The 54,664-nt window shown below is 50.2% G+C and overlaps 2 protein-coding genes and 1 pseudogene across 3 annotated transcripts; 2 read left to right on the forward strand and 1 right to left on the reverse strand.

Moving 5' to 3' along the window:
- Positions 1-6,218: 6,218 nt before the first annotated feature.
- Positions 6,219-6,696, reverse strand: LOC307100794 (V-type proton ATPase 16 kDa proteolipid subunit c-like; annotated as a pseudogene). The gene has a single exon. The product of its transcript is annotated as a V-type proton ATPase 16 kDa proteolipid subunit c-like (transcript).
- A 5,485-nt stretch (positions 6,697-12,181) lies between these two features.
- IL3 (interleukin 3) lies at positions 12,182-13,872 on the forward strand (the record flags this gene model as incomplete). The annotated part of the gene is made up of 4 exons (XM_079770267.1): positions 12,182-12,325; positions 12,420-12,455; positions 13,623-13,658; positions 13,777-13,872. 4 exons carry the CDS (start codon positions 12,182-12,184, stop codon positions 13,870-13,872), a joined length of 312 nt encoding a protein of 103 aa, XP_079626393.1.
- A 10,365-nt stretch (positions 13,873-24,237) lies between these two features.
- On the forward strand, positions 24,238-26,105 carry CSF2 (colony stimulating factor 2; the record flags this gene model as incomplete). Its single annotated transcript, XM_079770268.1, has 4 exons — positions 24,238-24,396; positions 24,505-24,546; positions 25,173-25,298; positions 25,998-26,105. The coding sequence occupies 4 exons, from the start codon at positions 24,238-24,240 to the stop codon at positions 26,103-26,105; spliced, it is 435 nt and encodes a 144-aa protein (XP_079626394.1).
- Positions 26,106-54,664: the final 28,559 nt, after the last annotated feature.

Raw genomic sequence — 54,664 nt, forward strand, 5'->3', positions numbered from 1 at the left:
TTTGTCAACTACTCCAAGAGCAGAGTCACTATTAAGCATAGTACTAAGTTCAATCCATACAAATGATACATTAAAATTTTTAAAATGATGAAAAGGATAAAATAAAAACAGGCAAAGCTAAATTATATTGTTTAGGAATGCCTATGTTGGTGATATTGCTAAAAGAAAACAAAAAATAATCATCATTAAAAAAAACCAACAGGCCGAAACCTGTTTGGCTCAGTGGATAGAGCGTCGGCCTGCGGACTCAAGGGTCCCAGGTTCGATTCCAGTCAAGGGCATGTACCTTGGTTGCGGGCACATCCCCAGTAAGGGGTGTGCAAGAGGCAGCTGATCGATGTTTCTCTCTCATCGATGTTTCTAACTCTCTATCCCTCTCTCTTCCTCTCTGTAAAAAATCAATAAAATATATTTAAAAAAAACAAAAAACCAACAGGCTAATAGGTTACCTCCAAGAGGGCGGAGGTCATGATCAGAAGGCAAATGTGAATTCTGGAGGTTTGGCAATGTCCTATATTTTTATGAGTTCTGGTTACATGGGTGATTGCTTTATAATTATTCGTTAGACTATGCACATGTTTTATACCTTTTTCTGTATGTGTGCTCTATTTTCCATTTTAAATGCAAAAAATTAATAAATAAAATGTCTTTCACTTCAAATACTGGAAAACCAAAGAGAATTAGAAAAACTTTTAGAATGAAGAGGGTTTGGCAAGATGGTAGAACCACTGCCTTTTCCGCCAGCCTCTCTTCCTCCCACCCTAAGAATGCTCCATGGGAGATCTAAATCTACATAGCTGACGTCCCCAAATATCAAATGTAAAGAGAAAAATACGCAAGGAGAGCCTGGGGCTGGCTGTGCCAATTCCTGCTATGAGCAATAGGTCTATATCCACTAGAGCTATCTTCACATGATGCTTCCTCCTACTTGCTACCTTATTGCCTGGTGTCTGAGCCCAGAATGTTTATTCTCCAAGACTCCCAGACCAGTCAGTCCCCTATCACCCCCCTGGGACTCCTAGGGCACAGGGAGGAAGCTGTCATGGTCTCACCATGGAAACTTCTGGGTCTGGTACACATGGTCTCATAAACAGAGATAACAGACATAGCAGGGACATTCAGGGGGGCAGGCACTGATCTGGGTAATTGAGGAGGCTGGGATGGCCACACAGAAGAGTGACCATGAAATGACTCTCAAGATGAAGAGAAATTCACTAGGTCAGTAAGGAGCTAAGGTTCCCCAGGCTGGAGAAGGATGAGGGATCAGGGTAGAGAGAACCCTTGCATTGGTGCTCTGAGGACCCTGTGGCCACACTGAGAGATCCAGACGATGGGAAACGTCAGAAGAGTCTCAGGCTCTACTGAGAAAACATGCAGGCCAGATTTTTTTGTTTACTGTTTATTATGTATATACTGGTGATCTTTCCGTTTTTGTTTCGGATACCAAAAATTGATATAATCAAATTTACCATTTTAACCTCTTTTTTCGTATTTAAAAATTTTTTTAACTTTTTATTTTTCCTAATTAGTTTACATTCAATATTATTTGTATTAGTTTCAGGTGTACCACATAGTAGTTACATAATCATATACTTTACAAAGTGTTTCCGTGGTATTTCCCAGTACCTACCTAGCATCATACATAATTATTACAAATTTTTTTCACACTATTATTTTTAATATATTTTTATGTTTAGCCCTAGCTGGTTTGGCCACTGGATAGAGCATTGGACTGAAGGTCCTGGGTTCAATTCTAATCAAGGGCATGTACTTCATTTACAGGCTTGATCCCTGGCCCCATGTGCAGGAGGCAACCAATCGATGTGATGTGTCTCTCTCAGGTTGATGTTTCTCTTTGTCTCTCCCCCTCCCTTCCACTGTCTTTAAAAATCAATGGAAAAATATCCTTGGGTGAGAATTAACAACAACAACAACAAAAGATATTTTGATTTTTAAAGAGGGAGAAAAAGAAATATGAGAGAGAAACATCGATTTGCTGCCTCCTCCACGGCCCCAGAGAATCAAGCCTGCTAACAATATACACATCCTTTTCTCCACATCCTCACCAACACTTGTTTTTGTTTGTTTGTTTGTTTGTTTGTTTTTTAATAATTTATGGATGATGGCCATTCTGACAGGTGATATCTTGTGGTTTTAATTTGCTTTTCTTTGATGATTAGTGATGTTGAACATCTTTTCATATGTCTACTAGCTATCTGTATGCCCTCTTTGAGGAAATATTTATTCAGGTCCTTTGTCCATTATGAATATGTTCTCCCATTCAGTGTGTTGTCTTTCATTTTGTTAATGGTGTTCTTTACTGTGCAAAATGTTTTGAGTTTGACATAATCCCATTATTTTATTTTATTTTATTTTATTTTTTTGTTTCCCTGCCCAAGCAGATATATCAGAAAATATTACTGAGAGAAATGTCGGAGCTTTGACTGCCTATATTTTCTTCTACGAGTTTTATGGTCTCTAATCTTACATTTAAGTCTTTAACCCACATTGAATTTATTCTTGCATATGGTATTAGAAGGTGGTTCAGTTTCATTTTTCGCATGTATCTGTCCAATTTTCCCAATACCATTTATTAAATAGACTATCTTTACCCCATTATATATTCTTGCCTTCTTTGTCAAATATAAATTGAGCATATAGGTGTGGGTTTATTTTGGGACTCCATATTCTGTTCAATAGATCTATATGCCTGTCCTTGTGCCAATACCAGATTATTTTTTTAAAATATGTTTTTATGATTTTAGAGAGAGAGGAAGGTAGAGGAATAGAGAAATAGAAACATCAATGAGAGAGAGACCAATCGGCTGTCTCCTCCATGCACCCTAATGGGGATAGAGCCCACAACCTGGGCATGTTCCCTGACTGGGAATTGAACTGGGGATCTCTTGGTTCATGGGTTGATGCTCAACCACTGAGCCACACCAGCCAGGCAGAACCAAGCTATTGTGATTATAGCGGATTTGTAATATCGTTTGATATTGGGTACTGTGACCCTTCCAAATTTGTTCTTCTTTCTCAACATTGCTGAAGCTACTCAGGGTCTTTTTCAATTCCATATAAATTGTTGAAATGTGCCATTAGTATTTTAATAGAAAGTGAATTGAATCTATAGATTGCTTTGGATAGTATGGACAATTTAATTATGTTAATTCTTCCAACCTGGTATATACTTCCACCCGTTTGCAGCTTCCTCTATTTCTTTTTTCAATGTCCTTTAGTTTTTTTGTTTTTTGTTTTTTTTTAAATATATTTTTATTGATTTCAGAGAGTAAGGGAGAGGGAGAAATAGAAACATCAATGATGAGAGAGAATCATTGATTGGCTGCCTCGTGCACACCCTCTACTGGGAATCGAGCCTACAACCCAGCCATATGCCCCAACCGGAAATCAAACCCGTGACCTCTTGGTTCCTGGGTCAATGCTCAACCACTGAGCCACACTGGCTAAACTGTCCTATTGTTTTTTTTCAAGTACAGGTCTTTTACCTCCTTGGTTAAGTTTATTCCTAGATACCTTATTTATTTATTTATTACTTATTTTTGCAATACTAAATGGATTGTTTTCTTTGTTGCTGTTTCTGAGAGTTTATTATTGGTGTATAAAAATGCCACTGATTTCTGGATATTAATTTTGCATTCTGCTACTTTGTCAAATTCATTTATTAAATCTAGTATTTTGGGGTTGAGTCTTTAGGGTTTTCTATGTACAATATCATGTCATCTGTGAATTATGATAGTTTTACTTCCTCCTCTCCAATTTGGATGCCTTTTATTTCTTCTTCTTGTCTGATCATTGTGGCTATGCTGAATAAGAGTGGTGAAAGCTGACATCCCTGTGTTGTTCCTGATCTTAAGGGAAACATTTTTAGTTTTTCACCCATTGAGTATATTAGCTGTAGGTTTTTCATATATGGCCCTTGTTATGTTGAAGTATGATCCCTCTGTTCTCACTCTCCTGAGAGTTATCATAAATGGGTGCTAGATTTCATCAAATGCTTTTTATGCAACTATTGATATGATCTTTCTGGCCACTACCCTTTCCTCTCTGATTCGTCAGTTTTTCCATGTTTCCATGCCTCTGGTTCTATTTTATTCATCAGCTAATTTTTTTCATTAGATTCCTTGTTCATTTATTTTGATTTTTAGATTCAATTGTTGATAGATATGCCATTATTGCCATTTTATTGTTCACATTTTTTAATTTTCTATTTCTTCTTCTTGTTGTTGTTCTTCTTCTGCTGCTTCTCCTTCTTCCTCAAGAAGACCCTTCAACATTTCATGTAATACTGGTTTGGTGGTGGTGAACTCCTTTAGCTTTTCCTTGTCTGGGAAGTTCTTTATCTGACCTTCAATTCTAAATGATAGCTTTGCTCGATAGAGTAATCTTGGTTGTAGGTCCTTGCTTTTCGTTACTTTGAATATTTCTTGCCATTACCTCTGGCCTGTGAAGTTTTTGTTGAGAAATCAACTGACAGTCTATGGGAGCTCCCTTGTAGGTAATTAACTGCTTTTCTCTTGCTGCTTTTAAGATTATATCTTTGTCTTTAACCTTTGGCATTTTAATTATGATGTGTTTTGGTGTAGGCCTCTTTAGGTTCATCTTGTTTAGGACTCTGTGCTTACCGGACTTGAATGTCTATTTCTTTCACCAGGTAAGGGGAGGCCTTCACAATGCCCTCTACCAGCTCCCCCAGCCTTTGGCTTCATCACTTCTGTTCTGCACCAGACCTCAGGAAGAACTGAGCTACCCCAAGGGTGCACCTTAAGTGGTCATAGATCATTCTGGCAAAGCCCAGTCAAGGGAGGGCCCATCCCAGCTTCTGGCTCTAGGTGGGCTGGGGAAGAAGCCTGGGTGAATGGGGAACTTCTTAAAACAGAGAAGAACCCAAAGGGAAGGAGGCCAGCTTTGCCAACATACAATTTTAGAACTCCCAAACTCGGGAAAAGCATTTATCACACAACCCCCACAGGAGGCAAAAAATAAAATAAAAAATACCAAACCGACAGGAAGCATTTGCAGTTAAGATGCCAGATAAAGGGTTAAGTCTGGGGTGTGGCCTTCCAGGTATGCCTGAGCCCTGACCTGAATGAACTAAAACCCAGAGCAGGGAGGCAGTGGACCCTCAGGGCTGAGCTCTCACTTTCAGCAGGTGCTGCAGGGGGAGAGAAACCCACTAGTGCTGCTGACCCCAGCATGGCTTCAAGTACTCACAGGGGTGATGGTAAGATTATTCTGAACAATAGAGATGATATACCAGCAGCAGTATGCCTGAGGTGGGTTCCAGGGGACCCTAGGTGCTGGGTGTTTGGGAAACTGAGAGGAATGAAGATGAGCGTGGGGATGGGGGCGGGGGAGGGGAGCAGAGGATCTCTACATCTCTGACCTGCTGAGAGCCATGGTGGTCCTCCCTGACCCTATTAAATCTGAAGTGGCCTGGCCTGCACCCTTTCTTTTAGGCCAGTGTCAGGGCAGGGTGGGATATGGGGTGATGGTAAGGAGAACTTTTATGAGTTTATTTGAGTCAAAACTGACTATAATTGCAAGATCTCAAATGCTTCAGAGAAGGACGGTTTGCAGTTTCTATCTATCTATCTATCTATCTATCTATCTATCTATCTATCTATCTAATATATATATATATATATATATATATATATATATATATATATTTTTTTTTTTTTTTCACATCCAAGAATTTTATTGGCTATGGCTCTGGGCCTTGCAGGCCCAGCTCATAGCCCTACAGCTAGGGCTGGAGGACAGTGGTTCCATACAAAAAAATCTCAGGGCACACAGTACCCCCACAAAGCAACACTCTAAAGATTATTATAGTTGGGAGATGGGAGGGCTGAGAATAGGCCAAATCTTTATAAATAAACATCCAGTGAAAATGACAACTGGAATTCATCCCTATACACAGAGCACTCTAGGTCAGGTAAATGGGTGGGGTTGGCCAGAAGCTACCATCCTCACTGGTTGGGGGACCTGGATGGGTGATGATGAGTGGGCCCAGATGTCCACAGCACAGGGAGTGTGGGGTAACAGATGATGGGCACTAGGACACTGAGCCCATTTACAAGACCAACTACTTGCTGGGAGAGGGGGGCAGCTGCCCGGTGCATGTGTGTCAGGCTGTTCATTCTGGAATGAAGAGAGGGTGGTTTTTACAGCATAGTCTGTGGCTGGTTAGAGAGCGGCTACTTTGTGGAGAGGATGAGGGCGACGATGAGACCATAGAGACTGTAGAGACTCAGCACCTCAGCAAAAATGAGGATCAAGATCATGCCCACGAATAGTAGGGGCTGCTGGGCAGTGCCCTGCATGCCAGTGTCCCCCACAATGCCAATCACAAAGCCAGCTGCCAACCCACTGAGACCCACACTCAGGCCAGCGCACAGTTGGAGGAAACTCCCGTAGACTGATGCCTTCATTCAGGGAGTTGGCGATAAGGACTGCCACCACCAGGCCACAGATGGCAATGAAGCCAGCCATGACCCCTGGGATGATGGACTTCATGATCAGCTCTGGTCACAGGATGGACATGGCCACGATGCTGGTGTCACTCTTGGCGGTACCATAGGCAACACCCAAGGAGCTGAAGACCTTGGCAGCCGAGGCACCCATGATCACGAAAAAGGAGGCATACTCGGGGCTAATGCTCTTGACCTCGGACATGTCTGTGGGTAGGGAGGGGGCGAGCTCAGCAGGCTGAGGTGGGGGTGAGAACAAGCTGGGTGAGGTGGGCAAGCAGCGGGCAGAGAGTGTGAGGCCAGCGATCAGACAGTGGCGAAGGCTATCCTGCGTGTGTGTGTGTGTGTGTGTGTGTGTGTGTGTTGATTGATTTCAGAGAGCAAGGGAGAGGGAGCGAGCGATAGACACATCAATGAGGAGAATCATTGATTGGCTGCCTCCTGCATACCGCCCCCCCCGCCCACCCCCCGCCCACTGGGGATTAAGCCTATAACCCAGGCATATGTCCTAAGAATTGAACCGTGACCTCCTGATTCAGGGGTTGATGCTCAACTACTGAGCCACACTGGCCAAACTGCAATTTCTTTTATTCACTTGAAGTTAAGGAGGGACCATAAGGAAGGTTACATGGAGGTGGGAGAAAGCCAGATGGGGATTGGATTACAGGATAGCTAACAAGATTATGTGCTCTCTTGAGGGTGGTTACACTAATTTCAAAAGTGTGTTAACCTAAATGCACAAGATCAAGGAACAGGGCTGCTTATGGCAAAGATCAATCTTTCACTAGAAAAGTTATATGACTGGGGCGTGACTATCTACATGATCTGCCCAGATAGGGATTTACAATCAGATCCCCCTGTGACTACTTTCTGTAGAGTCCCTTTTTCATTTACCCAACCTGCATAACAAACACATAATGTATTCATCACTGTCCGGAACTCAAGATAGCTAAAACTAGCCCTGCGTGTGTGGGCTTGATTCCAAGCAGGGGGCATGCAGGAGGCAGCCAATCAATATTAATGTTTCTCTCTCATCAATGTTTCTATCTCTCTCTCACTCTCCCTTCCTCTTTCTCTAAAATCAACAACAAAAAAATATTTTTAAAAAAATCAGTAAGACTTAAAGAACATTCTCAAATGGTCTTACCTCACTTACCAAGGGAGATAAGAGCCTCTGCTCACCAGACAGAGTGGGCTTGGGGAGAGGACAGCCTGACCCAGCTCAGCAGGACCTGCCTGTGCCTCTGCCCCACCAGGAACTGTTCCTGTCGTCCCCTGCACAGCTCTGACCCCCTGCCGCCCACCCGTGGTGGTCTTCCCCTCCCTGCCTGCGAAGCAGACAAGATTTTACCGGGCAATGTCATCTACATGGCTGCTAGTAATAACCTGTGTGAAGTCTCAACCACTTAGAAGAGTATTCCTTAAGTCCAAAGATTGTCACCTCAGTTTTCAGGCAGCTTCTTTGCCTGTCCCTCCCCTGGCTCTTGGTTTTGTCTGAGATAAATACAATGAACACAATAGGAATGTATGTCCCAAATCTTTGTGTTCCAAGTAGGCATCAGGAGGGTGACGGGCACCATATGCCCACACATTTATTAATAACAATAAGAGTAACATGGCTGTCCCCAGTTACCCCAGTATCAGAGCTGTGACCAGTAGGCTGGAGATCAATAGACAGATGATTTGTATGATTTGCCCCAAACCTAACTCTGCTTGGGAGCACTTCCTCTGTGACATTCCTGGCTCCAGACCATCCTCCAGGTCTGAGCTGCCCTTTCTTCCAGTCTTTCCCGATAGTCCGGGCTGACAATTGATTTCATTTCTGGGCACCCCTCTCCCCCAGGTTTATCGTTCTATCCCGTGACTCTCCATCTGTCTTCTCTATTAGACTGGACTTAGGGAGGAGCTCCACTCGCACAGATGGGCCCCAAGGAGGCCACGTCCCTGCAGCATGGGATGGAAAGCTGAGAGTGCACAGGCCGAGGCTGTACATGCCCTAGGAAGGAGGACAGAGCTGATGGAACAGGAAGCCAGGCCTCTTCATCTGGGCCCACCAACGTGGCTTTTTCCTGAGCTCTCTGCCTAGGTGCACATGTGACACCTAATGGCACTGATTGGCTGGCTAGGAGCCCTGATTTGCCTTCTGCACTGACAAAACCAGGCAGTGTGGTCAGGGCCACCAGCGGAAGCGTGACAGATCATGGGGAGACTAAGTCTGACACATGATGCCATGGAGAGGGTAGCAGGGGAGCTCGTCATGGTGACTGAGGTCTGGGTTCCTGCTGGTAGTAGGCACCCCAGCAAACTCTTCCAGGCCTGAGGGAGAGAGCCAGCATGGACCTACGACTGGAAGGGGCCCCAAGGGCCAGGACCTTGGATATTGTGTCCCACTCTGAGTGAATCCAGGCCACAGGTGGGACAGAGCCAAGCCTACAGAGATCCATCGGACGGGGTCCAGAGACTCACCCTGGGACCCACAGGGTCTCTTTCCTACAGACCCAGGCAGCAGTCCTGGGTGGGCTTTCCTGACCCAGCCCAGCAGGGCCTCTCTCGTGCCTGCCCAGGGCTGGGCACCCTAAGCTCATTTTCCTTCTTCATTGCAATCAGCCCAGCCTGCACGGATGTTCTCTCTGGGCCGGGCTGACACAACTGCTGTTGCTGCTGCTGCCGCCCGTGCCACCCGCTGTGGCTGAGAGGTTAAAGCACTTTCATGCAGAAGGGTTGGGCAAGTCTGTGACCTGTGGGGGAGGCCTCCCTGAACCTCAGTTTTCTCATATGTAAAATGGGGATAATAATAGTACCTGCCTCATAGGCTCATTATGAGGATTAAATGAGTTAACCCATGAAAAGAGCTGAGTGCCTGACATTTACTAAGTGCCACTCTAGCTACTAGAGTCTTCACCTTCATCTAGCTCTCCATCCCCACCAGGATCAACCCAGTTCAGCCTTCTTACCATCTATGGCCCAGAGAACTCTCCCGTCCTTCACTGGCCACCCTCCTGTCCTGCCTCTTCCCGGCCTTCCTCCCCACAGTAGTGAGACTGGGCTTCCTGGACCCAAACCTTTCAAGGGACTACACTCCTCCCTGGCGGACAACCCCAGTGTTTCCAGTGCTCCTAGCCCGAAGCCTAAACTTCCTTCTCTTACAAACATCAAGATCTACAGTAGCACTAGGCAGGACTTCTCTCTGCTACAGTTCAGCACCAGGTCAGGACTTCTAGAGAAATATTTGCAGGCACATTCAGCCTTCATCACTTCAAAACTCACTGGGCTTTAAAATACCCTCAAAAAGCCTATTTACAAACAAACAAACAAACAAAAATAGAGGTATTTTTTTCTATAAGAAGTCACTTTTGCCGAAACCGGTTTGGCTCAGTGGATAGAGCGTCGGCCTGCGGACCCAAGGGTCCCAGGTTTGATTCCGGTCAAGGGCATGTACCTTGGTTGCGGGCACATCCCCAGTAGGGGGTGTGCAAGAGGCAGCTGATCGATGTTTCTAACTCTCTATCCCTCTCTCTTCCTCTCTGTAAAAAATCAATAAAATATATTAAAAAAAAAAATCACTTTTTTTTCTTTTGGTGCACAGATCCCCGAAACTTTAAATATAGAAGGTAACATTGAAACACAGTTGAGTAGTCAACAAGCCCTGTGTCTCTGGGGCCCAGACCCCCAACTGCCCAAGCTGAGTTTTTCAATCAGAATGTCTTAAATGTCATGTGATCACCTTGTCAAAATGCAATTTTTCATCAGAAAACCTGGGCTAAGACCTCAGGTCTGAGATCCCAGCTGGGAGTAGCAGGCTTTTGGTCTCTTTCCCCACAAGACTATGTTTCCTAAGCGAAGGGGCGTATCTGTTTTACTCAAGGTGCCTACACACAGCAAGTGCTTTTAAAGGTTTGTTGAGCCTGGCCGGGCCAGCATGGCTCAGTGCTTGAGCGTCGACCCATGAACCAGGAGGTCACAGTTGGGTTTCCAGTCAGGGCACATGCCTGGGTCGTGGGCTCGATCCCCAGTGGGGGACGTGCAGGAGGCAGCTGATCAACAATTCTCATCATTGATGTTTCTCTCTCTCTCTCCCTTCCTCTCTGAAATCAATAAAAACATCTTTTAAAAACATTTTGTTGAATGAATTGTGCCTTCAAGGGTACCTAGACCTAAGGCTCCCCACGTGTGACCTCATTTCACGCATGCCTTTGAGACACTCCACTTGCTTTCGAGGATGCTCTGGGTCCAGATCTTGGAGCCCAGGGCCTGGTCTATGCTGAGCTAATAGCTGTGTATTCGGCTAGAGGCATTGTTCTCACAGCACTGCTCTGTGTCCCAGCCTCTTCACTTGCCTCTCTGCAGCCACATCCTGATCCTTGTCTTAACAGATGAGATCCTGCTCAGAAGCCCGGAACACCCAAATTCCCCTTCCTCAGCATAACCTGCCCTCATGTCCCCACGCTGATTGCGTCACAACCTCTCCTGACCCCTGACTTTTCCATCCTTTCTCTCTTCTTACCCTCACCTAGGCCTAGTCATCTCACACAACTCTTCCCCACACCCCTGTCACCCGCACCCCTTCACCACCCCCCTGCCCTGAATCTTTGTCAGGGCCTGACAGCCCCAAAGGGCAGGGGCCCCCACCCACCTGGTTTTCCTATTTCCTGTCTGGCTGCTGTTTCTTTGGTCCTTTGTAGCCTCCCCCAGGGTCAGTCCCTGCCCTCTTCCCTGCTCTGCAAACCCTTCCCATTGGGCTTGCATCTGCCAAACCCAGGCTCCAGCACAGACTGGGGACCCAGACCCCCAACACCACTCTCTACTGTGGTCACTGCTCCCAACACCAGCCTGAAACCAGGGAGTTGCCCTCCTCTCTTCCCTCCCCTCACCCCTCAGATCTTACCAATTCCACCATCTAAACCTCCCCAGACCAGCCCTCTCCCCTGTGACAGTTTCTTCAAGAATCTCTACCCTTAGGCCCCTGAGCCAAGCTCCTCCGAGCTCTCAGGAGGAATGCCCGGCACCTGCAGCCAGCCCTCCAGGAGGGGCTGAGGTCCCACAGCACAGGGCAGAGTTGGGCTGTGCTGTTATCGAACCAATAAAAGAATGGGTGTCTGGGGCCTGAGTTCCACCTGCCACCCAGAAAGTGTCAAAGAGAAGCTGCCCAAGGCCCATGAGGCAAACCACTGAGGGCTTTAACCCCAGGAACTCAGTGCTGGGAGGGGTGTCAAGAGGTGTGATTCTCAGGGGACCAGCTCACAGATGGATGGTTAGCTGTGTGACAGGTTGCTGGACAGATCATCATGCAGGACCAGGCCATCATGCCATGGAGATGGGCAGCAGAGAGTCAGGGCTGTCCAGGGGATAGCTGTGTCGGGAGCTCAGAGTCAGATGTCCCTGACCTGTCAGAGAGGTCCATCACCTGCCCCCAATCAGCCAATCCCTTCGTCTCCTTGACAAGATGAGGAGATACTCTTCCTGTACATTTTTTCCAAGTTTCACTGATCTCAAGTACTAGAAAGTGATGAATAAGTCTGTGGTTTGGCGATGGAGGTTCCATGTAAGATAAAAGATTCTTCCGAATGCCGCCCCTTCACCACCGGGGTTGGCACGTTGCTGCTGCTAATAAAAGGCAGGAGGCTGCCTCGAGCACTTCAGAACAGCACGAAGGACCAGGACAAGACAGAATGCGGCCTGCCAGCCCAAAGATGAGCAGCCTCCCCGTCCTGCCCTTTTTCCTGCTCCTGCTCGCACTCCACGCCCCTCGGGCACAGGGGCAGCCCTTAAGGACTTATTCCAGCAGGATCAATGAAATCGAGGCCATCCTCAACGAGCCGCCGGTGCCTTCACAAGTGAGTAGCCGGGATAAGGTTGGCATGGGCAGGGAAGGGCTGGCAGTGCTCAGGCCAACGGGACTCATGGGCTCGCTTTCTCTCTCCCCCACAGGACCCCTTGGGCTCCAATGAGAAATTCATCCTGAGGGTAAGAGCTCAGCCCCACACTTGGGTGCACTCCTGCCTGGGTGACCTTAGACCTGTCACACCACTTTGCCAAATCTCAGTTTTTCATCTGTAAATAGGGTTAGCAGCACCTAGCTCGGTGGGGTGTTTGTGAGTTAAATGGCCCACTGTGCATAAAGTGCCCAGATCAGGGGTCCAGGACATTTCCCCAGTCATGGCTGTAATACACACATGTTTCTGTTTTCATGACAAAACGAAAAGGCAGCTGTAGGTGAGTAATACCAGAGGCCGTAAGCTCAGCTTTCAGGGGCAGCCTCTGGACTGGCAGACTGAAATCCCCACCCCACCTCCCGAACATGCCTGCTCCTTTCCTTTCCCTTAAAAAACCGAGTTCTGCTTTCCACACTGACCAGCTGTGGGTATTATCATTCAGTTACTTCTCCTAAAGGGGAACTATGTCATCTTGAGTGCACGGGGGCGGGGGGGGGGGGGGGAGGGGGGCGGTCAAACCTCTGCTGAGTTTATTGGCTGCCTGCAGTTCCCCTCTAGGCACTCACAGTTCGCATGCTGCGCCCATTTCCATGGGGGGGGGGGGGGGGGCGTGTTAGATTTTCTTCCTGATTCCTCGGAGCCCTTGATGCAGTCGGAGCATTTACCCTGTTAGCTGCAAGAATGTCCCTTGGCCAGCGCTTTCTCCCCAAGTGCAGAAGGGGTCCACTGGGGCCCTCTATGCAGCCTGCATGGAGACAGGGGCTCTGGTGGGAGGCGAGTGGGCCTTGCCTGGGCCGTGCTCACACATCTAGGCCTGTGTCCTTTGGGGCATAACCTGGGTGAGAAGGGAATGAGGAGGGCATTGTCCAAGGGTGTCCCTGAAGAAGTCTTGGAAAACTGGAGAGGACTTCAGCCTGGTCATGGGAAGGACACCTCTCCAAGGTCCCCCTCTTACATGTATTCTTTGTCCCCTTAGAATCAAAACTTTCTGAAGATAAATCTGGATACATTCCTGAATGCTGCCAATCATTTTACAGATAGGGGAGACGAAATCAGGACAATTCTTGAGGTATGTGAAGCTGTCGAGCGAGGGCTTAGGGCTCCCCGCTTGGCCCGGTCTTTCCTCTGGGGAACCTCTTCAGGGCCTGCTCCTTTCTCAGGAGAGGCTCTGACGGTCTGCTTTGGTCTCTTCCCACAGAAATTCAAGACAGTCCTGCCCACCCCCACGTCCACGGTAAGCTGCCCCCTATGACGCCCCTGCAAGTGGTGCCATCAGCCACGACCAGACCCTCAGCCTGCATCTGCCTTGCCACCCAGCCTCATCTAATACCACCTTTCCGTTCTCTTCACAGGAAGACCCGATCAGTATCAAGATGGGGAACTGGGGAGATTTCAGGAGGAAACTGAAAGAATATCTGTATGCCCTTAAGAAGTGGATCGGTTACTAGAATGTTCAGTCCGACATCCAGATCCCTCTGGGACTTCTCACTATAGGAACCTGGGACGTCGAGCAGCAAAACCTCTGAAGACTCTGAGACGTCTCTCACACAGTGCAGGACCAGAGGGTTTTATTTTCTCCAGCAAAGTCAGATGAATTGTTATTTATTTAATTTCTGTTGCAATTATGTTCTCATTTTTATCCTATTGAGACTATTTATGTATGCATTTATTTATTACTGTGCAATGTGAATTGTATTTATTTTATCAGAGGAGCCATGCCCTGCTCCTTCTGAACAAGATCAGGAGGGGACTTGGGGACATGATCATTTGTACCTTGGGTTTTGAACCAGTTTCTATACATCTGTGAAAATAAACCACACTGTGAACAACTGCTTTGTTGCCCGTGTCTCAGTTTGACTCAGGTCTTAGGTGCTCTCTTGCCTGATAATTTAGCCACCTTCCTCACCCTCCCCCTGCCCCGCCCTGCCCCTCAGGCCTCACTGCCACCAGATGGGGCCCAGAACTCACACCCTGGCAATCTGTGTTTTCTTGGGGAACCAGTTTTAGAAAATGCAAATCTAACCAGGTTGGCTTCATTCTTAATTTTCCAGTCCTCCGGGTCTGGACCTTGTCCTTCTCCTTAGGAAAGCATCGAAGGCCTGCGTCCACGTGTGCTGCTCCTTCCTTACTCCCACAGCTACCGATCCCCTCCAGGCTCCAGCCAACAGGCACGCCGTGGCTTCCTAAACGAACCACACACCAGCTTCCTACCTCTAACCCTTCCCCCACACTGTCACCTCCGCCTCGCATGCCCTCCATCCTGACTCGAATGGTGAAGTTCCTACTTCAGAGACCAACTCAAACACTGCCTACCTCTGGGTTGTCCACTACCCAGGCTGGACGACACTGCATTTCTTTCCTGACGTGCAGTTCATACATTCAGCAAACACTGGCTGAGCGCCTGTGTCAGGCCCTGTACAGACGCTGGGGACATGGAAGGGGTCCAGGGAGGCTGCTCTCGATTGAGTGGTCTGGCAAGGCCTTCCTGAGGAGGTGACATATAGGTTGAAACCTGAATAACAAGAAAGTGCCAGCCACGTGGCAACTAGGGAGGACAGAGGGAACAACAGCCAGTGCAGGGATCTGGAGACTGAAAGAGGCTGAGAGCACTCATGGAGCAAAGGGAGACCTGTGGTGGGGAATTCTGGGAGGAGCCTACCACTCTCCCTCAGTCTCTCTCCCTCCGCATCCCTCAGGCCCAAGCCCTGTGACAGTGACCGATGACTGCGGGAGGCGGTTAGGGGTCAGGTCAGACCCAGACCTGGTGTGGGAAGATCAGAGGTGTGGGAGAGAGATCAGCACCCGCAGGACCCACCGCAGGAGTGGGGGTGATGGTGGAGAGGACATGCTTGAGAGGCGGATGGGCCTTTTCAGATGTTCTGGGGCTCTCATTGCCCTTCTTATGGGGCAGTCCAGTCCACTCCACGTTGGACGGGGATGAATATGGGCTTGGCCCATGAGGGCTCACCCCAAACCTCAGACTCTGCCTGGGGCCAGCACAACCCAGCTCAAGCACAGCTGTGGGCTTTGGCCGGAGTGGTGTTCAGTCATCCGTCTGGGAGGGCTGATGACTCCCCCTGCAGGTCTATCAGTTTTACATCTTTCCTCCAAGCCTACCCAGACTGTCCTTAGCTCCAGGTGTATAAGCCCTGTGGCCACAAGGGGACAGCAAAGCCTCATGGTCCAGAGGAGGGCAGGCTGAAGGCCAAAGTTCCCTCCTCCCTCCCACTTCAGCAGAAGAGTAGATTGCCTCAACCAGGAATTTTATTTTTCATTTTAGCTGTGAAAATATTAGTTTTTCACTGGGAGGAAAATATGAGAGAGCATATATGCTCTTTAACTGAAAAAACTTAGACATACAGCCAAGCAGAGCAAAGAGAAACTGCCAGGAAGGCAAGTGCCTAAGGAGAGGAGAACGGAGAGGCATCGCCAGCCCATACCACCTTGTGAAGCCTCCTCTCCAGGAAGGGGCTCTGCCCTCCCACCCTGGCCTCGAATCCACACTTGACTCAGTTCAGCAAACACCCCAGGATCCTCCATGGCTTACTCAGGCTGGGGCACTTGTCCAGTTGGCCCAGTGCAACGTGGTGGAGGTTATTATAAACAAGGTGGTGGCTGAGGGCTGTGGATCTCATCGGAGGTGCTTCCCACAGGAGGTGATGCACAAAGGAGAAAGGAGTAGGAGTCTGTCAGGCAGAGAGAGGCGCAGAGAAGGGTGCCAGGCAGATGGCACTGGGGGCAAGGATGTGGAGGTCTAAGAGTTCAGGGCAAGAAGGGGCTTAGGAGAGTCTAGGCAGTTTATAGGGCCAGCGTGTGGGTGCCAGGAGAGGCAGGCCCCCAGAGCACCCCAGGTCACTGCCTTTGCCCCTAGAGGACCGCCACCCTGGGCCACAGGCAGCTTTGGATTTAACCAGGTTCCCTTCCCAATTTCTCCCTCCCTGATCCCGCCTGGCCACTGTGGAGACCAGGAGGTAGGATGGGGCCATATCAGGGACAGGATGGTTGTGTTTAAAGCCAACAGGAAGGAGCCAGGGCAGAGGGAGAACGATGCCCGAGGAAAGAGGGCCCAGCGGAGCAGGAAGGGATTCCTGGGCCCATGATGGGAGCGTGGGAGAGGCAGAGACAATGTGGCACAGAGTGGAGGGTTGAGTGAATTGTCATCGGGAGCCGGGGCCTCAATTTCCTCTTGGAAATTTTAGGTCAGGCTAATGGAGGTGAAGATGTATCAGGCAAAATTGCTGTTGCTCTACTGAGCTGAGGAGGGACTAAGAGAATCCTCTCAATGACCCGATGAAATCTATTATTACCCCCACTTTACATACAGAGAAACTGAGGCACAAAGATATTAAGGAAGTCTAACTCCAGAGCCTCTGAATCCTTAAACCACAGTGCTTTGGCCAATGCCCACTGAGGCTGAGGAGCCTTTTAGGTCTGGCCCGGGGCCCACCTGGCATCTCCCCTTGATTGGATCCAGAGGTACCTGCTGGCTCCACAGACTCCTGCTTCCAGCCCTAAGGACAGCAGCCCAGCCTCGGTGCCTCAGCTCCAGCCCCCATTTACCAAACCCCCATACATTCATCATCAAATTCCTCTACATGCCATTTGTCCCTCCCCCCGCCCAGCACAGCCCCATCCCCCCACACCGGGGCTTAGATCCACAGTTTGGCCCCATCCCCACACCCCACAGCCTCACAGCCATCACCTGCCTTGCCTGCAGTCAAGGCCTCCTCCCTTCCACCTTCCCAGAGACCCCAGGCTCACCTTCTACCTCCAGCCTTGGCTGATGCGGACACCTCGCTTCTCTCCCAGGAGCACTCCCTGCTCCTGGGGGTCCATGGAATCCTAGTCTGAGGCCTCTCACCTTTGCAGAGAGGCACCCTCCACCCCGGCTGCCCCTGGGGCTTCTTTCAGCTGACACTGGGGACTGTCTTGCTCTGCCCTGTCCTGGAGGACATGGGGGCTGTGCCAGAGCCCACCCAGGTGCAGCCAGGAACAGCAGACTGTGACACTGAAGACGTGCACCCTGAGGGGGCTTGTGTCAGAGAGGCGTGGGGAGGGAGGCCCCCTGGAGGGGAGGCAAGGCATGGCCAGGGCAGGGTCCGAGGGACAGTCACAGCACAGAGTTGTAGGAGCCCCTGGGAGCGGGGAGTGGGCTATGGACTCAGAGCGCTGGGAGTGAGGGCCCACACAGGTGATGGTGGTGGGTGTTCTTCCCACCTCCTTCCACAGACTCGGCCCGATCCCTGCGGGCCGGGCCGGGCCCTCCTGAGCATGGATAATAAACAATGGACAGCCACTGCTGCCCCTCGGAGGGGCTGTGAACCCACCCGCTTCTCCCTGTTCTCCTCAGGCTGAGGGCTGGACTCAGTGGTTACTTGCTCCTTCCAGCCAGGACGGGAGTCCCCTGTCCTGGTATCCTCAGTTGGCTCTTTCCAGGAAAATCCACGTGACTGAGTCATTTCTTGGTCAGCCGACCTTAGCTCATCCAGGCTGCCCTGCAGGGTTTGCCTCCTGTGGCTGGGTGTGGGAGGTGCTGGGGTACTGGGGAGAGGTGTGCACAGGGAGCCCCCATCAGGGAAGCCTAAATCCACCATCATCTCCAGGGCCCAGGAAAGCTTTGGAGACTGGTCCAGACCCCAGTAATCACTCCCTTCTCTTATTGACAGGGAGACTGAGGCTGGGGGGTAGGGGTGGGTACAGCACCCAGTTAGCCAAAACATGTGGCCAGTGCTACCCAACCCCACAAAGCCACCTCTGTGTGGAGATGAGCCAACTGGGGCTCAGAGGCGGGAGTCACATGCAGTGAGGAGTGGCCAGGCTTGAAGGCAGGCCTATCACCCCCAACCTGCATTCATCACAAAGGGAGCTGCTGTGCCCCCAGGAAGCTATACAAGGGACTGGGCACACCCCTACTGGGACATGGCTGGGAGAGTGGGAATGAGTTTGTGTCAGGGGGAGAGAGATATGAGTGGGTTGCCCTGGGCTGGAAGAAGAGATCCCCAAGGTCCCCTCCAGCCATCCAGAGACACTTTGTGGACCACCTTTCCTCACAAACCCCTAATTCATTGTCACCTTTATCACTCCTGCTGGGCCCTCAGCCTGAGTGACGGTCACCCCTGGAGGGGCTGGAGGCCTCCGGAGGAGATGCTGGAAGAAGGCAGTGGCTCTGCCCGGAGGCAGAGGTACATAACAGGGAGCAGAGGTGGCCTCCAGGCCCAAGGCCAGGGCAGTCTGGGGCCTGACGAACCAGAAGGAAGAGATGTGCCCACCGAACAGAGCCCCAGGGAGAGTTCAAGGGAGCCTGGCACTTCAGAAAGTCCTGACGGAAGCTCGTTCCAGAACCACCCATTCTGCCCAGAGTGGAAAACCCACATCTACAACCTTAATTCTGGCCCATCAGCTCCAGAGAGAGGCACCTTGGCCTGGACTCCAGTCCGACAGAGGGCAGGGAGAGCACCCGCAGGACTCTGGGTTGTAAAGGCTTCTGGTCTAATGATTTTTCCTCCTTTTAACTTCTTTTAAAATGTTTTTATTGATTTCAGGGAGAAGAAGGGAGAGGGAGAGAGGGTTAGAAACATCAATGATGAGAGAAAACCATTCATCAGCTGCCTCCTACACACCTCTCACCAGGGATAGAGCCCACAGCCCTGGCATGTGCCCTGATGAGGAATTGAAACATGACCTCTGGGCCCATGTCCCACATCTGTCTTCCTGGCGGTCCCGTGGCTCCCAAACTTGCCGCATCCAGCCCAGTCTTGACTAACTTCCCTAACCCCGTGCCACCTTGGGCCTCCCCATCACAGCAAACGGCCTCACTGTCAGATTCCTTCCTCACCTCCTGCCTCAAGCCCACACAGTCAATGAGTTCCCGCATGGCCTTCTCTTATATGGGGTCTCTCTCATTTCATGACCGCTCCCCCTGGCTGTGCATTCCAGGTGTACATCCTGGGTGGTGCCCTTAACACTGTGTATATGACTTGTGGCCCTGTCCTCCCTGTCCCCTCCTTAAAGTGACCACCAGATGTGAGCTCTGAATGCAGGGTGCTGTGAGGTGGGGCACGTGGTGGGACTTCCTGGAGACTTGGTTGTATGGACGTAGAGTCCACACATGGTTGGGAGTTAATCACCCTCAGATCCTCCCAGACCAGTCAGGACTCACCAGTCCCAGGTCTGGGGATACTCAGTGAGCAGGACTAGAACTGGGGTTTGGTCTTACAGCTTGGCCTTTTGGAGATGCACCTCTGGGGACCTAGACAGAGGAGATGTGGGAAGGGTCTGCCTGGAGCTGCTAGCACGAAGGCCGAAGATGTTGCTTCATGTGTCTGGGGTAGCCTGGAGTGACCTGAACCCCCTCCCAGAGAAGGATGAGCCACTCGTGGTACTGTCCCTGCACTGGGATCTCATAGGGTGAGGCAGGAACCCACGAGACCCAAATGTGGCTGCAGGCTGAGCTCTCCACTCCACCACATCTTTCCAGAAAGATGCTGTCTGGGCCTGGCGCTGGGCCAGGGGCAGCTGATCCTGAAAATGTTTGGGCTTCAGACACCTCTCAACCTGGTGGGGAGAGGAGAGGAAAGGTTGAAGTACTGCCTCCTCCCTGGGAGGATTCCCCACAAAGTTTCATGAGACAGGCAACAGTTTCCTCTGTGAGGCAGTGATAATTAAACCCATTGTACAGATGAGGAAGTAGAGGCTCAGGGAGGAGGGACTTTCTTGAGTTACTCAGGGATCAGTGGTGGAGAGCCCAAGCCTGAGGCAGAGAGAAGCCTGGGTGGCAGGCTCTGCTGTGGAAATTCTGCCTTTGGGCTTCCCTGGGACAGTCACAGGCCGCTCTAACACCTGGAGCAGTCGCCCTGTACAGCTGTACTGAGGTCTAGCCAGGTGACCAGCATTTCCTGGTTTTCTGATCCCTGAGAGAATAGAAGACACTGGGGAAGCAGGGATGGATATAGGCTCAAATACTGTCTGCACCATTGGCCGTGTGGACTGGGAGGGCCACCAGTACCAGGACCCCACCAAAGGGTAGCAGGCCCAGGAAGAGTGAGGTCAGCTGAGAAGCCCGTGCGGAGTTCCCACGGGACACAAGGCACTCGGAGGCCTGTTTCCTTCCCCTTATGACAGCTTCCTTTGTGATAAGGATCCTGGGGTAGCCACAAGCCCCTGTTTCCTCTAGAGCCTGTGGGAGGGAAATTCATTTAAAAAAAACCCTTCCAGAGGGTTTTCTCCTGGCCCTGGTGTAAGGGGGCCAAAGAGGAGTCACACTGCCTACCCATCATGGTCCTGCCCCCGCCCTCCCACAGTCCCACTGGAGCCCCTGAGTCAGTGCACCCGCTAGATGGTATCACCGCCACTTTCCGTGCGGTGCAATCTAGGAATGCCTGCCCGTGTAATGGCCTCAGCCCTGATGTCATCTTTCCAGAAGAAAGATGTGTGGCTGCCCACGAACCTCAGCGCCAAACCCATAGCCTGCCGCTATCCTTCGCGTGCTGACTTTGGCGCCCGTAGGGCACATTGTGGGCGTGGACCTCTGCAATGGCTCCTGTGCTCCTTCCTGTCCTGCCCGCCCAGGCCCTTGGCCACTGGCAGCCCTTTGACCAGTTATCAGGCCCCTGCTCCTGTTCCGGCCTTCTTCCTGAATAGCCCGTGGCCTTAGTGACCGCTTGGACATGCAGCCTCTGAATTACTACTAACCCTTTTCATGGGCCCTTAGGCCCTGCAGACCCGCTCCTTTGTCCCCTGGGTCCCCAACTTAGGCACTTAGACAGTGGTTCTAACTCTTTTTATATAACTTGTTTTTCTTCCAGAGAGGAAGGGAGAGGGAGGGAGAGAGAGAAACATCAGTGATGAGAGAGAATAATTGATCGCCTGCCTCCTACACACCCCCACACACTGGGGATCGAGCCCGCAACCCGGGCATGTGCCCTGACCAGGAATTGAACTGTGACCTCCTGGTTCATAGGTGGATGCTCAACAGCCAGGCCTAACTATTCTTACTTATATCCAGAAGCACCTTTGGGGAGGGGGGTGAGTAGATTAATCTTGCTCCTTCATCGACAGGGCTACAAAGTCCATAAAGGCAGGACCATGTCAGTTTTCTACCATTTTGTATCCCCCTCCCTTGTTGGGAACCTGGTAGGTGTTCAGTAAATACTGAATGAATGAGTCCATTACACCACCATGTCCTATCAAAATTCTACCTTCTAAATCTCTCTGGAGCCTGCTTCATCTTAACCACACCTGCTCCTAAAACCCTCTGCTTTTCTGTGCCCTAAGTACTTTCCCCCTATCCTCGCCTCCCTCCCACAACCTGACTTGCCCACCTACTCTGCTTGCCCTTTCAGGGTGCGGTGGGAGACAGCATCTCCTGGGAAGCTCTCTGGTGCCCTTGGACCCCCAAGTTGGGAGAAGTGGTTTCCTGGGAATCCCTCAGTTCTGAACTCATCCCCCCGCCCCCAGCCTGCACTACACAACGGGAGTGTCCACTGCTGTCTGTCTCCCTCACCAGACTGAGAGGTCCCCAGGGCCAGATGTGAGGACCAGTGGGAAAGTCCCATCCACCTCCCACCAGAACAGTGCCTGGTGCTGATTGGACAAATCTGTTGACTAACTATCAACTCATTTCCTGGAGAAAAGTGACCTTCCATCTCAGAGGGACCACACCAGCTCCCTGCCTCCCTGGTCACCAGCTTAAGTCGCTAATTGTGGACCCCACTCCCCACCACCGAGCCTCTGGGGCTCTGTCTGACACAGACCTCCACTCTATGGCATCTAGTATCCTTGATTCCCCTTGTGCCCCCTGAGAGCTCCTTGGAAAGGGCTGAGCAGAGACCTCGGAGGAGAAAGGGCCAGGGCCTAGACATGCCACACTCTCACCCCCAGCCTGGCCCTCTAGGATGTTCCACCAGGCTCAGAAAGACAGGGATGGCCTCATGGTGGCCCCCAGATCCTGGCAGGAACCCCAGTAGGGTTCAGAGGACTAAGACTTGGCTTTCCCATGCAAGGGTAGCAACTCTCCCGTCACATAGTTACTTTCCTGGGCCGCAGAACTCAGACCCTGCGTTCTACCTGACGTCAAGGGCTGCCCATTGAGTCCCGCATGTTGCTCTGGCTTGTGTCTGACCCCATCAGTCTAGGCCAAATCAGCCTCTGGGGCCCAGAAACATCACACCCAGTGTGGGGAGCTTCTTCCATATCAGAGTGGCATGGCATGGGGGCTCACACAGATGATTGCCTATAAAATATACACACACCCCCAATGCACCTGTATTTACAGACACCTCCAACCACATGGGCACACAGACACCCAGAAATGTACACATGTGGACCCACACCCCCACGGCCATGAAACTCAGTGTGGGCAACAAACACAAATGCATGCTGTCCTGGGTGGTGGTTGGGGAGGTGGATGAAAAAGGTGAAGGAAAATAAGGGGTACAAACTTTCAGTTATAAAGTAAGTTACAGGATGTAATGTACAAAAGAGGAAATAATAGTCAATATCGCAATCATTTTGTGTGATGCCAAATGGGTACTAGGCTTAGTGTTACGATCCCATCATAAGGGATGTAAATGTCAAATCATGGCTGTACATCTGAAACTAATACAATATTATATGCCCACTATACTTTAACTGGAAAAAAAAACAACCCACAAAACTAACCTCGTGCTATCCTCTCCAAACTTCATTGTGAAAACCAAACACTTGTCAGCCCTTCAAGAGCCTGTGGCTTTTCCAGAAACAGTTCCTGTTCCACGGAGAGGCCCCTGGAGCTGGAGGCCATGTAGGAAATTAAGCCTGGGAGACCTTGTTAGAGAGAACATTGTTCCCTGTACCTGGTGTGGATGCAGCCACGACCCACCGCCAGCCCCAGAAGCTCCTGGTGCCTGCGGGGACTAGGTAGGGAAGTAATGCCCACCTCAGAGGGAGGTGAGGCTCACCGTGCTGAGCGAAGAGTCACTCAGCCAGGTGTGCTGGAGCCAGGATTCGTACTCAGGGTCTCATACCAGCTGAGAGCCCCAGCTCACCTCTGCAGCGTTGGGGTTTAGTGTGGGCTGCATAAACCAGGACTGGCTGTCAGACGGGATCTCACTGTGAAGGAACACTCTGCAGTTCCGCTGGCTGGACAGCACATGGTTGTCGTTTCCTCTGCTCACAGGGTCTGTAGGGAAGAAGACCCTGGCTGAGCAGAGCTTATCAACTGCTCTGGGCCCTCGGCTGGAACTGAGGTGAGCAATTTGACTGGAATCTGCCTGGTGGAGAGTGGGGCAGTGAGAGTCCTCCTTACACTCAATCTCTCACTGGGGCCAGAGGAGAGGGCTCTAGGGGGTGAAGGGGAGGCTGGGATTGGAATGGACACCAGGGTGGGCACAGCCAGCCCAAATGCCTCTTAGGATAACAGGCAGGATGGGAGCTTGGGAGTAGTAGCTAGATCCAGTGTCTCCCAGAGACCCCTCCGGTCACTCCAGGCCAGGAAGTCCAAGCTGTGCCTGGAGCCCCATCAGACGGAAGGGGTAGGCTCAGCGGGCTGCCAGACCGCCTAGGGAGGGCTAGAGTGTGCTCAAGGAGGCATGTGGGTGGGCTGAGAATTCTTGGAAGGGCTCATTAATGAAAACCCCTGATGGTGACCACCTGGGGAAAGGCTCACCTTTCCCATTTGAAGCTGATAAGAGCCAGGAGATTCCACAGTTCAGGTAGTTCCCCCACCTCCCGGGAGTTTTGTGGTCACCATTAATCATTTCCTCTAACGGTGCATATAAAAGCTCTTTTGCCAGTGAGCCCAGTATTCAGAGAGAAAGGCTAAAGTCCTCAGGAGGATGTGGCTGCAGAACCTGCTGTTCCTGGGCACTGTGGTTTGCAGCATCTCCGCACCCACCCGCCCACCCAGCCCCGTCACCCGGTCCCTTCTACATGTGGAAGCCATTAAAGAAGCTCTGAGCTTTCTGGGACCAAGCAATGACCCTGCTGCTGTGATGGTGAGTGAGGGAGTGAGGCTTGTGCCTGGGCCACCTTGCAGCCAACCCCCCTGGCCTGGACGAGCCCTGCCTGTCAGCTTCATAACACTGCATTTTCCTTTTCTATAGGATGAAACAGTAGAAGTCGTCTCTGAAGTGTTTAACCCCCAGGTAAGATGCTCTTCTCTGACACACCTTCCCAGAGACCTCTGCCTTTGGGGGAGAGGGTGGCTCCAAGTTATTTGGATTCTCACAAGGTGGTCCACTTCCCCTCCAGTCAGCTGGCTGCCAGAAGGAGGTGTGCTCAGAAGGCACTGGCCTTGCCCCTATGGCAGTCATGTGAGCTGCCTTATTATCTGAGCAGCCATGGACAGACCTAGCATTCAAGGGGCCAGGGGTCACCAGGGACAGGTGGGTAAGCAGGGGTTGGTCATGAGGCAGGGACTGTGGCTTGGGGCACTCACTGTGATGGCTACAGAGGGGCACAGAGGGGTCCAGGTGATGCCCTGCCCCCTTTTCCCTGAAAAGTGGGGTAGTGACCTCCTTTTCTAGGGGCTGGGACCCTCTTGAGATGCCAGGCCAAGGGAATATGCTGTGCGGGCTGAGGGTGGCCTGAGCTGAGTGGTGAGGTGGAGTCAGATTGGTGCCTACAGGGGGCAGGGCAGTATATATGACTGGACCTGCCTGAGACTAGCTGGGACCTCCCAGGCTTTACTCTTAGGGGACAGGGATGAGAACATGAAGTGATGGGGAGGGCTCTTGGCCACTGCTTACCAAGGCCTGGACATTTTCTATAGGAGCCGACGTGCCTGCAGACCCGCCTGGAGGTGTTTATGAAGGGCCTTCGGGGCAGCCTCACCAGGCTCAACGGCTCCTTGACCTTGATAGCCAGCCACTACAGGCGGCACTGCCCCCCTACCCCGGTGAGTGCCTGTGTCAGGGCCCCGAACGGGAAGGTCTTGGTCTACGAGGATGGAGGACTGCGGATGGGAGACGTTTGAGGGTGCCTGTTCGGGACACCAAAGGGAATCTGTGTTAACAGATTTGTAATTAGAGCAGCCCAGCCCATTTCAGGCTCAAGGAGTTCACAGCGCCCCCTAGTGGCAGCTGCTCTGTTCTTGGCAGAGGTGAGGCAAACCCAAGGAAACTCAGTGTCAGGCCAAAGATAACAGAGGAAATTCCGGAGCCCAAGTGCCACCTCCCAAGGGGACCTTCCCCTGGGCCCTGGTGGGGTTCCTGGATTGCATGGGAGCAAGGATGGAAGCATATCCGGATGTACAAAGTCCAACCATTCCTTTCTTGTGGGAACAGAGCTGTGTATTCCTGCCCTTTCTGGGTGTTTGGAGCCAGCCTCAGCCAAGCTGCTCTGTCCTGGCTTGGGACCAAAGAGCCAGTGGCCCAACTGCCCAGCAGACCAGCCTCCAGCACTTTGCAGGTCCCTGGCCCCAACTTCGGGTGACACATGTCACCTGATCCAGTCAGCAGGCAGGCCCGAGATGGGCCTTCTGACCTCTGAGTCCTAAGAGACACATAAACACGCTGGTGCTCCCCCCATCCCCCCCTCACATTACCCATTCACGCCTAGACTCAAGTTTTCTTTTTCTCTTTTTTCTTCTTTTAAGGAAACTTCCTGTGCAATCCAGAATACCACTTTCGAAAATTTCAAAGAGGACCTGAATGCTTTTCTACTTATCACCCCCCTTGACTGCTGGAAGCCAGTCCAGAAGTGAGGCAGGCCAGTCCAGGAGCCAGCCCTGGGAGCTTACCTTGCAGATCGCTGCCCTCCTACCCTCAAAGAGCCGAAACTCAGGATCTCCACCTTGGAGGGGCCACAGGATGGGCCAGGCCATGGGGCCACGGACTTGTGCTGAGCCATGCTGACCCATATCTGGGTGGAGGATTTTTACACTGGCAGGGACCATTAATATTTATTTATATATTTATGTATTTTAATATTTATTTATTTATTTATGCTCCTACTTAGTATTTATTCAAGATATCTTACCATAATAATAAATTATTAAAATTCTGTTCTTATTTGTGCAGTTTTGCAGTTTGTTTTCACTATGAGCAAATGCTAGTGGTGCTGCCCTCCCTACAGGATAGAGGGAGGTTACCGGGAGCGGGGGCAGGGGCTGGGGCCTGCAGCCGGTCAAGCATTGTCTGTGGACAGCACTGTCAGAGTAGAGGGGAGGGGAGAGCGGCCTGGGTGCAGCATTCAGCACACCGGGATGTGCTTCCCAGGATGCACAGGGGCTCCCTTCCTAGGGAGAGGTTTCCAGGTTCACTTAAAAATCCAAGGGACCCAGTCAGTGGGAAACTTGCCCCAGAGAAGGGGCATCCTCCTTCCTGGGCAGGCCTGAGGGTTGATCGGCTTGGCTGGGCGATGACTAGACAGGCCCCCTAGCATCAGGCAAACCACCTGTGCCCCTCAGAGGCCACACCCTGCCTCAAGGTCAGGGCTTCACCACTCCTAAGGGAAACCAGCAGGTAGTCTAGCTGTTCTGGGGAAAAGAAACCAAACCACAGGGATCAGTGCTCAGCATACACTGAGTGGCCAGATTATTATGATCTCTGAACACATAACAATCTGACTACTCAGTGTGTGTGTGTGTGTGTGTGTGTGTATACATATACATATACATATACATATACATATACATATACATATACATATATATATATATATATATATATATATATATATATATATAACTTAGAGGCCCAGTGCATGAATTCGTGCATGGGTGGGGTCTGGCCAGCCTGGCCAGGGGGAGGGGACATGGGCGGTTGGCCGGCCTGCCAGCTGGTCAAATGGACAATTTGCATATTAGCCTTTTATTATATAGGATATACACTGAGTGGCCAGATTATTATGTGCTCAGAGGTCATAATAATCTGGCCACTCGGTTTATTTACTGAACTTTCCCCAAAATGGGTGATCTTAATCTTTGAGAGTCAGAATGTTGGTACATGAAATTTTGTATCAGGTGCTTTCTCCTAAAATTCATGGCTGTCGGTATGAGAACATACAGCTGTCTTCTCTCCCCTTGCTTTGCTAGCAGGGCTGGAGACTTCCTTGTGCCTGTTCCCACAAGTCCCTCCTGTGGACTATGAGAAAGTGGGTGTGTCCCAGGTGTCAGGTGGGAGCAGGGCCAGCCTTCCCCCTGACAGGTGAGCCTGGGGAAGCTGGGTTGGTGCAGCTTTAGCCCCTGCTGGCTCTCTCTCCACCCCATCCACTCTCTGTGCTCTGGTCAGACCTGCAGATAGCACCAGTCCTGGCCAAAGACCTGCCCCACACACAGGCAGAAGGGTCTTGACTCAAAATGCGAGTATGAATAACATTTCTTGAACCAAACCTGCATTTCAACAAAGACAAGAATCCATGAAGTGTGCTGTGGTCATATAAAATGCATGAAAAGCACATCTTTTCTGGCGATAAGGTCCTCTCTATCTTCCACCTAAGGCGGTGATGACTGATAAGAGATTTAGCATTTCCGTAGACCCACATATATAGGTATCCCTCCCCAGAGAAATGTCGCCAAGCCCAGGGCTCGGATTGCTCTTAAGTTACAGCATGTACCTGTTCGTGCTCCTGGCTTGTGTGCTCTGGTGCTTGGAAAGCCATCCCATCCCGATGAAGATAACCAGCGGGCCTCTCTATGACAATCACACGGCAGTCTGTGCTGAGATTCAGAAGGACCTTTCGGCTGACAACACCACATACAGCGTAAGTCTGGGTCTTCATCAAACATCACTTGGCTTTCGGTGGCCCTTTGTGCTTCTGACCAACTTTTCCTGCTTCCAGGGTTACTTCAAAAGGCCCCAGAACACCAGCAAGGTAAGGAGCAGCTACCACATGGACCTTATTTCAAAGGCCATCACCCCAGTCGGCACCTAGGGAAGAGATAAAAAGAAAAGTTGTTGGAGAGAGAAAGCTGAGAGTCTGAGGATGGAGCCTCCAGCCCAGCCAACAGATGAAGCCATGGCCAGGTCCTGAGCTTTGCCGGGCTCTCTGATCACCATCCCAGATCAGCCCTGGGCCTGGGGAGAGACCAGGCACCCACTGCAGAGCTCGCAGTGCTCAGAGGTCTCCTGTGGGAGGGTCAGGGCAGGGCCTGAATTTGAGCCCAGGGCTCCTCTGACCAAGGTGACAGGGATGGATGAGGTTGGCGGTCAACTGGTACTATGCTGTGAACCACCATCATCCCAGTGCCCAACCCTGTTTCAGGAGTCCTGCTATGGGGAGTTTATAAAGGACTTCATCTCCACCCTGAAGAACCTCATGAAAGATAACAAGAATGAACACCTACAAAAGGTTTATGAGAACATGAAACATCTTACCCAAATCTGCACAAAGCTTCAAGTAAGTTGCTGTTTGCTCTTGGGGGAACCTGACACATTGTTTTCCTTGCTACAGCCAGAGGCCCAGCAGGGCAAAGGGCTTCTTATGGCCCCTGCTTGCTACATTGGAGGCCTCGGGAACTACTTTCCAATTCAAAAGCCCACTGGCTGATGGGGGCTGGGCTTGTGGGAGTGGGGACTCAGGGGTCATTCTGGAGGTTTGCCATGCTCTCTGCCAAGCCCCCGGGTACAGGGGTCAGTGTGGAGTAGGTCTGAGACAGGTCTGGTCAGGGACTCAGCCTGGGGAGAGGAAAGGGCCATGCAGTGCCAATCCCAGTCAGGCAGTGGTTTGGGGGAGGGGGGGTTGTGGGGAAATGACTGAGGTGCTCCACTCTCTTTATCCAGTGCTTGCACAGTCCCCTGCTCATCCCTGTGTCCCTGTCCTAGGCAGCCGTGACCTGCCCACACCCCGCTGACTCTTTCCCCAAGGCCCTGGGCTCCACAATCAGCAAATGGGCCCCAGTGCCTTCCCTAAGACAGACGCTAAGTTACCTCCTAGCAGATGGGGAGTTTACCATGTGACCCTTTTATTTATTCTGCTGCGATGACTTAAATATATATTTCTCTTTTAGCCGAAAAGATCACCCAAGAACTGTACTTCTGAGTACAGTGATTTCGCACAGTTCAAGGAAGCCTTAAAGAGTGTTATTCTGTACATAGAAGTATGGAAATCATGTAATAGGACTGAGGGTAGCCTCTGAGACTCTGTCCTCTCATGGGAGCCCGGTATATATGGTTAAAGCCGCAGAAAATGGGATTGGAGGAGCGTCGGGAACAACTGACATCTGGGATGGATGGGGGGTACCGGCCCTGGGCTGGCAGAGGAGGCTGAGGGTGGTAATGGAGGGGCTGTGCCTGAAGAAATATTTCTGTAACTGATGCATTAGCGCCTTCTGCTCCAATAAAGCTGGGGCATGGAAATGCTGGTGACAGAGTCCAGTCTCCTGGGCCTTGATGGACTGAAAGAGGCAGGAGGCTGGGATTGGTGGCACCATAACCAGGGCCCAGAGGTCTCCCAGGAGGAGGCCCAGGAGGGCAAGTGGGAAACCCACCTCATGGCCCCAGTGCTTCCCCCTCCAGTGCCAGTAGTCACACAGTAGGGGCCCCATCAAGCAAGGTCTGTGCAGCTTGTTACTGCCCCCACTTCTCTCTGTGTCCTTCAGGACTCAAATCTGATCTTTGCCCAGACCCCCCTCCGCAGGTCCTCCCTCCTTTGGTCTTTACTACAGCTCCTGGGGAGCTTGAAGTTTAATTCAACCCTCCTCCCCTGAGGGCTCAGTGTGGCCACAAAGGGTCAGCCCTGGGGAGTAGCTCCGGGGACCTGGACCAGATGGGGGGCCCACAAGGACCAGGGCATCTCCAAACCCCTAGCTTCTTTCAGACCTGACTTCAAAGTAAAGCCCCTCGCCTGGCCTGCAGGGCCCCTCACACATGCTCCAGTGCCTCCTTGCACAACTGGAGCCCTCCTTGACTACTAATGCCCTAACACCCCAGAGCACAAGGCCCTGCCCGTGGTGAACCCACGGGCACTTAGGTCCTGAAGTGCTTCCGTGCTCTGATCCTCCACCCTCAAGTCTAACCCTAACCTAATCATTTGAACAGTTTATTGGAAGTGAGTGGGATTACCCCACAATCAGCTTCCTACAGTCTAAACCTCTCAGACTGTGGGCTCCTCCACCAAACCAGGAAAGACAAAGGTGGATTGTTCTGGAATATAATTAGGTATCAAGCTATAACACAACGTGGCCCAGGACAGACCTACCGAGTCTGCACTGCCTACCCATTGATAGAACTTGCTAAGCTGTGACACTTCAGATGATGCCTGCAGCCAGCACACAGGCCACCACCGCCCTGCCCACCCCCTCCCTGGCCCTAGGAGTCCTGGGCCACTCCACCCCTTGGGGCCACATCAGGCTGGAGGTCAGCAAGTGTGACTGAGTGAAGCTGCCGTATTATCTCAGAACATGGAGGGTGGCCCTGTGACTCAGGTTTGGTGTCAGGGTCGGTATGGGGCTAGGAGTCAAGAGTGGTTTCAGCCCTGAGAAAGCCCACAGTCCAGTCCCCAGTGGCTGTGAGCTCCTGTCCCTTGGGTGCTCAGGCTTCTGAAGACCACTCCTCCCTGACAGGCAGCAGGGTCTGGGGGTGCATGCTGAGACACATTGGCAGGAAGACCCGCCACTTCACTGACCCAGCCTCCTCTTGGCCTGAGGCACCTAATGGTAGAGGGCTAGAGGCTTGCATGTACATCCTTGTCATCTCACTGTTGTGTTTGGGACAGCAGGATGTGCACGAGCCTAGCCTGCCACTAGCTTGCTGTGTGACCCTGGACAGGTGCCTCAGTCTCTCAGCCAGAGTCCACAAAGGTGGGGTGGACTCTAGCCCCAGAGGCCAGACCACGGCCAATGTTCAAAGTCTTGGTCAAACTAGAGGCCTCAAAGCATCTGGCTCAACTTTAGGGAAACAGGCTGACAGAGAGCCTCTGGTACCTCTCCTGAGAAACAGGAAAGTTGGGAAGGTCCAGGTGGGAAGGTGGCTATACCACACACAGAAACTGCCTTCATCTCCCTGATAACCTTTTCTATGTGCCCTAGTTTACCCTTCAACCAGGCTCAGATCTGGACAGTGGTAGTGGGGAACCTGCTGGGGGCTGGAACCGGGGAAGGGGGGCGGGGCATGTGCTCAGTTTCTGAGCTCATAGTTTCCTTGGAGCCTACTGGTACTGCTGCCTTGGGATCTAAGGAGAGGCTGGTACTTTGGGAGCCTGGAACTCTGGGCTGGAAACCTGGGCACAAGAGGCAAAGCCCTGACCCCCAATTGTCTGGGCTTGGCTCTGGACACCCTGTTTTCCTAGAATGCCAGGAAGCAGGTCCAAATTATATCTCTCCATGGGAGATAACCATGAGCAGGCCTGGGGAAGGCCCACGTTGACCCTGAGGACAAACTCTCAACTTTGCTAGGCCCATCTCTAGACCAGGAGGGAGAAGAGGGCTGGGTGGCCTGAGGAACAGGTTCATTCACGCATCAAGATTTCCCAGGACAGTAAAACAGTCCCTCCTACTCCCTTCACAGAGGCCTCCCCAGGAACCACCTCAACTCTTTATCTCCTCTGCCTGCTCACCCCACCACCCCTCAGAAATCAGTAGTTCTGAGGGTGGAACCAGGAATCTAAGGTGTGCACTAAAGCAGCAGGGCAGCCCTCTCTCATATGCTAGACCTTGAGAAGTGGAACAGCCCGCCCTTGTCAGCCACATGGCAGTCTCTGTCATGGGCCATAGCACAGCCACATCCTTTGACTCAACGTTCATATTCAGAGGGATCACAAAGGAGGAGAAAAGTTTCATCCACAGAAATAGCCAATGGTCAGTCCATGGAATGAAATGATGGACATGAAACTAACATGACAAGGCACCTGTGAAAGTTCCAGAATGGCACTGATGCTGGGGTGACCCTGTGTGACCTTAGGGTTGGAAGGGAAAGGGATGATGACTTGGGTGGAAGGATGGCAGGGGAGCTTCCTCCTGGATTTTCCACCCTGTGATGGCCGTAAATGTGGCCATGGCATGACCTGAGAAGAAAGGCTAAGTGCCAAGGTCAGTGGGTATAATGTGGCCAGTCCCCTTGCTTATTGAGAATTTGCATCCTCAGTGTCCCCAGCTAAGTGGGGGTCCTCATGGTGGCTCACATCACACCGAATGATTCCCCAAGTTGGTTGTTCAGCCAACATGCTGGTGATTATCTAACAATGGGGGCTGCTCACCTCAACGCCCCGGGCGCTGGTACCCTCTTTCAGAGATAGCATGGACAGCAGAAGAGGCCTGTCTGCTCCTCCTCAGCAGGCAGGGCAGCTCTCAGTATGGGCCTGGAGGATGCAAAGTGTTATCCAGGCATCCTCACCCAACCTCACAACTGTCATTGTGCTGGAGTCACAGATGGAGGCTACATACTGGCCTGCATCACAGCCCCAGTGGGCAGGCCTGGCCCTGGAACCCACATATGCCATGTTCCTGAGCCCTTACTCCTCTTGCTTCCTGGCTGTCTGCACATGTACGTGCTTGGGAACTTGGGGTCTGTATGATTGGAAGTGGAAGACGGGGGCTGCATGGACCAGGCACACGCTGTGCCAGCCTGAGCTTCTGAGCAAGCTGCCGTTTGTGTTGAAAGCCCATGGCTGGTCGCTCTGGGTCCCATAGCTCCTGCCCTGGAACCTCCAAGCTTGCTACATGGGCTTCACAAATAACAAATCGGGCATGCAGGTCTCTTCTCGGTCTGCTTTTCAAATCTGTGAAGTGGGATCATGGCAGGAACAGAGAGGCTCCAGCCTCAGGCCAGCCTGCCTGACACAAGAAGGCCTAGCCAGACGCAGAGCCCTGCTGCCTGGGCCTCTGGGGAGAGCCAGGGAAACCTCTCTGCTGGGAGTGCCCTGATTTCCCTGTCCCTCTGAGGAGAGGGGAGGCCAGAATGTTCATGGCATCCGGTCTGCAGGGCAGGGCAGAGCAGGGCCAGCCCACAAGATGGAGCTGGGATATGAAGGGGCCTTTTCACCTTCCCGCAGTGCTGGAAGCTCCCCACCCCCGGGCCAGCGAGTCCTGGGACTTCCTCAGGACCGACCACCCAGGTGGTAGGCTAGGTAGAATCATCAGGCCTGCCCCTCAGAAGCCCCCTTTTTGGGCCCTCAGAAGGGCTGCTGGGCATGGTCTTTGTTTTCGGAAAGAGCTGACCAATTTCCCTCCTGTGAGGAGACCCCGAGCTATGGCTGCCAGGAAAGATGCAACTTCACATGTTATTTTTCACTGTGGTTTGAGATAAGAGCAGCGAAACAGTTTCATGTTGTTGCCACTGATGTTATCTCTGGCCTAGACCTGCTCTTTCAACCTGAGAGACGATTCGTTGAAAATCTCTCTCCTTTTTTCTCAACTTCAAGGGAAGATGAGCATAAACTCCCCAGGTTCTGCCCTCAAACACACCTCTGGGCCCTCACCCAAGGGGAAGGTCAGCATTTCCTTCAAAATCCTGCAGTTCTCCTAAAGGTGGGGCAAGTTCTTTTAAAAAAATGTTATTTTTAGTTGAATTATTATCCAATAAAGTACATAGCTCTGAAGTGTACAGTTCAATGAATTTGTGTGTGTGTGTGTGTGTGTGTGTGTGTGTGTGTGTGTTTAAACTTATATAACCAGCACCCAGAGCGAGACAGAGAACCTATTCCAGCACCCCAGAGGCTTCCTGAGCTTTCTCTTTCCTAGTCAGAAACCATCCCTCTATGCACAGCCACCATTCCAACTGCTATCGCCATAATTCCTTTTACCCAGTCTTGAACTTCATTTCGGTGGAATCATAGACTGTGCTCTTTTATGTTTGACTTCTTTGCTCATGTCATGTCTGTACAACTCTTTCTAGTTGTCCCATGTAGCTGTGGGCTGTTCTTTCCATTTCTGGGCACTATCCCATGTCCCACGATGCATTTCCCCACTCTATGGCCTGTTTTGGCTGTTTCTGATTTTTGGCTGATATAAATAAAATTACTATAAACATTCTTGTACCCATATGTTGGTAAGTATACGTATGCATTTCTGTTGAAAATGCTGGGAATGGTGTGGAATTACTGGGTCATAGGATATACATATTTTAGCTTTAGTAAGTACTGCCCAACATTTTTCCAAGGAAAAGTCTTTTAGAAACAACACTGCTATTGGTTTTCCTGCCTTTTGTAGACACTGCTTATCCATCAGACACTAGGTCTCTGCTCTCCCTTCACGTGACCTGACGCTGCCTGCCAAATGTCCTCATCATTATTGGAAAGCCTTTTCTACATTGTTCAGTCTTGCCTAATTGTCCACATTGTGACACCCAAATGCTGGGAAACAAAACCCAAATCCAACTAAGCCTGGGCGGAGGTCAGACCTTGCTCACAGGGTCATGGGGCCTGCCCTTGGGGAGCTTGGCTCAGACAGGCTGCAGCGAAGTCTGCTCAACAAAAGGAAATTAGCCAGATTATCACTCGTCAGTTCCCCGTGCTGCCAAGTCTGTGGAGGGACGGCCTCACTTCCAGCGTCTCCTTTTCGGGGGAGTTAGCGCAAGAGGGCCCAGTCTGACATGGATGTGGATGTGTCTTGCCAGGGCACGGTGGAGTACAGCCCTTGTTTACAAGTCTCTGGCCTCTGAGCTTCTTGGAGGCCATGAGGAAACTATGATTGGCTGCCATCCTAGTAGAGACCAGGCCAAGGGGCTCAGCCCTGGGTAGTGATCTGGGTTCCTCTTGGGGTTTCAGTCCCCTAGTCAGTACCTCACCATGTGCTAGTGCTTTCATCTTCCTGGCCCCTTCAAATCTGAAGTCCTCTCCATCCTCTAGTCTTGCCGTGGCCCAATCCACTCTCCCATGCAGGTGAGCACCTCCAATGCCCCACAGGGGTCTCTAGCAGACCCCTCCTGCTTCTCTCCCCCTGGCAGCCAGATGCGTTTCTCACCAGGCTATAAGGTACGATTAATTAATTCAACAAATATTTACTTAGTGACTGGGAAGTAGCAGGAACTCTGCCAGACTCAGTAGGAAACCCACCCTTGAAGTGCTTACATTTTAGGGGATTAGTCTGGCTGTATCCCATATGGGCCGCCTACTGATTCAGTGTGAACTCCAAGCCCTTTGGTCTAAGGCCCTACCTTGCTACTGTGGCCCCATAGCCCCTACACCCTCCCACTCCCCCAACCCCCAAGCTTCATTGCTCACAGCCCTCCTTCTACCTCACAGCAGCTCTGGGCTCCAGGGACATAAATCAGCCACAGCTCTCCTAACATCCCCTGGCCCCTGTGCCTGGAATGCATCCCAGCTACATGATTGATATCTGGACCCCGCAACGGGATAGACCAGAGTCCAGTGGGGGGTGGACATGTCTTCTAAAGGGGCATCTTCCTTCTCAACACTTATTCTGGGGCTTGCCTGCCCATGTCCTGGGTCTCAGGGGTGCTGTGAAGTGTCTGCTCTGATCCCTGCTCTATCCCCCAGATCTGAGGAGGAGCCTCACTCCCTCTTGAGCCTCCAGCCCCCCATTTCCAGCAGCTGTGTCCAGGGTCTGATGAAAGTAAGCCTCTTCTCACCTCTGATTAAAAGGAAAACACACAGGTTTTATGGAAATTAGGATGAAAAGGCAGCATGAATTTACCAAAGTTGAGAGAATGCTCCGTGGAACAAAGATAAGCACCAAGCTATAAGGTACTCACTACATAGCCAAGGGTGTGATCATGATCCTTCTCAACAACAGCATCTGAGAGCTGAGCAAAGAGGATAACCTTGGGCCAACCAGGAGCCAGGGGAACTGGGAGCCCAACAGCAGCATAGCTGCCGGCTCCCTTTCCCACTTAATTAATTTGGGGACTATCTCAAAGGAAGCAGGAGGGAAGGAAGCCCAGCTCCTGGCAATGTGTCATATTTCCTCCAGCCCACAGCCTGGGGCAGCCCCAAGTTCTCCTGGTAGCGGAGCTGGATAAGGATAGGGCCCGTTTATGTGCCGGGAAAACAGCTACCGCTGCGGGAGCCACAGCTTCAAGTCAGAAACTACTCGAGAATTCAGTGTCCCCTTGTCCCCCCACACCTCCAGAAGCTCTCCTTGACTGACTCCCATAGTCCTCGGCTCCATCTCCCACCAGAATCTCTTTGAGGCAGTTGCTGAGGGCCCCTCCCAGGTCCTCAAATGAAACAGAAGTTCTAGCCCTCCTCGGGGCCGGGGCACAGCTACACCCAGTCCAGAGTCACAAGGGCTGTGACTCAGATGGATACTAACACCCCTTCTTACCAATCTAAGCCCTAAAAATGCACACCAATCAGTGTCAGAAACCAAGTAGAGGTCAGAGGAAGGTGTGAGAGTCCCAGGACATGCCCCTGGGCCACTGTCACCCCACAGGTTCCTGTGCCTACAAAGTTCAAGGACAGAGTGATACAACCTTGGGCTCTATGACCAAATAAAAACACCAGGAATGGCCATGAACCTGGGTCCTCTAGTTATCATGAACCCCCACAGTGGGAAGGTGTATCTTTCCTTAGAGTCGGCCAGTCCAAAGGTCCACAAAGTCAGAGGCAGAGAGGTTGGCCCATGACAATGACAGACAGACAGACACAGCTCAGGGCTCTTGATCATATCAGATAGACAGACACTGACAGAATCCCTGGTGCTGACAGATAAATTCAGACAGAGCTTGGAAGGAACAGATGGAGCAACCAGCCGGAAACAGTGGCAGTGGCAGTGACAGACTGAGAGACATAGATGGACAGACAGACTTGGAGTCCTTGTCAAGGACAAAGACACAGTTGCTATGGTCATGGTGGAAGGTGGCAGTTCTGTTCTGAGCTCAGCCCAGAGGCTTATGGAGTTTCTCCCTCTTGGCACTGTGCTTTAGAGGGACTCTTTCTAGAGCAATAATTCCCCCTACACCATAGTCTCCAAGAAGGGAGCAGGCCCTCACTGTCCTTAATGCCAGGCTCAAAAATTAGTCCAATCCCCTGTCCTCGCTTCCCCTTCCCAGCCTTGTGGGGTAGGGAAAGGCTGCCCCATATCCTTCCTGGGGCCATCAACCAGGTCCAGGGGCCTGCTTGTCCTGGAAAAGGTCTTCTTAGGGATCACTGTGAGCCCAGTCTCTGTGGGCACAATGTGGACAGTGCCAGGCTGAGGCTGCAGTCCTGTGCTTCTGTGGTTACCAGAGGATGCTAAGCTCCAATTGGCCAGCTTTTCTCCTAACCCCCATACCTCCAGGGCCCAAAGATCTGAGGGTCTGAAAGGTCCTGTCCTTTATTCCTTCATGTTGACCCGTAATTAGATGTAGGCTGTCCCTGGAAGGAGCCATGACAAATATTTTCAGCCAAGAAAATCCCCAGACAGCTGTGTTCCAGCAGCACTCCTAAGCTGGGAGAATAACCCTCTACTAGCGCTTCTCTTCCAGAGGAAACTTAGTGAGATGGACTGTTGTAGCTGATCTCAGGGCTGCAACTGGTACTCACCCTTTCCTCTACTATCTATTCCAGGTTCCCCTTCCCCCTTGGTTAGCACATATGCTCATCCTGGTGGCTTCTCTGGTGGCATGACCCAGTCCCTGAAGGGTCTGTTTTCTGGTCTGATTCCATTTTAGCCTGGGGTTGCTGCATGTCCCTTTACTGCCAAAATTGGGGGTGGGGGTACTAAAGAGGCAGCCAAGTGGCTCTCACTGTGTAGCACTGTGTAGCAGTAGCCTTACCTCCTCCTGATGTCAGGCTCATGTGCCCCTGCTAAGCTGGTGATTACTCTTCTTTTCTGCCGGCTCCCGGCCACAAGGAGGTCAAAGTGCCCTGGCAGCAGTTTTGTAGTTTAATAGAACTCTCGCAGTGGCCCCCAGTAGAAGGATCTCTAAATCCACAGAGTCCAGAGTCACAGAGATGGGGAAGCATACATTCCCCAAGGTGGTCACTGGGGGCCACGGTAAAAGGGGCCATTCATGCTTCTATCTCTTGGTTCTCAGACCTTTGCATTATCCTATTGGGACATGGTTCCATATATGGGTCTTGGACTTGCAGTGAGAACTGTGTTCAGGATGATGGCTCATTATCCTCGTAAAGCACGTTTCCAAGATGACACAGCTGCTGAAGGCTGGCAGCTCCTGGGTGGTGCAGTGTGTGCTATGACCAGTCATGGACCTACTCCTCCATATTCTTTGATGTAAAGTGAATCCCTTGGCTTGACAAGATATTCTATGACAGTGGTCAGCAAACTCATTAGTCAACAGAGCCAAATATCAACAGTACAATGATTGAAATTTCTTTTGAGAGCCAAGTTTTTTAAACTGAAACTTCTTCTAACGCCACTTCTTCAAAATAGACTCGCCCAGGCTGTGGTATTTTGTGGAAGAGACACACTCAAGGGGCCAAAGAGCTGCATGTGGCTCGCGAGCCGCAGTTTGCCAACCACGGTTCTATGAGATCTCATGCTAGTGAATCAAAAACTCTGAAAGCCCTTGGATAGTGATTTGGCTGATGTCCGCAGATACAAAAGGAAACCCCATACCGGGAATGTGTATTTATTTTTGTCAAAATGAATCACTGGTCCTTCCAGGGTGTAAGAGGGCCAATGGAGTCAATTGGCAACCAAGAGACCTGTTGACCTCCTTGAGGCACAGTGTTGTTTGTGGAGCTCAGGATTGGTCTCTGTGGCTGCAAGTCTAGATAGATGAGTGGCAGTAACTAGATGAACTGTGGTTAAGAGTTCATGGTATTGGGCTTACATAGCCTCCATCCCTGCCCTCATTAGCTACTACATTTACCTACCCATTGCGCCAGCACTGGGATCACAATGACAGAAGCTGATAGTATCAACTGGAAGAGTCCTTATGTCTACCCCATTACTGCACCTCTTCCCTTGCAGTATGCTTCCTAGTAGGCATTAACATGAAATATGAAGCTTTCCATACTTCATGCCACTAACATTTTTCCATCATGTGCCTCTATGCTAGACTTTTTTTTCCCTTTTTTTAATATATATTTTATCGATTTTTTACAGAGAGGAAGGGAGAGGGATAGAGAGTTAGAAACATCAATGAGAAACATCGATCAGCTGCCTCCTACACACCCCCCACTAGGAGATGTGCCCGCAACCAAGGTACATGCCCCTGACCAGGATCGAACCTGGGACCCTTCAGTCCACAGGCTGATGCTCTATCCACTGAGCCAAACCAGTTAGGGCTATCCTAGACTTTCTTGTCCCAGGTTTTCTAGACTTTCTCCTTTCAGGTCCCTGACCAGCCAAGCTACTTACTGCTACCCATGAGTCCACATGTATTTTAACTTCAGACTACCTCTCCATATATAGTCAATGGCCAGGTATACCACCTGAAGTTCTAGCCTGTTAGATTTTTCCTCACTTTCCAGGTCACTCCTGAGTGGGGCTGTAGTACAGTTACTATTTTTGGCTTGACCCACATATTGATCTGACCTGATTGTGAACCTCCTCCATTAGCTGGTCCTTGGGGATCACACATTGTCATAGGTGTGAGACAGGGGAGAGGCTCTAGTGCCATGGAAGTGATTACATAGGTTCTGTGTTACCTGTTTGTGCAGCTTACTTGTGCCCTCCAATCCTGCTCACACTTGATTCCATCTTATAATAGGTTGTTGCTAAGCCCACCTGACCTAATCACTTAGTAGGTCTGACAAAAACAAACCCATCACAAGTAGTTCTAGTGGCATGGTCACTCAATCAGGCCCCCCAGCTCCACTAGCTTTCAGTAGTATAACAGGAGCTGTTTTCAAAAGTATAATTCTCCAATGCAGATACTAACGCCGTGCTGTCCAACAGGGTAGCTACAGGCCACACCTAGGGACACAATGTATTTTCCCACTACTGATACCTTTTAAAACCTCAAGGTCTGAAGATTCACCTGGCAGGGCTACTTACTCCACTGCCTGACCTATGGAGGACAACCACAACTTTACTTCTTAGGAATGCTGGTGCCCTTCTTTCCAGCACATTCCTTATTGTTTTGGTATCTTCTGGGCCCTTGGGTGAGTTTTCCAACCTTGCTCAATATATCTACTTCTGTACACCCACTTCCTGCACAGTCTGCCACAGCAATCCTGGCACATCTCACTTATTTTTCCATGCATCTAGAAGCCATTATAATGGTGTATTTGCACCATCTCCTGGGTCCTTGCCACAGTTTTAAACACTATAACCTTGAAGAATGATCCCATATCCATAAACTCTTTTATCCAAATTTCTGTTCTACCCTCTTGATCCAGAATCCAGTCCTCTATATATTCTCCCAACTCCTGCTCACACTGTGGGCTAGCTCCTGCATTCATTTTGAGGTATTGAGCTCTTTCTCCCTTAGCAGGTCCAGCACATCTATGGCCAGGCTATGTTGTGACTTAACTTTAGTTACTGGCTTAGGTGCCAAGAGTAGGGGTGGGAACAGATCCTGGGAGGAAGAGAGAATATGTTTTGCAAGACAGAGGACTTTGCATCATCTTTAGTTAGGCAAGAGTTAGAGTTCCTAGCTCTTAATAGGGATGAATGGGCCACTTATGTAGGCTCAGAGGATTGTGGAATCTGATGATTCAAGATTTTCAGGTGCAAAAGAGACCCCATGTGTCAGGGTCTCATTCTTTCCCAACTAGGGCCCTGACCTTGGCACAAAAGACTTGTCTTGGTTGGAGTTTAACCTTCTTTGGAGTTTAACCACTTTGACCTTGGTTCTCAGCTTTTTCCTTGTCTTCCACTGCAAGAGATGAGAGCTCTTTATATGAACCACAGAGACCTAGGGCTTTCATCCTTAGCTTGTAATTGAAAATTAATCACTCTAACCTTTTCATTATCTTTTCCTGAGGGTCATCAGGCTTAGCAATAATTACCCAATTTCATTGTCCTTAGAGTACTAATTCCCCCCATGTTTCTCAAACACCTGGTAAACTGCACCAGCTAATGCATTTTCTTCCAACAGGAGTGAAAGTTATAATTGCACTACTACCTTGTGCCAGAGGCTGTCTGTGCTTCACCTGTCAACTGGGAAGGGCTGGGTCCTCACTGGCAGCCAGACACGTAATCTAGCTCCAAAATCTTATCTTAGCATCTCCTTTTTTTTAAAAAAAAAATCACTCCTGGAACCAAACACTATAAATTAGGTGCTGTGAGCAGACTCGGAGTCAAAGGTTCGTATGCAGGATCTTTATTCAACACCTGTGGGAGAGAGAGGCTGGAAGCAGGATTGAGAGAGGTGGAGCTGCCACGCAGTCCCAACAAAGGTTCCCGCTGAGCCCAAAGAGCTCTCCTGCGATGGTTCTGCAGAGTTTTACCATGATGGAGTAGGGAGCCATGCCTATTATGCCCTCACACTTTCAATCACTAGACGTGAACTCCCTAGATCAGGGGTAGGGAACCTGTTTTCTGCCAAGAGCCATTTGGATATTTATAACATCATTCTCGGGCCATACAAAATTATCAACTTAAAAATTAGCCTGCTATATTTGGTCAAACATTTAATTAACTCACCCCTAATGCCTTGGCAGGGCCAGACCAAATGATTTCACGGGCTTATATGGTAGCCCTCCTAGCAGCTGGTAGAATAAATCCTTCATTCGTAAGTGGGGGTCTGAGCTGCACATCATAGCATTAACCCACTACCTTCAAAATGCCATGTGCAAAACCAGCTCCTGGCCAAACGTGTCATAAGCCTGATGCTTAGAAATCACCCATTAAGATTTTATTGCTTTCCCAGCTGGTGGCTCAGTGATTGAACATCAACCTATGAACCAGGAGGTCACAGTTCGATTTCCAGTCAGGGCACATGCCCAGGTTTCAGGCTTGATCCCCAGTAGGGGATGTGCGGGAAGCAGCTGATCAATGATTCTCTCTCATCATTGATGTTTTCTCTCTCGCTCTCCTTTCCTCTCTGAAATCAATTAAAAATTAAAATAAAAAAAGATTTCATTGCTTTAGCTTAAGCCTCTGTCCTATTGTGACATATAAGCCCAGAAAAGGGCCTCACTCTGCTATTCTCAGGTACCCAGCTCCTCTGGATAAACAGCTTCAGGGTGCATGGAAGAGGCCTGGATAGTTCAAGCACTGGGGCTGGTGTCTTTGGACAGGCTGGATGCTGAGCAGGGTTCAGGTGAGAGCAGCCCTTGGCCTGCAGATCACCTCAGCCCCTTTTTCCGAGCTTTCCCCAGAGCCTCCCTGGGGCAGGGTGGACCGAAACTGTGCTCAGGTCCAGGTGCCAGCTCATGTCTGGGTTTCCCCAGGGGGCGGGTCCAACTGTTCCACCCCTCCATTCTGGCAGTGCCAAGCTCTTCTCCAGCAGGGCCATATCCTGCTGTTTGGAGGACTTTACAGAGAGCTATAATGCTTCTGCCCCATGGGACCTGCAGGGAAACCCCAGCTTTGACCCCCACCCCTTGACTAAGGCCTCCAGAATCTGGGCCAGAGGCCAGGGTGGGGCAAGCCACTGAGTCAGGACAGCGGTTTTCTGGCTTCCTTCACTTGTGTCCTCTGATCCTTTACTATCCCCAATTCAGAGATGGCCCTGATATGCGTAGGTGCTGAAACCCATAGAATCACTGGAATTACCTCATTTCTTCAATCTTCACCACAATCATGTGAGAGAAAGATCATGACGCTCTCTTTCACAGATGGTGTAACTGGAGCTCTGAGCAGAGAAGTACTGTATTTTTCCATGTATAAGATGCTATTTTTTTTTCTAAAATTGTTAGACTGAAAATCTGAGTGGCATCTTATACACGGAAGTCAGGCGAGGAGGGAGCCGCGAGAGGGTATGTAGCTGCCCATACCTTGTCAAACAGGCTTCCTCCAATCATGAGCCTTATTGTTACTGATGTCAGCTGATGCCATAATTGGAGGTGGAGGTGGAGAGTGCGCAGATGCAAACGGGACCCAGCGTTCTGAGCCCATAAAGATGTCAAAAAATAAAAAGATAAATATCATGATTGTCTTACTCTGCAAAATTCAAACTAAATGTAATCAGCTATGCAAAAGAACATAGAAATAGAGCTGCAGAGAGACAATTTGGATCTCCTCCCACTGAGTGTATGATCAGACAGTGGAGAAAACAGGAAGAACAACTAAAGATGCCAAAAAAGAAGAAGGCCTTAAGAGGAAAACCAGCAAAATGTTTAAAATATCAATTTCTTAATTTTGGGTTGGAAAAGTGAGGGGCGTCTTATACATGGGGGTGTCTTATACACAGAAAAATATGATAACTTGTCCACAGCTATACAGCCACAGTGGCAGAGATGAGACTTGAATCTTCATCTCAAGACTCCTTGCCAGGTGCTCTTCCATTACCTTCCTGCCACTTGGCAGGAACTAGTCAGGATAAGATACTGAGAGAATGCCAGGTCTTTGTTATTCAGCATCAGGAGATTAGCTAGGCCTGGGCCTCCAAATGTCTGCCCCATGCCTGCCTCAGACCCTGAGCTTGAGCCTTGGCTGGCTTATCCTTCACCCGCTGCCTGGCTCTCATACCTCATGTCTCAGTCTTCCAGAGGGAGCCTTACTCCCTCTTGAGCCTCCAGCCCCCCATTTCCAGAGTCCCTCCTCTGGGACATCCCAGACTCTTCACAACCACCAGAGTGGTGGAGCCATTTCACCAACAGAGAAACTAAACACAGAGGAGCACAGGAAGCCAGGGCCAAGAGCACAAGTGTCCGTGGATAGCAGATAGGGACAGCAGCCACCCCAGTGAGGACCAGGGTGAGGCATCTGGGGCAGCCCCAGTTTCAGGGCCTTTGCAGAGGGGATCTCCTCTCCTTGTTCCCCACAGGAAGCATGTGGTCCTGCCTGGCCAGCCACAGAGGCCTGGGCATCCCCACGGAGCAGCCACACCTTTCTACCCTCTGGCCTTCTCCCCACCTTTATCAACACTGGCAGTCATGCTTCTTATCGCAGAGCCTGGTTTCCTGCTGCTTTTAAAGAGACACGGCCTACTGCCTGGCTGCCATCCTGCCAAGAGGCCCTTGCCCCATCTCCCCTGGTCATAGTAGGCTCATGTCTTATTCACCACCAAGGAGAGGCTCTCTCTTCTCCACTCAGCCCAGTGAAGAATGGATAGATGGATGAATGGATTGATTCAAGACATATTCTCTGCCTTCTTTAAAAAAAAAATATGGATTTTTAAAAATTGATTTCAGAGAAGAAGGGAGAGGGAGAGAGAGATAGACATGTCAATGATGAGAGAGAATCATTGAGCAACTGCCTCCTGCATACTCCCTACTGGGGATCAAGACTGCAACCCGGGCATATGCCCTGATCGAGAATTGAACTATGATCTCCTGATTCATAGGTTGATGCTCAATCACTGAGCCACACTGGCCAGGCATTCTCTGCCCTCTTGATGCTTACGTTATAGTGGGGGAGACAGACAGTAAAGCAGTAAACAAAAGTGTTCTCTAGATAATGTCAGAGATCAGAACAATCCTATCTAATAAAAGAGTAATATTCAAATTAACCATCACTCCACTATAACCACAAGCCACGCCCACCAGCCAATCAGGAGAGAGTATGCAAATTAACCCAACAAAGATGGCTGCAGCCACAGAGCGAGCAGGAAGCTTGGGTTTCCCCAGCAATGGAGGAAGCCAAGCTTCCTGCACACCCTGGCGGACCCAGGCCTCCACTCAAGGCTACAAAGTTTCAATTATAGAAGATCAATAAATCCCAACAAAAATGGCCATGGAGCAAGCAGGATGCTTGGCTCCGCTCAAGGCTACAAAGTTTCAATTATAGAAGATAAATAAATACCAGATACCAGGGCCTCCGCTTGGGTCACTGGGGGGCGTGGCTGGCCTGCAAACCACCATAGGCCCCTCGCCCAAGCTGCCCCATGCACCAAGGGAACCCTCACCCTGATCCAGGTCACCCTTCAGGGCAAACCAGCTGGCCCCCACCCGTGCAGTGGCCTCTATCCTATCTAATAAAGGAGTAATATGCAGATTGACCATCACTCCAACACACAAGATGGCTGCCCCCATTTGGTCAAAGATGGCTTCCCCAATGTGGACACAAGATGGCTGCCACAAGATGGCCAGCAGGGGAGGGCAGTTGGGAGGGACCAGGCCTGCAAGGGAGGGAAGTTGTGGGCGATCAGGCCAGAAGGGGAGGGCAGTTGGGAAGGACCAGGCCTGCAAGGGAGGGCAGTTGGGGGCGATCAAGCCTGCAGGGGAGGGCAGTTAAGGGTGACCAGGCTGGCAGAGGAGGGAATTTGGGGGCAACCGGGCCTGCAAAGAAGGGCAGTTGGGGGGTACCCAGGCTGGCAGGGGAGAACAGTTGTGGGGGACCAGGTCTGCAGGGGAGGGCAGTTAGGGGTGGCCAGGCCTGCAGGGGAGGGCAGTTAGGGGTGGCCAGGCCTGCAGGGGAGGGCAGGTAGGGGTGACGAGGACTGCAGGGGAGGGCAGTTAGGGGCAAACAGGCTGGCAGGGGAGCAGTTAGGCATCAATCAGGCTGTCAGGGGAGTGGTTAAGGGGTGATCAGGCTGGCAGGCAGAAGCGGTTAGGGGCAATCAGGAAGGCAGGCAGGCAGCAGTTGGGAACCAGCAGTCCTGGATTGTGAGAGGGATGTCCGACTGCCCGTTTAGGCCCGATCCCGGTAGGATCGGGACTAAATCGGTAGTCGGACATCTCTTGAGGGGTCCCAGATTGGAGAGGGAGCAGGCTGGGCTGAGGGACACACACACCCCCACCCCCCATGCACGAATTTCATGCACCGGCCCTCTAGTGGAGATAATTAAAACAGATGATGGCATGGAGACGTGGGAGTGATCCACGTGAGTCTTTCTGAGGAGGTGACATTGGATTGAGACTTGACTGACAAGAAGGTGCTGGATTTACATTTTTATTTTTTATTATTTAAAAATATATATTTGTATTGATTTCAGAGAGGACGGGAGAGAGAGAGAAAGAGATAGAAACATCAATGATGAGAGAGGATCATTGATCGGCTGCCTCCTGGACATCCCCTACCTAATCAAGCCCACAACCCAGGCATGTGCCCTTGAATGAAATGGAACCCAGGACCCTTTAGTCCGCAGGCCGACATTCTATCCACTGAGCCAAACCAGCGAGGGCTGGATTTACGTTTTTAAAAGATGACTTAGGCTACTGTGCCAGACAAATGTGTCAGTAGGGGGATCAGCGAGAAGGCTATTATAATTGTCCTGCCAGGATGATGGCCTGAACTGGGTGGTGGGGTCACAGGGAACAGAGGACACAGGATGGAGCACAGGAGAGAGGCAGATGGAAGCTCCTTGCCTCAACTTTCTCACACTCTGCTTCTCAGCTGACCCGGGCTCTTGAAGGCCTCTGACAAATGCCCTTGGACAGAGTCGGAAGTGTCCAGGAGGAAGTGGGGACAGATGGAGAGGGAGTCCTGGGGCCTGATCCAGCTGGGGTCTGTCCTCACTTCCAGAGCCGCCTGATTCTGGTCACATGAGGAATTAAGACACAGCAAGTACCCTTCCATATTTGGAACTGCCAGAACTTTGAGGGGTGAATGCCATACCTGCTTGCCCACTGACTACCTGCACCTTAACCTGACTATGATCCAGGCTGACACCCAGAGGATAATGCCCCCTGAGGCTGTAGCATGTTGGTCATCAGGCATCCAAACTAGCATCCTCTTTGCCTGGAATAGCTTCTGAGCTCCTGGCCATGGGAGAGCAGAGGAGAGTTAGAGGTTAGCAACACCAGGCCGGGGTGGGGATGGTGGTGAAGCGAAGGCTGCCTGTAGGAGGACTCAGCAGAGGCTCACTGTTCACCACCTACTCACACCACTGCTCACCACAGAGGAGAGCTTTCTTCCTCACTCAGCATCTAAGCCCAAAAATAGCAAAGCAGGAGGGCTGGGGTGTCAAGAAGAAGGGGACAGAAACAGAAGCAAGGATAGTTGCTGCATAAATGGCAATATCAGGTGCTGTGTGGGCATTCAGTGTTGGGGCAAAAGTGGTCCACTGCCAAAATTCACTCCCATCTGCACAACTAAGTGGCTTGCTGGGGATGGGAGGGTTTCTGAGAGCCATTCAGTGATGTTGTCCCTAGCCCCTTAGCATCCTGCAGTGGGACTCCAAGGGTCAGAGATGATGAGAATTGTATAATGTTTCAAGAACTGAACTGCTCTGGGCTCTTAAGAATTAACTCGGGGGAAATATTGTTGGATCAGGACAATGCCAGGGCTCCTAATCTAGAGGACCCCAAGGCTCTGCTTTGCACAATTTGATAGCTTTCTTGAGAGAACATGTGGAAACTTAAGTCTTTCTCTTGTCCTATATTTCACAGGCCAATGAAGCCTCTGCATTTGGGATTCATTTGCTAATGCCCACACTGGCAAGTGCCCACAAGCCAAATCTCCAGAACTTAGAATAAGGATGAGATCACTGTTCTCACATATGCCAGTCCTATGGGCAGCCCTAAAGAACTTCTGGACACCAAGATTTTATCCTGGCGCTCTCAAAGATGTCCCATACTTACCCGGAGCCCTCACACCATCAACTAGTATACAGAGGCATAATAAAAAAGAGTTTTTCCTACATTTCTGCCTGGAGCAAAGGGCTTCCCTGATAGTGAGCACCGCTCTGGGTCTCGGGAGCCAGCAACTTCAGAGTAAGAAGGAAGTTTGGGCACTTCTGAGGAAGGTTATCTATTTTCCTAAGCTGTCACCCTCTCACACGCCCCTGCTTGACCTGTCTCATTATGGTTACAGCAGGGCCAGGCTTTCCCTCAGATGAAGAAATGTAACCACTAAAATCATCTCACATGAAAGCTTATCCATCACACAGGCTCTACACAAATCTTACTCAAACATTTCAGAGCCTTCTTAGCATTTACTCTGTTGTCTTAAGAATGATGTTTATTGTTTAAAATCCAACCAAGTAAAGTACAAAGTTTCCCATATACAGAGAGTACACTTTGGTTAGCATCCTTCAGGCACCTCTCTTTCCTCCATCATACACATTTACACACTTTGTGAAAAAACTTCTTACTATACCTGTTATAACCTTTTTTGTTTCATTCATTCTGCAATTGTAATGTGCCACATTCCAGCAATTTTATTGAGTCAAATGATTCAAGGTGCTCAGAGGAAGTTGTGAACTTAGCTGTTATAAGTTAGTTATAACAGCTAACTTTTTTTTCTTCTTTGTTGATCAAGGCACTAAGTTTGACTGTTTAGGTAAGAATAAGACTTAACCATGAAATGATTTAAACAATCAATAAGTTTCTTTTTCTTTTTTAATAGATACATATTTTTTAATTAATTTCAGAGAGGAAGGCAGAGGGAGAGAAAGATAGAAACATGAATGATGAGAGAGAATCATTGATCAGCTGCCTCCTGCACGCTCCCTACTGAGGATTGAGCCTGCAACCCAGGCATGTGCTCTTGACCGGAATCGGACCCCAGACCTTCAGTCCACAGGCCGACGCTCTAAACACTGAGCCAAACCAGCTAGGGTTTAAAAAATCCTTTAATAAATATTTATTGAGCTTCTCCGTGTACCAGGCATGCTACAGGTACTAAGAAAACAGCTTCCCCAGGGAGCTTACATTCTCGTGGAGGTGACCTCATGCCAGATCCCATATGTTATACCTTTTAATCCTCAAACAGTGCTATGATATACACATCCTGTTAGGACCTCCATTCAATATGAGAATCAGAAAAGTTAAGTGACTTACCTAAATGTGTCATAGCTAGAAAGTGGTGTGGAGCCAGGGACAGAGTTCCCTAGAATTTTATGACCAGTCCACTTCATCAGACGTTCCATTAGTGACTGTAAATGTGCATTGCTAACTAAAAAGTGTAGCTTGGGGAGAAACTCCTTCCCTTAATCTCATTGTTATGGGGAGGTCCTGCCTGCTGCTCCCCTGACACCTACAGAATGACTTCCATGAAAGGGTGACACACAGATGACAGGCTGCCTGGGCCCCAAGTGCCACTAATGCAGAAACTCACATCACCCCAGTGTGTCAACATCGGGGAGAAACCTTTGACAAACCGAAAGACCCTTTTAGCAACAGTGAAAGTTTTCTGAAGCGTGAGAAAACCTCCTGTGAGGAGACTGTTTTGGCATCTGACTGGCTTATTTCTATAGGAAGGCAATTAGTTGAATTGGTTTGGACGACTTCCAGTTGCTTACACTTCACCCACCTGTATGAGAGAGGAAAGGGAAGTGACACTTACTGAGCACTAGTTAAGTGTTAGTCTGAAGCACTTTCATATATGATCTTATTTAGTTTTCACTTCAGCCCTGGGAAGTAGATATTATCTCACTTTACATTTCCAAAGTGAACTTCTGATCTTCCCCTTCAAACCTGCCCCATCCATAGCTTTCCTTATCTCAAGTGATGTCAAGTCTTCTTTTCCAGTTGCCCAGAGCAAAACCCTTGGAGTCATTATTGACACTGGCTGGCGCTCTCTCTCTCTCTCTCTCTCTCTCTCTCTCTCTCTCTCTCCTCTCTCTCTCTCTCTCTCTCTCTCTCTCTCTCTCTCTCTCTCTCTCTCTCTCTCTCTCTCTCTCATACTCCACTGCACTCATGGTGAGTCAAGCCACTCTTATCTTCTGCCTGGAAGATACATCAGTGGACATATCTAGCTAATTTCCCTGTTTCTTTCTACCTGTGCCCTGCTGTGGAGTCTATTCTCAACTCAGCAGCCAGAGTGATCCTGTTGCCATCTAGGTGAGATCATGTGGCTCTATTCAAAACTCTCCAGTGGCTCTGCATTTTACCAGAACAAAATGGTCTATGATGGCCTACAAGGCCCAATGCCATCTGTTCCTTCATCTTTCCATCGCCTGACTTCTTCCTATGCCATTCCCCACTCACTCATGCCACTGCAGCCATGCCAACCCCCTCACTGTTCCTTGAACACACCAGCCTCAGGGCCTTTGCACTAGCTCTTCCCTAATTCCTTCACCATTTTCAAGTCTCTGCTCAGATGTTATTTTCTCAAAGAGATCTGCCCTGTCCACCCTCTTTAAGACTATAGCCCCTTCTACCACCACTCCCAGCATCCCAAATCCCCTTTACCTTGTTCTATTTTTTCCTACAGCACTGATCCCCTTCTAACACGTTATCAGGCTTGTTGTTTATTTTGTCTCTCATGCTATGATACACATCTCTGAAGGCAGAAATACTTCTCTGTTTCCTCTACTGATGACTCCCAAGTACCCAAACTAGTACCTGTTACATAGAAGATGCTCAGGCAATATATGTTCAGTGAATGAATGAATGAACTAATGAGCAAATGAACAGGGGCAAAATGAGGAGTTAGGAAACTGTCTAAGGTCTTACAAATAGGCAACAGAGTCAGGAATTGGAGCCAGTTCTCTTTGACTCCAAAGATCAGTCTCTCAGAAAGAATAAGGCAAAGGATCCGAAAGCAGATTGACTTGTAGCCCTTTGCCCATTCAAGGCTAGTCCCACCTCCCACTGCAGCTTCACCCTTGCCTAGACTCAATGCACAACTGCCAGCCCCAGCCCTGAGTCACCTCAAAAGGCATCAACTGTGGTCAGCACCATTATTTAAGGAGGGGGGTGGGTATGAGAAACACTGTGAAAAGGAATCTGTGAAAGAAGGTTACAGTAATGCCTGGGGCTTGCCCACTTGTGTTATTTAATAGTCACTTCCCTGTGAACTCATACTCCCGTTTTTCTGAGGGCAGAGTGGCTACCTAATTCCTACCTAATTGTCCTCTTGATTTTTTTCTCTGTAGCTTGACTATGAACCACCATTCACCTGACAAGCCTCCCTCTAAACCTGCCCTCAATGCAGTGCCTGCTCATTTGCTACTTCCCCTTCCCCATATGTAGCAAGCCACGCTTTTCCTGACTTTTGTACCCTGAGAAGACTGTACACCCTGAGAAGACAGTCCAAATCTTGGAGGCTAAGTTATTTCTCAGATCCCTCCTCTGACCCACATCAGCACTGGGGGCCTGGGTAGGGTGGGTGGTGGGTTGTGTTACTTCACAGCCATGAAAAGGGCCCTCAGAGGTTCCAAAATTTCTGGGATATTGGTCTATCCTTGGTCCCTCCAGAATCAAGGCAGTGTTCAGGATTCAGAAAAAGAGAGATTATTTTCAAACAAACAATCACCCGTGGCCACTTTGCGACTGCTTCTGATAGGAATAAGACCAGGAAAAGTCCAGGTCCTCTAGTCCCATCCCATCCTGCTGCTTCAAAGGCTGCAGCTCCTGCTTCCTGTGTTCTTGTCCACCACACACTTGCCCCGACTGAGAGATCATCACCGAGGCCAAGCCGGAGACAGCTGTAGGCTGCGGGAGGAGAGGCCCTTTCCATTTAGGTAAATGCCACCATTTGGCAACTGAGGTACATGCCTGTTCCCATGGCTTTGGGCCCAGCACAGGGCCAGCTCTCTCAGCCCTGAGCCTGAAAGTGCTCCCTGAGCTCCAGGAGCAGGGTGCTCCTCAGGGCACCCTGCTGGGCCCAGGAGCTGGGTTGAGACAACCCAGGAGTATGGAAGAGGGACTAACTACATAAAATTCCCACAGAGGGGTGGGCTTCACCTAATGCTGTCTCCCTGAGTGAAGCCCATGCTGGGGATCTGGGAGTGATCCCCCATCTTTCTAATGAGTGAGGAGCTCTGGGCCTTGTTGGTTTCCTGAAAGTGCTTTATGAAATACCTCTATTTAATGTATTCATTTGGCTTAAGACTTTCTCTTACCTTAAAATAAAAATGACCCAGAAAGTCATGGACTGCGCCCTCAGCGTATTGATACCGTAGAGTACATGGCCTTACCTTGAGTGGATTTTCTGGGAGCTACTCTCCACCCACATTCCTTCATTGAAATCTTAAGGGATTTCTTGCCCAAATTAGGCCTCCTGGGGAGGACAAAGCACTAAGTCTTGGAATGGGGCTCAGAGGCTCTATGAACATGGTAGGCACACAGAAGGCCCAACCTGAGCACTGAAGTCCTCCAGGGCTCTGGCCTGCTGCTGAGGCCTAACCTGAGGAGTTGGTGTCGCACTGACAACCTCTGTCAGCCTGCTGCAGCACAGGAACCAGGAGCTGGGGGCAGGGATCATTTTGGTGACTAATAACCTAATTGTGGAAAATTACAACTTCCTGAGCTGGGTCTATCAGAGGTGGCCACAAAACTCTTTATGATGTAGCCAAAAATTCCTCCTGCCACCACAGCCCTTGAAAAATAGGTCAAAGACACATTCTATGGAACTCTCAAAGCAGGACTTAGCTCACACCATCTAACACTATGTCATGAGGCTGCAAACATTGGAACTTCTGTGAGAATGCTCTCCTCTCTGGATCTGAGTCCATTCTTGGCTCCTGGTTGGCCACCAGTCTTGCCCTGCTTGGTCCTCTTCAGGGAACTGATTGACCAAAGAGGAAGCTGTCTTCTGTTTGCCCCTGGAAATGTCTGTCTACATCGTTTCCAGGGCAAGAAGTGTCTCCTCTTAACTACCCAACAAGACCTAGAGGCCTGGCCTCATCTCCCAGGCTACACTTCACCTTAAAGCAGGGCAAGAGGCAGACTAGGCACTGGAAGAGACCTCAATTATGTTTTCCTCAGCTTTCCAGAGGCCCCAAGTTTATTGTAGGGGCTCATGGCCAGCTGCTGCCTGGATCAGACATACAGAGTTCCTTCCTTCAATGCTGGGCATCCCATCAGTAGCATGGAGCTGCCTGTACTAACTGTAACCCTGGGTCATCTCTCTTAGTGGGGCAAGGCCCAGCTTCTTCTTTGAGAATGGGGGGCAGCATCCTCTGCTGCAGGGGCTGCTATGGAAGCTCTAGGGGACAGGACAGCAGATGAAAATGGGCTTTGTAGGCCCCCGTGGAGGTGAGCAGGTCTTGGCAGAGATAGAAACCACTCAGCTCTGAGGATGCCAACCAGTGGGGCTGCAGCTCAGGAAGACCGGACTCTGAAAGTTCTGTGCCTATTCCTCTGCAGCTTTTGTGTCTGCTGCTACCAGCGGGAGCCCCAACCGTCAGGGCGGAAGCAGTGATGGGATCTCTAGCACACAGAATAGGTCTGAGTGTCTTCCCTTCTAAGAGGCTTGGAAAGGGGCTGACATGGAGAAGACACCCCACCTAAGTGCCTGCCATCTAAGATAACACTTCTCTTGCCCAGAAGCCTCATCTTGTCTCTGGCCCAGGCATCAGCTGGATTGAGGTGGATGGCTCTGTCCTGACAGGATCCTTGGAGATGCTTGGCAGTCTTCGCCAGGAACAAGGCCCTGTGTCAGCCTGGTCTACAGCCAGCCTGTGCTGAGTCACAAGAGTCTGCCTGGAATTCAAGGCCAAAAATTATGATTTAGGCAGCCTGGAATCCAAAGAAAACCAACCCTGGCTTTCTACCCGAGAACTCTGCCCAGCTGGACATGAGCTCACCCAGCTAGACAGGGACAAGGACAATGGGAAATTGCTAATCTCTTATAGTGAGAGGAACAGGGGGTTGAGCCATGAGCATTAAAGCACTCCTGAGACATTCTTTGAAAACCCCATATCAACTCATCTAAAATTAGCTTTCAGCATCTAAATCACTTCCTGTTAAGGAAACCACAGGTCTGATGCTTCAGTCATCACCTAGAGTGCCTCTTTTTAAACAATCAAGAAATTTTTCTTTTTTTAATATACACTGAGTGGCCAGATTATTATGATCTCTGAACGCATAATAATCTGGCCACTCAGTGTATTTGTATCTCAAATGGGTACCAAAAGTATTCTAACTTTTGCTGGAGATCAACCACCTATTTTCCCTGAGCTTTCTATCAGCCAGTGCAAAGGGGAAAAACTGATCAGGTGCACGATTTATAGTATCCTTGATATCAAATAAATGAGGTACTCAAGAGAAGTACACTGAGTGGCCAGATTATTATGCGTTCAGAGATCATAATAATCTGGCCACTCAGTGTATACTTTAATATAGACTGAGCTCCAAAAGAGATACAGCCCATTTCCCCCAAATGCAGAAACCCATTCCCCCACAAATGCAGAAAGGACAGCCAGGCAGTCCCCCAAAGGGCTGCTGCTGCAGGGACCAGGTCCAGCCTGAGCACACATGTGCACCCATACACACATGTATACACCTCTGCATATGCGCTTGCACAGGCAGGCCAGAGACTTCTCCATTGCTGCAGAGTCCAAGCACATCTCTGCCATGCCCCTTCTAAGCATGGGACTCACTAAGAGAGGAGGATAGGGCCTGCCTGGAGTCTCTTTCTCTGTGGCTCTGCTTTTTTCAGCCCAATGAACTGTGAGCAAGTTATCCTAGTGCTTGGCGCTTAGTCTTCATTCATTGTTTCAGCGAGCTCTTTGTATACTAAGATAATTAAGGATTATGCCAAAAATATATAGCAAATATATTTTAATATTGAAACATTAGAAGAAACTTCATTAA

The sequence above is a fragment of the Cnephaeus nilssonii genome (assembly GCF_951640355.1).
Source record: "Cnephaeus nilssonii genome assembly, chromosome: 5".
Classification (NCBI taxonomy): domain Eukaryota; kingdom Metazoa; phylum Chordata; class Mammalia; order Chiroptera; family Vespertilionidae; genus Cnephaeus; species Cnephaeus nilssonii.